Source organism: Oncorhynchus keta, chromosome 24 (assembly GCF_023373465.1).
Source record: "Oncorhynchus keta strain PuntledgeMale-10-30-2019 chromosome 24, Oket_V2, whole genome shotgun sequence".
NCBI classification, from domain to species: Eukaryota; Metazoa; Chordata; class Actinopteri; order Salmoniformes; family Salmonidae; genus Oncorhynchus; species Oncorhynchus keta.
Window position 1 is genome coordinate 5,058,031 of NC_068444.1, and position 60,389 is coordinate 5,118,419.

Sequence of the window (60,389 nt, forward strand, 5' to 3'; positions counted from 1 at the left end):
CCTTTGCTGCTTTATTTATGAAACGTTGCGTTCCAGATTAATCAGCCTGTGATGATACAAGGAGCGGTATCTTGTACACAGTAGTTTCTCTCCAAGCCTCTCACTACAGCACCCCGCTCCCATCAACATCTCCACTGTGTGTCACAGAGCTTCTGCGGTCTTTGTGTGGCTTTCACGATAAGGGAAAGCTGATACCGAGGCATGACAAGTACAGACAGTTTAAACATCCAGACATTAACGACATTCTCTGAGTGTCAAAATGCTATTTTTATTTATTTAACCAGGCAAGTCAGTTAATTAAGAACAAATTATTATTTTCAATGAAGGCCTAGGAACAGTGGGTTAACTGCCTGTTCAGGAGAAGAACGACAGATTTGTACATTGTCAGCTCGGGGATTTGAACTTGCAACCTTCCGGTTATTAGTCCAACGCTCTAACCACTAGGCTACCCTGCCGCCCAATGTTGAGAAATGAGGGGAATCAGAACATTATAGATGACGTAAAATACATACGCCAGACTTTTACCAAAAATGGAGGGTGAGGTAGGGGGCTTAAACTGTTTTGCATAAGAATACTGTGACTAGGGACTGTCACAGACTAAAAAAATATTAGTCAAACAAAGAGTCGTCTGTTCTTTCGACCAATCAACCAACTCGTCTAAATTTTAAAACGTGTATTTTTCCATACATAAGCACACCCTATGTGTTTTAATAAAATCAACTACATGTAGGCTACTGAGCTTGTCTGATGCTTTAAGCTGCGATTAAATAAGGACTTAAGAGGGAGCCAGAGATCAAAATAAGAACCACCTATTGCCGCTGCATGCTGGCCTTGGCAGATTCTGCCATTAAGCTCCCGAAGTTGCAGTAATAGGCTGAACCAGGTGTCGGAAACCTTTTCCATTTGAAGTGCCGATTTATCTTACGATTTATCCATTTTGACAGATCTGACAGAAGCTTCACAGCTCATTACTGGCGATGAGGTAAAACAATCAGAAATGCAATCAGATCCCCAAATGCACACATTTATAAGCCTGCATCTGTGCAGACTGGGTAGTGTAAGCCTACATCTGCAGACTGGGTAGTGTAAGCCTACATCTGTGCAGACTGGGTAGTGTAAGCCTACATCTGCAGACCGGGTAGTGTAAGCCTACATCTGTGCAGACTGGGTAGTGTAAGCCTACATCTGTGCAGACTGGGTAGTGTAAGCCTACATCTGCAGACCGGGTAGTGTAAGCCTACATCTGCAGACCGGGTAGTGTAAGCCTACATCTGCAGACTGGGTAGTGTAAGCCTACATCTGTGCAGACTGGGTAGTGTAAGCCTACATCTGCAGACCGGGTAGTGTAAGCCTACATCTGCAGACTGGGTAGTGTAAGCCTACATCTGCAGACTGGGTAGTGTAAGCCTACATCTGTAGACCGGGTAGTGTAAGCCTACATCTGCAGACTGGGTAGTGTAAGCCTACATCTGCAGACTGGGTAGTGTAAGCCTACATCTGTAGACCGGGTAGTGTAAGCCTACATCTGCAGACTGGGTAGTGTAAGCCTACATCTGCAGACTGGGTAGTGTAAGCCTACATCTGCAGACCGGGTAGTGTAAGCCTACATCTGTGCAGACCGGGTAGTGTAAGCCTACATCTGTGCAGACTGGGTAGTGTAAGCCTACATCTGAATGCAGACTGGGTAGTGTAAGCCTACATCTGCATGCAGACCGGGTAGTGTAAGCCTACATCTGCAGACTGGGTAGTGTAAGCCTATATCTGAATGCAGACTGGGTAGTGTAAGCCTACATCTGCAGACCGGGTAGTGTAAGCCTACATCTGTGCAGACTGGGTAGTGTAAGCCTACATCTGTAGACTGGGTAGTGTAAGCCTACATCTGCAGACTGGGTAGTGTAAGCCTACATCTGCAGACTGGGTAGTGTAAGCCTACATCTGCATGCAGACCGGGTAGTGTAAGCCTACATCTGCAGACTGGGTAGTGTAAGCCTACATCTGTGCAGACCGGGTAGTGTAAGCCTACATCTGTGCAGACTGGGTAGTGTAAGCCTATATCTGCATGCAGACTGGGTAGTGTAAGCCTACATCTGCAGACTGGGTAGTGTAAGCCTATATCTGCATGCAGACCGGGTAGTGTAAGCCTACATCTGCAGACCGGGTAGTGTAAGCCTACATCTGTGCAGACCGGGTAGTGTAAGCCTACATCTGTAGACTGGGTAGTGTAAGCCTACATCTGCAGACTGGGTAGTGTAAGCCTACATCTGTGCAGACTGGGTAGTGTAAGCCTACATCTGTGCAGACTGGGTAGTGTAAACCTACATCTCTGCAGACTGGGTAGTGTAAGCCTACATCTGCAGACTGGGTAGTGTAAGCCTACATCTGCAGACTGGGTAGTGTAAGCCTACATCTGCATGCAGACTGGGTAGTGTAAGCCTACATCTGCAGACTGGGTAGTGTAAGCCTACATCTGCAGACTGGGTAGTGTAAGCCTACATCTGCAGACTGGGTAGTGTAAGCCTACATCTGCATGCAGACCGGGTAGTGTAAGCCTTCATCTGCAGACTGGGTAGTGTAAGCCTACATCTGCATGCATACTGGGTAGTGTAAGCCTACATCTGCATGCAGACTGGGTAGTGTAAGCCTACATCTGCAGACTGGGTAGTGTAAGCCTACATCTGCAGACTGGGTAGTGTAAGCCTACATCTGTGTAGACTGGGTAGTGTAAGCCTACATCTGTGTAGACTGGGTAGTGTAAGCCTACATCTGTGTAGACTGGGTAGTGTAAGCCTACATCTCTGCAGACTGGGTAGTGTAAGCCTACATCTGCATACTGGGTAGTGTAAGCCTACATCTGCATGCAGACCGGGTAGTGTAAGCCTACATCTGCAGACTGGGTAGTGTAAGCCTACATCTGCATGCAGACTGGGTAGTGTAAGCCTACATCTGCAGACCGGGTAGTGTAAGCCTACATCTGCATGCAGACCGGGTAGTGTAAGCCTACATCTGCAGACTGGGTAGTGTAAGCCTACATCTGCATGCAGACCGGGTAGTGTAAGCCTACATCTGCAGACCGGGTAGTGTAAGCCTACTTCTATGTGTAATCAGATACACGTCCTTACTCAATGTTGACAGGAGCGCTCCAAACAAAATGCAATTAACATTGACCAGGAATGGTCTTGTTTTGATTCATTGTATTTCTGAAGAACAGAGGAAAAGATTGCAGTGAGCCTCAAAAGAACAGAAGTTTTCTGTTTTGAACTTTGGAGTAAAGCACCAGTCAAAGGAGTCATCTCAGGAGTGACGGCAGATGTTCAGGTTGAATCCCTGACGAGAATTCCTGGTGTGATTAGTGCCCGGCGTCTGACCCGCTTGGTGAATGGAGAAAAAAGATAAATAGCAAATACCTACATATGTGAAGCTTGGTTATGTAAGAGACGGTACGGTGTAAGAGCTTTCGTCCCCAAACTATTACAGTGTAAGAATTGTAAAGGTTTTGGCCATGTAACAAGAGTGTGCAGACAGATGGAGTATATTGAAGAACGGTGTGTAGAAGGTCGACAGTGTTGCAATTTTGGTGTGGATCATGATCTCGAGTTCCTGGAGTGCCCTGTAACAGTAAAGGAGGTGGCAGAAGTTAGAGCGATGTATCAACTCTCCTATGTGGAGGCGATTAAAATAATTGAGAAAACAAGTGATGCTAGTGAAGATATATGGTAGTGGGCGCACAACAGCCTGTAGGAAATGTTTGCGGCCAGGCAAAAGATACCCTGTTGTGTTAAAAAGGTGGATTTTGTGGCGTTCATTTCCACAGTTATAAACTGTACAACACAAGTCTCAAGGGGATCGAAGAAACTGGACATTAATTGTGGCCGCGGCAGAAACGTTTTTGGGACTGAAGGATTTTACATTTGATGACTTGCAAGGGAAGTGCCGGAAAACCCGCCCTCCCGGGTTCCCCTTGAGCTTGTTTAAGGATCCGATCTGTTTTATTTTTTACATCATTTAAAAAAAAAAGAAGTTTATTTTATTTATTTTTGGTAGTTTGGTAGATGTTTTTGGTATTTTGTTCCATTTTTGGGAATCCTGTTTCCATCCCGAACAATAGGTGGCAGTACGCAACATTAAATTGTGCGCTCGCTAACATACCATAGAAGAAGAAGACTTCCGCGTTTCTGTTCAGCACACAGGCGTGGTAAAAAAATGGCAGAACAAAATTCAGTGCCGAGTGATCTTTACAAGCATGTATATTCATTTCTACTAGAGAACAAGTTTACCAAGGCTGCTCAACACTTCATCAAACAAGCTAAAGTGGTAGGCGCCATATTCTGTATCTGTATTTAACAGTTGTTTTGTTTACCGTTTAAGATAGGTGAGCTAACGAGCTACGCAGGCGGTGCACGCCGTGGCGCTAACACGTGTGATACCAACCCACCAAGTTTGAATGAGAATGCACTTTTTAATATAATGTTAGACGAGTGACGGGTGCATTTTTTTTCTTTAAATGTTTGCTTTTTATCAATAAAATGTCTCTGGCTCGCCCGCAAGCTAAGAAATGCATTGATTCCTGCCCCGAAGAGCCTTGGTTTAAAGATGACTTCTAATAGCCTGGCGTCCCTGATCAACCAAATCTAAACTAGTCGTCTGTAAACAATGGCTCGTTGCAGGACAAAGCATAGAAATGGTTTGTAGTGATGTTAACTCATAACCTGCGTGGGTTTAGGGTCATGACATATTGTGTGTGGATTAAGGGTGGGCGTGCTGATTAACGATACACAAATCCACAAATGTATCTTTCTTGTGGAATTTATATCTATACACTACATTTTGAATTAGTCTTGCCTTATTTTTAGGCTGAATGGTATTAGTGCTGTAAACTTACATTTAACATTTAAGTCATTTAGCAGACGCTCTTATCCAGAGCGACTTACAAATTGGTGCATTCACCTTATGACATCCAGTAGAACAGTCACTTTACAATAGTGCATCTAAATCTTAAGGGGGGGGGGGTTAGAAGGATTACTTATCCTATCCTAGGTATTCCCTAAAGAGGTGGGGTTTCAGGTGTCTCCGGAAGGTGGTGATTGACTCCGCTATCCTGGCGTCGTGAGGGAGTTTGTTCCACCATTGGGGGGCCAGAGCAGCGAACAGCTTTGACTGGGCTGAGCGGGAACTGTACTTCCTCAGTGGTAGGGAGGCGAGCAGGCCAGAAGTGGATGAACGCAGTGCCCTTGTTTGGGTGTAGGGCCTGATCAGAGCCTGGAGGTACTGAGGTGCCGTTCCCCTCACAGCTCCGTAGGCAAGCACCATGGTCTTGTAGCGGATGCGAGCTTCAACTGGAAGCCAGTGGAGAGAGCGGAGGAGCGGGGTGACGTGAGAGAACTTGGGAAGGTTGAACACCAGACGGGCTGCGGCGTTCTGGATGAGTTGTAGGGGTTTAATGGCACAGGCAGGGAGCCCAGCCAACAGCGAGTTGCAGTAATCCAGACGGGAGATGACAAGTGCCTGGATTAGGACCTGCGCCGCTTCCTGTGTGAGGCAGGGTCGTACTCTGCGGATGTTGTAGAGCATGAACCTACAGGAACGGGCCACCGCCTTGATGTTAGTTGAGAACGACAGGGTGTTGTCCAGGATCACGCCAAGGTTCTTAGCGCTCTGGGAGGAGGACACAATGGAGTTGTCAACCGTGATGGCGAGATCATGGAACGGGCAGTCCTTCCCCGGGAGGAAGAGCAGCTCCGTCTTGCCGAGGTTCAGCTTGAGGTGGTGATCCGTCATCCACACTGATATGTCTGCCAGACATGCAGACTTACATGCCTACACGCCAATCACTAAATACTTTGAGGAATTTGCAGCACAATTTAAGAACAATGTCCGAGTTTAATTCTATATCAGAAAAGCTGCGAAATGGAGAGTTGAAGAGAGACAGAAAATTCATGTTTGGGAAAGATTTAGTTAAACGCTAAATGAGGACGATAGCCGTGAATGTTACGTGGTTCGACAGTCACAAGAGAGGGACTTCAAATCGGTTTATGTTCAGATGTTTTAAATGGAAATCTGGACACTGACTGTAGGTTTTTAATCTCTCCTTAATATTAACACCTGTAGAATTATACATTTCTTGCATTAAAATTATTCACCAAATGTAGGCAACATTTCAAATCAAATCCATTTTGACTCAGGAACAGGAGTGGAAAAAGTGATTTATTTAATCTTAAGAGAATGCACAGTTAGGGACAGTCTGTAAACGTGCTTTCTTATCAGCATCATAAAAGCTGATAGTAATTTAAACGTCATAAAATATGCATCCAAGCCTAACTGAAATCTTATCAGAAACATGTCTGGTCGTTTTTACAGCTTTCTATTTTCCTAACAACCGTTCACATCGATGTTGTTTGTGTAACGGCTGTGAAACGGCTATCTTAGTTAGCGGTGCGCGTTTCAATCGGTGACGTCACTTGCTCTGAGACTTTGAAGTAGTAGTTCCCCTTGCTCTGCAAGGACCGCGGCTTTTGTGGAGGGATGGGTAACGATGCTTCGTGGGTGACTATTGTTGATGTGTGCAGAAGGTCCCTGGTTCGCGCCCGGGTATGGGCGAGGGGACGGTATAAAATTATACTGTTACATTTGGACATTTTGCACAGAAAATCTTTACTGTTTTTAGTTATTGCATTTTCTCCCCAGTCCCTGAATGTCTCTGCTCCTTGAAAGAAGCAGAGATGACAGAGAACTTTACCGATGTCAAATAGATTGAAGCATTCGTTTCGTTCTATTAGATTTTTTACATTATTGTGAGGAAAAGAGGTTGATAGAAGAGAAAGAAAGAAAGAAAGAGGTCTTCTTCAACATATGACAGCAGGTATCCAGTTTTTGACAAGTTGACTATCCAATAGCCTTCCAAAATGTCTGAAATTATAAGCAGAAAAATATCTAAATTGGCTCCCTAAAATCCTACACCCCCTGTCATAAAATCCCTTTTCTACATTTTTCTACATCAAATGTTAATGTTAAATGTTAATGGTCACATACACATGGTTAGCAGATGTTAATGGTCACATACACATGGTTAACAGATGTTAATGGTCACATACACATGGTTAACAGATGTTAATGGTCACATACACATGGTTAGCAGATGTTAATGGTCACATACACATGGTTAACAGATGTTAATGGTCACATACACATGGTTAACAGATGTTAATGGTCACATACACATGGTTAGCAGATGTTAATGGTCACATACACATGGTTAGCAGATGTTAATGGTCACATACACATGGTTAGTAGATGTTAATGGTCACATGGTTAGCAGATGTTATTGGTCACATACACATGGTTAGTAGATGTTAATGGTCACATACACATGGTTAGCAGATGTTAATGGTCACATGGTTAGCAGATGTTAATGGTCACATGGTTAACAGATGTTAATGGTCACATACACATGGTTAGCAGATGTTAATGGTCACATGCACATGGTTAGCAGATGTTAATGGTCACATACACATGGTTAACAGATGTTAATGGTCACATACACATGGTTAACAGATGTTATTGGTCACATACACAACATGGTTAGTAGATGTTATTGGTCACATACACAACATGGTTAGCAGATGTTAATGGTCACATAAACATGGTTAGCAGATGTTATTGGTCACATACACATGGTTAACAGATGTTAATGGTCACATACACATGGTTAACAGATGTTATTGGTCACATACACATGGTTAGCAGATGTTAATGGTCACATACACATGGTTAGCAGATGTTAATGGTCACATACACATGGTTAGCAGATGTTATTGGTCACATGGTTAGCAGATGTTATTGGTCACATACACATGGTTAGTAGATGTTATTGGTCACATACACATGGTTAGCAGATGTTAATGGTCACATACACATGGTTAGCAGATGTTATTGGTCACATGGTTAGCAGATGTTATTGGTCACATACACATGGTTAGTAGATGTTATTGGTCACATACACATGGTTAGTAGATGTTATTGGTCACATACACATGGTTAGCAGGTGTTAATGGTCACATACACATGGTTAGCAGGTGTTAATGGTCACATACACATGGTTAATAGATGTTAATGGTCACATACACATGGTTAACATATGTTAATGGTCACATGGTTAACAGATGTTAATGCGAGTGTAGTGAAATGTTTGTGCTTCTAGTTCCGAACAGTGCAGTGATATCTAACAAGTAATCTAACAATTCTCCAACAACCACCTAATACACAGGAAACCTAAAGGGGAGAAAGAGAATATGTACATGTAAATATATGGATGAGCGAAGGCCGAGCGGCATAGGCAGGGTGCAATAGATAGAGCATATGCATATGATATTTAAACATTATAAAAGTGGCGTTGTTAGCGGGTAATAGGATCGGATGGGGTCTTGAGATTTTCACCATCACATATAGCCAGGCGGTTGGGTTATTGGTAACCGGGTGAATAAATGTCCCACACAACTAGTTTGTTTCCATCCAGATGAACTGAACGTGTCAGCCCTGGCATTGCTTGTTTCATGGGTATATTTGGATTGTAGTTGGAACAATGGAAAACTAATTAATGGGAAACTTTCGTTACGCCGGTCAGTATGTCTTCCGTGACACGAGAAACTTGTTCGTAGCTAAAACATCGTTCAGCGTTTGTTCCCGTATCATGCAACACGATGGCTAGAAACCCGCAAAGAGAATATAAACTGTCTGATTTTGTTAACGATTCTTCCTTTTTACAACAGCCTCCCCAGAATGAAAAACAAGATGCCGGTCTGCTTGACATATTCAACTTCTGGGTGAAGTAAGTAGTTATCTGATTTCATTCCTTCAGTGTATTGTCCCCCACTTGGCGGGAATGACAACCTGTATATTACAATCCTCCATTTTCCTAGAGTTCCTAGGGGCTAAACCATGAACCTCACGTACCTTTGTGTAATTTGGTGTAAATGGATCCGAAGGTTTTCTTTGCAATCCCTTGTGGCTAGTCACTGCTCTTGTTTGTGCCCATTTTCAGGTCTCCTGAAGCTAAGAAACGGAAGGCGCTGCCCAACGGTCCTGGAGCAAGTGACAGGCCGTCTGCTAAGAAGGCGAAGACTGCGGAGAGCTCCAGTGAGGCTGCAGCACCTGCCAAGGCCACACCCACAGGTTTGCGCTCGTCCTTTAAGTATATCCCATTTAGCTGACACTTTTATCCAAAGCAACTTAGGGTAGTGCGTGTGTAAAGTACATACGGTCTTTGGTATTATTGTCCCTAGCGACGTTTGCTTGTTAGGAAGCCAGCCCATTGAGAGAACATTGCATTGTGGGTTTTGTAGTCTTGAGCTGCATAAAGATTATCCAACAGCAAAATGAAAAATTTCTTCACAAAAAAACCCATTGTTCTCACATATTAGTGTTATTTTAACACTGTAGATTAAAGGAATGAGTGGTTTTGTTTGTTTCCGGAAAGGTCCCATGTGTAAATGGATCAGAAGGTTACTTTGCAATCCTTTGTGGCTAGTTTTGAATGCCACTCACTGTATGTATGTTATTTTCAAGTGTAAGTTTTCATGCACAGTGAAATGCTTTTTGCAAACTCAAAACCCAACAATGTAACGGTAGACTGGCTCTGGCAGCTAAAAGAGACAAATAGTCCATCTTAACGTGAATTGATTCTCAAGCAAACTACGGCCCAAACATTCAATCTGTCCCGCAGGAGGTTTGTGTAAAAACTAACTTTCTGGGTCTCCATATGTCTTATTTATTCAATCTGTCCCGCAGGAGGTTTGTGTAAAAACTAACTTTCTGGGTCTCCATATGTCTTATTTATTCAATCTGTCCCGCAGGAGGTTTGTGTAAAAACTAACTTTCTGGGTCTCCATATGTCTTATTTATTCAATCTGTCCCGCAGGAGGTTTGTGTAAAAACTAACTTTCTGGGTCTGGGTCTCCCAATTTTTTAAATTTAGTTTTTGTATATATTTCTAATCTCCATCAAAGTTCTGGTAGTGTCAGTTTTTTTTTATTTAATTTTATATATCGTACAGTGTGTGGCTGGTCTGACTGACCAGTGGGAACACGGCCGGCACTGAGTATGGACACAATTAATACGATTTATTGTGAATAGTCAGGTTTACATTTATATATCATATATTCATATATATTCATATATCATATATTTTTTTATTTTTGATTTAAACGTTTACGTGATGTTCAAGAAGACCGATTTCTCTCATCTAGTTTACATGACACATCTGAAATCAGGCTACTTGATGGGACTTTGATAAATGCACCAATCAAAATGTTGGCCTTTAAAAAAATAGTTTTATTGGCCCACAAGTTGATTTAGTCACTTAGCAGAACACCATCTAGCAGGATTTTGGCAATGAGGCTCTTTTATCTACTTCCCCAGAGTCAGATGCACTCGTGGGTACCATTGTCATGTCTCGGTGGTCAGGATAAAGGAAGTTAGTGCTAGCCTGCGTTAGCGCAATGACTGGAAGTCTATGGGTGTCTGCTAGCCTGCGTTAGCGCATTGACTGGAAGTCTATGGGTGTCTGCTAGCCTGCGTTAGCGCATTGACTGGAAGTCTATGGGTGTCTGCTAGCCTGCGTTAGTAATATAAATAATAATATATGCCATTTAGCAGACGCTTTTATCCAAAGCGACTTACAGTCATGTGTGCATACATTCTACGTATGGGTGGTCCCGGGGATCGACCCCACTACCCTGGCGTTACAAGCGCCATGCTCTACCAACTGAACTACAGAAGGACCCGTTAGCCTGCATTAGCTCAATAACTGGAAGTCTATGGGTGTCTGCTAGCCTGCGTTAGCGCATTGACTGGAAGTCTATGGGTGTCTGCTAGCCTGCGTTAGCGCAATGACTGGAAATCTATGGGTGTCTGCTAGCCTGCGTTAGCGCAATGACTGGAAGTCTATGGGTGTCTGCTAGCCTGCGTTAGCGCAATGACTGGAAATCTATGGGTGTCTGCTAGCCTGCGTTAGCGCAATGACTGGAAGTCTATGGGTGTCTGCTAGCCTGCGTTAGCGCAATGACTGGAAGTCTATGGGTGTCTGCTAGCCTGCGTTAGCGCAATGACTGGAAGTCTATGGGTGTCTGCTAGCCTGCGTTAGCGCAATGACTGGAAGTCTATGGGTGTTTGCTAGCCTGCGTTAGCGCAATGACTGGAAGTCTGTCTGCTATCTGAAAGTATGTAAAAGGGCCTCATCCTGAAGTAACCGGTTTACATTGACCTTTAAGCCAATATCCTACATTTTCTTGATTTTTCTATGTTGTCATGAACGCAGCGTGTCAGTGATGGGGTTGCCCTTTGTTGTTCTGTTCCATGATGAGGTTTTGTATCATTACCAGCTACAGCGGCCGAGTCCAGCAGCAGCGACGAGTCCAGCGACGAGGAGGCCGCAGCGAAGGTACGGGAGCGCTGAGGTGTCTTACGACAACGTCACTTTAAAAAAAAAAATGTTTTTATGGTCACGTTAAAATGGCTAACCCCTGAGGCCGATGCTGTTTACGGAGCTGTAGGAGGACGAATGAACAATATATTTGTGTGCCCCCTGATGAAGGCAGCTTGTTGGTGAAACATTAGTTTGAAATCTGCTCCTCTTCTCTGCTAACAGAAGCCTGCAACAGCCAAAGCCCCAGTGAAGACCCCAGTCGCTGCAGCAGCTAAAGCCCCAGTGAAGACCCCTGTCGCTGCAGCAGCTAAAGCCCCAGTGAAGACCCCAGTCGCTGCAGCAGCTAAAGCCCCAGTGAAGACCCCAGTCGCTGCAGCAGCCAGGAAAAAGGACTCCAGCTCGAGCAGTGAGTCATCTGAAGATGAGGCTCCAGCTAAAGCCCCCGTGGCCAGTGAGTACATTTAACCTAGCTAGTGAGTGCATTTAACCTAGCTAGCGAGTGCGTTTAACCTAGCTAGCGAGTGCGTTTAACCTAGCTAGCGAGTGCGTTTAACCGAGCTAGCGAGTGCGTTTAACCGAGCTAGCGAGTGCGTTTAACCGAGCTAGCGAGTGCGTTTAACCGAGCTAGCGAGTGCGTTTAACCGAGCTAGCGAGTGCGTTTAACCTAGAAACCTAGCAAGCCACTGCTCCAAAACCACCATAAAAAAGCCAGACTACGGTTTGCAACTGCATTTGGGGACAAATATTGTACCTTTTGGAGAAATGTCCTCTGGTCTGATGAAACAAAAATAGAACTGTTTGGCCATAATGACCATCGTTATGTTTGGAGGATAAAGGGGGAGGCTTGCAAGCCGAAGAACACCATCCCAACCGTGAAGCACAGGGGGTGCAGCATCATGTTGTGGGGGTGCTTTGCTGCAGGAGGGACTGGTGCACTTCACAAAATAGATGGAATCATGAGGATGGAAAATTATGTGTATATATTGAAGCAACATCTCAAGACATCAGTCAGGAAGTTAAAGCTTGGTCGCAAATGGGTCTTCCACATGGACAATGACCCCAAGCATACTTCCAAAGTTGTGGCAAAATGGTGTCATCCAGATTCCCATTTATTGTCTTAGCTGTAGCACGCTATTTGACTCACAGCAGGTTTTTAAAGGTTTGAAGAATTTGGTCTGCTTTGTTTTCATTTTTGCAATGGCAAAAAAATGATATACCTGTATTGTCACGACCTTACTTGACCTTACTTGGGTACTTTTTAAGAACTTGCATGACCCACCATTAGCATGTCCTTTGCGACCCATATTTTTTAAGAAATGCTGCTTTACGACAGGATCACATCTTTTTTTATAAGCATCTTTTCAATCAGTTCAGCTTCTTACCGTCTTACTGACTGTTCTTCTTGCTCTGTAGAAGGAAAAGCTGCAGCCGCGACCCCTAAGGCAGCCGCGACCCCTAAGGCAGGGACGGCCGCCAAAGCAGCAGCTCAGAAGAAGGCTGAGACCAGCAGCAGTGAGGACAGCTCCAGTGAAGACGAAGCGCCCGCTAAGGTACTGAAACTGATCCACAACACACCAACACCTCACCTGAGGTGTATTCATTAGTTACACACCGTTGCAAAACATTTTGCACCGGAAACGGGAGTCTCTATTGGAGAAATTGATGTAGGTCCCCCGTTACATTGCATCTTCTGTTTGGTTACTAATGCATCCTAGTGAATACACCCCAGGACAGCTCTCTGTTTGGTTACTAATGCATCCTAGTGAATACACTCCAGGACACTCTTCATATTTGGTTTGAGTTAAAATTCCTTTATTATTTTGGCATGTCCACAACGGCAATTAAAACATTTACGCCTTTCGGCTGCTATGCTTTCTTCAGTGTCTGCAAAGTAGCCAGATAAGGGAAAGCTTTGCTTCCACTACTGACCCAGTCTCTCCTAACAGACCCCTCCAGCTAAGACCCCTGGTCCTGGCAAGCCCCCTCCGGCTAAGACTCCTGGTCCTGTCAAGACCCCTCCGGCTAAGACTCCTGGTCCTGTCAAGACCCCTCCGGCTAAGACTCCTGCTAAGGCAGCCGAGTCTAGCAGCGATGACTCTTCTTCAGATGAAGAGGAGACTCCTCCCAGCAAGAAGGCCAAACCAGGTATGTGTTCATGTCTAGCAGTATCAAACTGTGTTAATTATCTATCCGTTATCTCTATATGCCTGATCACAGGTTATTTATTAGGAGAGTGATTATACTGAGGCTTATGACCAATAAGTAGGCCTGGGCGGTATACCGGGGTATTTTGACATACCGACAGTTTGATTTTCCGTTTTTTTCCGCCCCACAAAAAATGTAATTGAGACGTGTTATGTTTGTTTACGAAGAGTACGGCGCAAACAGAACTGACTGTTGAACAGCACCTGAAATTCGCTATAATGTTAGCCAGCTAAATATCTTCATGCAAGAGACTTGTTTGGTTAGCTACGATTCGATAGCACTCATGTGATTTGCAGAGTTTGCAAAAACAAATGCAAACTACAATCATCAATATAATTCTGCCAGATCGACATATGCTACTTTGTAGTTAACATTATAGTTGAGTAGGTTTTTGGGGGACCCTTTTCTCTCTCTGCCAGAGGACGGTTAACATAGCTAACACAAAGGGAAGATTAAGGTACGCGCCCAACGCAGACGAATCAAATCACTGATGCGTTTTGTTCATGTCTTTATGATTGATTTAACTTGGTGCAAATTATTATTTTTTTCTTCTAATAAGTTTAATACATTTAGTCGATTTTCTACAAAGTTACATTTCTTTCTTAATGTCTGTATTCCGTGATTCCTTCTGCGTTATCTTCATCGTAGATTTTATAGGGCCCTATATGTAATTATGAGCTTGGGTTTTTTATTTTTATTTATTTTTTTTACCTTTTATTTAACCAGGCAAGTCAGTTAAGAACAAATTCTTATTGTCTTTCCTTGCATTTAGTTTGTTTGCTTACTTGCACCTGTTAGCATTTAGCTAGGGTCCGCTATGGACCTTTACTTGTGCTTTTTTTTAGCGTTTGTTAGCATAGTTTGTGTGCAATTCCGGTGGTACCGTATATAAGGTATGGAGATCTGTAGAACACCCTGCCTTAATGACCAGTGATGTAGTAGAAGGTCAATTCCAACTCAACTTACCCGCCTGGTTCGGCTGTGAAGCCGTTCTGCCGTGAAGCCGTGTACCCGCCTGGTTCTGCCGTGTACCTGCCTGGTTCTGCCGTGTACCCGCCCGGTTCTGCCGTGTACCCGCCCGGTTCTGCCGTGTACCCGCCCGGTTCTGCCGTGTACCCGCCCGGTTCTGCCGTGTACCCGCCCGGTTCTGCCGTGTACGTGTACCCGCCCGGTTCTGCCGTGTACCCGCCCGGTTCTGCCGTGTACCCGCCCGGTTCTGCCTAGTTACCCCCCTATAACACAGTGTTTTTTACAGTTGAACCACAGCCAGAAAGTATTCAGACCCATCGGCTTTTCCCACATTTTCACGTTACAGCCTTATTCTAAAATGGATTGAGAATTATTTATTTAATCTACACACACACTACCCCATAATGCAAAGCAAAAACAGTTTTTTTTTTACATTTTTGCAAATGTATTAATTAATAAATATAAATATCTTATTTACATAAGTATTCAGACACTTTGCTACGAGACTCGAAATTGAGCTCAGGTCCATCCGGTTTCCATTGATCATCATTGAGATGTTTCTACAACTTGATTGGAGTTCATCTGTGGTATATTCAATTGGTTGGACATGATCTGGAAAGACACACAACTGTCTATATAAGGTCCCACAGTTGACAGTGCAGGTCAGAGCAGAAACCAAGCCATGAGATCGAAGGAATTGTCCATAGAACTCAGACAGGATTGAGCCGAGGCACCGATCTGGGGAGGGTACCAAACCATTTCTACAGCATTGAAGGTCCCCAAGAACACAGGGGCCTCCATCATTCTTAAATGGAAGAAGTTTGGAACCACCAAGACTCTTCCTAGAGCTGGCCGCCTGGACTAACTGAGCAATCTGGGGAGAAGGGCCTTGGTCAGGGAGATGACCAAGAACCTGATGGTCACTCTGACAGAGTTCCTTTGTAGAGATGGGAGAAACTTCCAGAAGGACAACCATCTCTGCAGCTCTCCACCAATCAGGCCTTTATGGTAGTGGCCAGACATGACAGCCCGCTTTGAGTTTGCCAAAAGGCACCGAAAGACCATAAACATGATTCTCTGGTCTGATGATACCAAGGTTGACAAGCGTCACATCTGGAGGAAACCTGGCACCATCCCTACGAGGAAGCATGGTGGTGGCAGCATCACGCTGTGGGGATGTTTTTCAGAGGCAGGGACTGGGAGACTAGTCAGGATCGAGGGGAAAGATGAATGGATCAAAGAATCTTGATGAAAACCTGCTCCAGAGCGCTCAGGACCTCAGACTGTGGTGAAGGTTCACCTTCCAACAGGACAACGACCCTAAGCACACCGCCATGACAATGCAGCAGTAGCTTTTGGACAAGTCTTTGAGTGGCCCAGCCAGAGCCCGGACTTGAACCCGATCGAACATCTCTGAAGAGACCTGAAAACAGCTGTGCAGCAACGCTCCCCATCCAACCTGACGGAGCTTGAGAGGATCTGCAGAGAAGAATGGGGAGAAACTCTCCAAATACAGGTGTGCCAAGCTTGTAGCGTCATACCCAAGAAGACTCAAGGCTGTAATTACTATTTCATTTTGTTTACATTTCCTAAAGTTTCTAAACATGTTATTGCTTTTGTCATTATGTGGTATTGTGATGTCATTATGTGGTATTGTGATGTCATTATGTGGTATTGTGATGTCATTATGTGGTATTGTGATGTCATTATGGGGTATTGTGATGTCATTATGGGGTATTGTGATGTCATTATGGGGTATTGTGATGTCATTATGGGGTATTGTGGTGTCATTATGTGGTATTGTGATGTCATTATGGGGTATTGTGATGTCATTATGGGGTATTGTGATGTCATTATGGGGTATTGTGATGTCATTATGTGGTATTGTGATGTCATTATGGGGTATTGTGATGTCATTATGGGGTATTGTGATGTCATTATGGGGTATTGTGATGTCATTATGGGGTATTGTGGTGTCATTATGTGGTATTGTGATGTCATTATGGGGTATTGTGGTGTCATGTGGTATTGTGATGTCATTATGGGGTATTGTGATGTCATTATGGGGTATTGTGATGTCATTATGGGGTATTGTGATGTCATTATGGGGTATTGTGTGTAGATTGATGAGGGGGGAGACTATTTAATTCATTTAAGAACAAGGCTGTAATGTAACAAGGTGGATTAAGTCATGTGTTCTGCATAATTAAGGTACTGTATCTATATAACACCCAAGTATTTCTTACATTAGAGTTGAACCACATGATTTACCAACAGCACACACTCTATTTGTTTTTAGCACTCTGTTCATGCTGATGCCTTGTGTGTGTGTGTGTGTGTGTGTGTGTGTGTGTGTGTGTGTGTGTGTGTAGGTGAATACAGTGCAGTTCCACCCCCTGGAGCTGCCGTAAAGAAGGCCGTGGCTCCTACAGTGGCCAGCAAGGCCAAAAAGGACCGCTCCTCAGACAGCAGGGAGGCGGAAGTGTCAGGTAACAACCCCTGGGACGTGTCAGAATACCCATACTTGCTTTTTGGAGATATATATATATATATAAACAGTTTTTATAGTTTTGAAAATTATTTTAGACTTTTCATCGAGTAGAGTTCCTGGCGTACTGTTTGAGGAAGAGAATTGTCTTTTCTCCCTTATGACAATGGCTGATAATCAGAATAAGGGAAGCTATACTTCTACACCGAGAAGGGGTCATCTACAGATGGGTAGTAATGCTGATATTTGTTGCTTACTACCTATGTTTTTAGTAAACAGTGCGTTCTATGTAGTACTGTTAGTAGTGTAGGTTTAGTCAGTGGTGGCGGCGGTTTGTAGTGAGTTGCGGCTGTTTTAGTAGCAGGAGTCAAGACAGATTTTGGACAGTTCCCTCGTCTCCTTTTCTAAGTGGTGCTCCTGTCTGAACATTGAGTGCTCTGTGGCTTTACTAATGCAAAGCTAAACGTAACATTACATCAAATCAAATTTATTTATATAGCCCTTCGTACGTCAGCTGATATCTCAAAGTGATGTACAGAAACCCAGCCTAAAACCCCAAACAGCAAGCAATGCAGGTGTAGAAGCACGGTGGCTAGGAAAAACTCCCTAGAAAGGCCAAAACCTAGGAAGAAACCTAGAGAGGAACCAGGCTATGTGGGGTGGCCAGTCCTCTTCTGGCTGTGCCGGGTAGAGATTATAACAGAACATGGCCAAGATGTTCAAATGTTCATAAATGACCAGCATGGTCGAATAATAACAAGGCAGAACAGTTGAAACTGGAGCAGCAGCATGGCCAGGTGGACTGGTGACAGCAAGGAGTCATCATGTCAGGTAGTCCTGGGGCATGGTCCTAGGGCTCAGGTCAGTTGAAACTGAACATTAGACAGTTTTACATGTGATACATGACTGTCTACCTACTTTCCTTTAGTTGAAAGCACCGAATGCTAGTCTCTCTGGATTAGTGTCTTCTAAATGACTAATGTCCGCTTTTATCATCAATAGCTAACGCATCCCGTGTTTACAATGAGAGATCTGACACTACATTATTGTCCTCCGTTAAAGCAGTCCCTGTGAAGTCTACCCCAGTAAAGACTGTGACCCCTAAACCTGCTGCTGCTGCTGCTAAGAAGGCAGAGTCCAGCTCTGAGAGCTCAGGTAAGTTCTGGACGTAGATTCTAAAGGTTCTAGACCTTGTTTTTAAAGGCTGTAGATCGTAATTGTTCTAGAGCTAGGTTCTGAAGGCTGTAGATTGTAATTGGTCTCGAGCTAGCTTCTAAAGGCTGTAGATTGTAATTGGTCTAGGCCTAGCTTCTAAAGGCTGTAGATTGTAATTGGTCTAGGCCTAGCTTCTAAAGGCTGTAGATTGTAATTGGTCTAGGCCTAGCTTCTAAAGGCTGTAGATTGTAATTGGTCTAGACCTAGGTTCTAAAGGTTCTAGAGCAGGGTTTCCCACCTTCAGTCCTCCAGGGCCTGGTTGCATAAAACACCTTGTGTATTCCTTAACTTAGAACTACCCCTCCCGGATCTGGGAGAATTGTCATCAACTGACACTAATTAGCATAACACAACGGACAAAAAAATATTACTAGAAAATATTCATGAAATCACAAGTGAAATATAGTGGAACACAGCTTTGCCTTTTAAGGGTTTACCTTAAGGAATATATATTTTTTAAGGGTGTTGCACAGAGCTGCTCAGAAATATCTTTAGGATCATTTAAGGGTTTTATTGTAGTTTGAAGGAATGTACGGCAGAAAGTCTGTGGTTACCACGCAGTCGGGCTGTCCCCGATAAAAAATTAAATAAATAAATAAATAAATAAAAATGTTAAATGCGAATTCTTCCATATATTGACACATCCTATTTATTCTAATCAAATCAACTATATTCACTGAGCTTGTCTGATGCTTTAAGCACACCGTTTGGTTACTTAACTTCTTGCGTCGAGCAATCCCGTATCCGGGAGCGTAATCATAGCCTCAAGCTCATTACCATAACGCAACGTTAACTATTCATGAAAATCGCAAATGAAATGAAAGAAATATATTCACTCACAAGCTTAGCCTTTTGTTAACAACACTGTCATCTCAGATTTTCAAAATATGCTTTTCAACCATAGCAAAACAAGCATTTGTGTAACAGTATTGATAGCTAGCATAGCATTAAGCTTAGCATCCAGCAGGCAACATTTTCACAAAAACAAGAAAATAATTCAAATAAAATCATTTACCTTTGAAGAACTTCGGATTTTTTCAATGAGGGGAGACTCAGTTAGATAGCAAATGTTCAGTTTTTCCAAAAAGATTACTTGTGTAGGAGAAATTGCTCTGTTTTGTTCATCACGTTTGGATAAGAAAAAAACCTGAAAATTCAGTCATTACAATGGCAAACGTTTTTCCAAATTAGCTCTAATATCGACAGAAACATGGCAAACGTTGTTTAGAATCAGTCCTCAGTGTGTTTTTCACATATCTATTCGATGATAAATCATTTGTGGCAGTTTGGTTTCTCCTCTGAACAAAATGGAAAAATGCACGCACCTGGAGATTACGCAATAGTTTCGACGGAGGACACCAGGCGGACACCTGGTAAATGTAGTCTCTTATGGTCAATCTTCCAATGATATGCCTACAAATACGTCACAATGCTGCAGAAACCTTGGGGAAACGACAGAAAGTGTAGGCTTATTCACAGCCATACATATAAGGAGACATTGGAACACAGCGCCTTCAAAATCTGGGGCATTTCCTGTTTGAAATTTAATCTTGGTTTTGCCTGTAGCATCAGTTCTGTGGCACTCACAGATAATATCTTTGCAGTTTTGGAAACGTCAGAGTTTTCTTTCCAAAGCTGTCAATTATATGCATAGTCGAGCATCTCTTCGTGACAAAATATCTTGTTTAAAACGGGAACGTTTATTTATCCAAAAATTAAAAGAGCGCCCCCTATATCGAAGAAGTTAAGACACACAAATGTCTAGAGGGAGTCCGAGCAGCAATTGATTTGTGCCGGGCCGGACTCAGACTTCCTGTACCGTACAAAAATAAGTTTCCCGGGGAGAGCGGCTGACCATGACTAGTGCCCGTTGTCTCTCCTCACTGCTGCAGCGACCACCACAGAACATCAACGTGTTTATTGCACAGCCTCCATGTTGCTGACTCTGCAACATCATCACAGATATTTCTATAACTGAAAACGTTATGTTTACCAAAGTCAGTCATTTGTTTAGGAGAAACAGTCCCTCGACCCTTGCTCTCTTTACGTGACACGTGTTGGTCGCATACGCTTGACCAAAGACCTTCTCACACGGGACCGGTATTGCTAGAGAATGTTGGTTATGTAATTTACTCCAGAATGTCCGTTATTCCGAAGGACGATTCCGGTAACTTTGTCCCCGAACTGCCCCCTGTAGTTATTAACCCCCCAGTAAATATACAGTTTTAAAGGAAGCCTGGAGTTTTTTACTCTTGGTGTGAAGATGCAGTACTTCCACATGTCCAGGTGATGGGGCCACACTGAACTCCAGCTTGGTTCTCAAGTTTCTGAACCATACTAAACCTTAATTCCTTCAGTGTCTCCATAATATTTGAATTGATGAAGTGTGATCATAATCATTAGGATATTTTAGCGATCCGCAGTAGATCCTAAATGCCCTCCAGCTGTCAGATGGGAGCTCAACAGTAGATCCTAAATGCCATCAGATGAGAGCTCAACAGTAGATCCTAAATGCCACCAGATGAGAGCTCAACAGTAGATCCTAAATGCCCTCCGATGGGAGCTCAACAGTAGATCCTAAATGCCCTCCGATGGGAGCTCAACAGTAGATCCTAAATGCCCTCCGATGAGAGCTCAACAGTAGATCCTAAATGCCCTCCGATGGGAGCTCAACAGTAGATCCTAAATGCCCTCCGATGGGAGCTCAACAGTAGATCCTAAATGCCCTCTGATGGGAGCTCAACAGTAGATCCTAAATGCCCTCTGATGGGAGCTCAACAGTAGATCCTAAATGCCCTCTGATGGGAGCTCAACAGTAGATCCTAAATGCCCTCTGATGGGAGCTCAACAGTAGATCCTAAATGCCCTCTGATGGGAGCTCAACAGTAGATCCTAAATGCCCTCTGATGGGAGCTCAACAGTACATCCTAAATGCCCTCTGATGGGAGCTCAACAGTACATCCTAAATGCCATCAGACGGGAGCTCAAACTCCCAAACTCAATGTCCCAAGAATGAAGTCACCTTTTTAAAATAAGTCAAAAGTGACATGTTTATTTCATTCCTGAGAGACACCTTGCAACCACAGTGCAATAGGAAGGGAACAGCACCTGGGGTTAAATATACCTCCCTCCTTATGTCTGGCACAGCAACAGACGGAGAAACCTGGTGGTTAAATATACCTCCCTCCTTATGTCTGGCACAGCAACAGACGGAGAAACCTGGTGGTTAAATATACCTCCCTCCTGTCTGGCACAGCAACAGACGGAGAAACCTGGTGGTTAAATATACCTCCCTCCTTATGTCTGGCACAGCAACAGACGGAGAAACCTGGTGGTTAAATATACCTCCCTTCTGTCTGGCACAGCAACAGACGGAGAAACCTGGTGGTTAAATATACCTCCCTTCTGTCTGGCACAGCAACAGACGGAGAAAACCTATACTTAACCGAGTAATTGATTTAAACAATAGTCTTCATATTAATTTGACTTTACAAACAAACGAGGGCTTAATTGAAGTCTATTTCTTCAGTCACAGTGGGGCAAAAAAGTATTTAGTCAGCCACCAATTGTGCAAGTTCTCCCACTTAAAAAGATGAGGCCTGTAATTTTAATCATAGGTAGGATTTTTAAATAATTTTTTTGCAAATTATGGTGGAAAATAAATGTGAGTATAACAGAACTGATATTGCAGGCGAAAGCCTGAGAAAAATCCAATCCGGAAGTGACTCATCTTTTGAAAGCTCTGCGTTCCAATGCGTCCCCATTGAGCAGTGAATGGGCTATCAACCAGATTCCTTTTTCTCCGTATTCCCCAAGGTGTCTACAGCATTGTGACGTAGTTTTACACATTTATGTTGAAGAATACCCGTAAGCGGCTACATTGCGTAAGTGGTCACCTGATGGCTCTCTGAGTGATTCTCACGTAAAATACAGAGGTAGCCATTATTCCAATCGGTCCTACTGAAAAACCAGTTCGTTATACCTGGGACGTATTCATTACACTGTTTGGTTTTGCTTCCATTTAAGAAAAGTTTTGTAAAAGGAATGAAAAGGCAGGAACCTGGTTGAATTTGTCCAATATACATTTTCGTTCTAGTTGCAAAACGTTCTGTTCCTGAGTTTGCATAACATTGGGGTTTTACTTTAAAGTTGAAGTTAAGTCTCATTTCTTCTCTTCTTCCTCTCTTCAGACTCTAGCTCTGAAGATGAAGAAGCAAAAAAGGCCCCGGCTAAGGCTGCCCCGGCTAAGGCTGCCCCGGCTAAGGCGGCCCCGGCTAAGGCGGCCCCGGCTAAGGCGGCCCCGGCTAAGGCGGCCCCGGCTAAGGCGGCCCCGGCTAAGGCTGCCCCGGCTAAGGCGGCCCCGGCTAAGGCGGCCCCGTCAGAAGATTCTTCCTCGGACTCGAGCTCAGAGGATGAAGAAGAGGTGACAGTGAAATTGGCACCAGCTAAGGCGACTCCTACGGGGACCCCAGGCAAGGCTGCAGAATCCTCCTCTGACTCAAGCTCAGAAGATGAGAAAGAAGCTAAGAAGCCAGTTGCCAAGGCTGCTCCTGCCAAGGCTGCTCCTGTCAAGGCCACTCCTACTAAGAAAGCCGACTCGTCAAGCTCAGGTAAAATAGACTAAATAGGACTGAGTCCTTTTTTGGAACTGACAACTAGAGGAGACTTGAGTTCCAGACTCTAACTCCTGTGTCATTGTCACGCCAATGAGTTGTGGCAAGATAACACAGAACGATCTGGAACTCAAGCTGGGGAAGAACTTGCTTGGCTTGTTTCAATATCAACAGGATTTATGTTACAAAAAACGTTAAACAGTATGTTGCTAATCATACTCACTCACCTTTTGGACCTCTACGCTCTTGCGCAGGGCTTTTCTGCGCTCTTGCGCAGGGCTTTTCTGCGCTCTTGCGCAGGGCTTTTCTGCGCTCTTGCGCAGGGCTTTTCTAGCGCAGGGCTTTTCTAGCGCAGGGCTTTTCTGTGCTCTTGCGCAGGGCTAGTAGTTGGCTAGATAGACGTCACAAACACGAGAACTATCAGATCTGACATGTTGCTTCTATTCTCACCCTGTTTTACGATGGTAAACTAAGCTGGAAGTTCACTTACCTTGTATGTAAAATATTGAGTTCTTTAACCACAGTTTTGTTGGCTGTTCTTCGTTCGTTTGTCATCTATATTAGTGACGCTTTTATATTGTTAAAGTGTCTGGCATTGTAATATCAGACCTACGGACTAACTGAATCTGACATGTTCCCCTCGGTCCTGTAGACTCTGACAGCAGCTCTGAGGACGAGGCCCCAGCCAAACCTGCAGCAGCTACCAAGAAACCTGCAGCAGCTACCAAGAAACCTGCAGCGGCCCCCAAGGTCCCAGCCAAGGCTGCTGCAGAGAGCAGCTCGGACTCCGACTCTTCATCTGAAGATGAGGCTCCAGCTAGGAAGGCTACCCCGGCCCCTGTTACTAAACCAGCCTCCAAACCAGTCTCCCCAGTTAAACCAGCTGCTGCTGAAAGCAGCTCGGACTCCGACTCTTCTGAAGATGAGGCTCCAGCTAAGAAGGCTACCCCGGCCCCTGTTACTAAACCAGCCTCCAAACCAGTCTCCCCAGTTAAACCAGCTGCTGCTGAAAGCAGCTCGGACTCCGACTCTTCTGAAGATGAGGCTCCAGCTAAGAAGGCTACCCCGGCCCCTGTTACTAAACCAGCCTCCAAACCAGCCTCCAAACCAGCCACCCCCGTGGTGAACAAACTAGCCCCAACCAAGGCCGTAGCCGAGAGCAGCTCCGATTCTGACAGCGACAGCTCAGACGACGAGGTCGCTGCAGGCAAAAAGACCACCAAACCTACAGCCGCAGCCAAGACTCCTGCTTCAGCCAAGACTCCTGCTTCAGCCAAGACTCCTGCTTCAGCCAAGACTCCTGCTTCAGCCAAGACTCCTGCTTCAGCCAAAGCTGCAGAGTCCAGCAGCAGTGACGACAGCTCTAGTGATGAGGAAGAGGGTAAAGGAGTTAACATACTTCCCATTCGAAACAGTTTGTTCGTATATTATGATATTTTGTGACGTTTTGGTCTTCGGCAAGTGTTTTTTTTCCTTTTCTCGACATCTAGGCTGAAGTGGGTAGCCAAAGTAGGTAGCCAAAAACGCTAGTCATTCACGGGTCCAAAAAGTTGTTCCAACGTGGACCTGGGGCTTTCCCCACCCGTACCTGATATGCATGAATACATAAAAAATAAAGAAGATATATACAGACCTGTTCCGAACAGACCCGACGACAGCTAGATCCGTTCCGTATAGACCTGGTCGGACAGACCCGAGGACAGCTAGATCCGTTCCGTATAGACCTGGTCGGACCAGTCCGATCCGAGGACAGCTAGATCCGTTCCGTATAGACCTGGTCGGACCAGTCCGATCCGAGGACAGCTAGATCCGTTCCGTATAGACCTGGTCGGACAGACCCGAGGACAGCTAGATCCGTTCCGTATAGACCTGGTCGGACCAGTCCGATCCGAGGACAGCTAGATCCGTTCCGTATAGACCTGGTCGGACCAGTCCGATCCGAGGACAGCTAGATCCGTTCCGTATAGACCTGGTCGGACCAGTCCGATCCGAGGACAGCTAGATCCGTTCCGTATAGACCTGGTCGGACCAGTCCGATCCGAGGACAGCTAGATCCGTTCCGTATAGACCTGGTCGGACAGACCCGAGGACAGCTAGATCCGTTCCGTATAGACCTGGTCGGACCAGTCCGATCCGAGGACAGCTAGATCCGTTCCGTATAGACCTGGTCGGACCAGTCCGATCCGAGGACAGCTAGATCCGTTCCGTATAGACCTGGTCGGACAGACCCGAGGACAGCTAGATCCGTTCCGTATAGACCTGGTCGGACCAGTCCGATCCGAGGACAGCTAGATCCGTTCCGTATAGACCTGGTCGGACCAGTCCGATCCGAGGACAGCTAGATCCGTTCCGTATAGACCTGGTCGGACCAGTCCGATCCGAGGACAGCTAGATCCGTTCCGTATAGACCTGGTCGGACCAGTCCGATCCGAGGACAGCTAGATCCGTTCCGTATAGACCTGGTCGGACCAGTCCGATCCGAGGACAGCTAGATCCGTTCCGTATAGACCTGGTCGGACCAGTCCGATCCGAGGACAGCTAGATCCGTTCCGTATAGACCTGGTCGGACCAGTCCGATCCGAGAGAGGGACGTAGAAAAGTCGACGCTACTTTATTAACCGGAGATGAGAAACCGTGAGGGAGCCTCTCGCTGACCACTGACGCAATGTTGTCGTTCAAAAGAAAAGCCTGAAACTATGTATAAGCCACAGAAAAAGGAATCTGGTTGATGTCTCATTCACTGCTCAATAGGGACGCAGAGCCTTCGAAATAAGAGTCCCTTCCTGATTGGATTTTTCTCAGGCTTTCACCTGCAATATCAGTTCTGTTATACTCACAGACAATATTTCTACAGTATTGGAAACTTTAGAGTGTTTTCTATCCTAAGCTGTCAATTATATGCATATTCTAGCATCTTGTCCTGACAAAATAGCCCGTTTTACTTTGGGAACGTTATTTTTCCAAAAATGAAAACAGTTCCCCCCTAGTTTCAAGAGGTTAACCGGAGCTGAGAAACTGAGGGAGAGGAGGTAGAGAGGTGACGCTCTAGCAGGGGTCGTACTGTGTAGCCTAACTTTTGCCACACAGAGGCTTTTGAGGCTCTACGACTAGCCTATTGCTGATTTGATGACCATATGATTGGCCAACTCTACAACAAGCAACACGTGCTACTCAAGTCAGTTGAAATTACATATTGACATCACCCGTGATAATCATATCAGATCTGACTTAGACTTGATAGGACTTTGATTTCTGGATCCGGATCTGCTCGGGTCCCAGATTGGGTTTTGGGGACAGGTGGCTCCGTGAAGATCTCGAGTCTACGCCCCTTCGTCGTTGATTAGTCAACAGTAGGGAATTCTTCATTTAACTGTTTGTCATTCATCGAGAGACTACTCCTTTCTCAAAAAAACGTCAAACTTAATGATAGATTTCTTGAGTTCTTATTAATTCTGACTACTTTGAGGAAGTGAAAACTGGCGTATCACTATGGACAGTCGAAGGTCTTATACGCGAGTCGCAGCCCGCTAGACGCTGGCTGAACCGACGCTGATGCTTTCAGAAGGCAGACTCTTTCCCGTGGTGCCTCTTCACTGTGACCTCGTCCTACATGTATTTGACATGTGTACTGTGTAGGCCTATTTTATTGCGTGTCATAGCTATTTTATATTTTGAGGTTGATTTGTTAGTAAGCATTTCATTACATTTGTATATGCATCATCAATTGAACCTTGAACCTTGAACCTTGCAGCAGCAACATCCTCGACTAAGAAGGCAGCTGCCCCAGCCTCGACTAAGAAGGCAGCTACCCCAGCCTCGACTAAGAAGACAGCTACCCCAGCCTCGACTAAGAAGGCAGCTACCCCAGCCTCGACTAAGAAGGCAGCTACCCCAGCCTCGACTAAGAAGGCAGCTACCCCAGCCTCGACTAAGAAGGCAGCTACCCCAGCCTCGACTAAGAAGGCAGCTACCCCAGCCTCGACTAAGAAGGCAGCTACACCTAAAGCCTCCTCCACCCCTGCTGCCAAGGCAACAACACCGGCTAAGGCTGCCGAGACGTCGTCGTCCCAGGACAGTAGCTCTGAGGAAGAGGAGACGAAAACACCGGCAGCAGTCACCATCACCAACGGTGAGCTTTGAACTCTAGAAGGTTCTGTCTGGAATCTGGGAATCTGGTCAATGCTCTGATGGTCTGGAACGGGAATCTGGTCTGATTTCAATTCATGATATTTACCCATTGATTCTTAAAGAATATAACTTATCAATTAGTGATGGGGGGGGTCGATAGTTACATATTGGGATATTATTTTTAATGTATCGTTTTGACATTGCAATATTGTTTTTGCCCTAGTTAGCCGTACCTGCAGCAAATCTCGTGTTTATTTCTCCTTCGTAGCTTGTTCATTTAAAATAATAATAATAATAATAATGGGGAGCCAATTTGTTTCAAAACTTATTTCCATGACGAAACTTTGTTTTATCTCTTCTCTGCAGAAGATGTATTGTGAACATCGAAACACAATAAAATCACAGTATCGAATCCCAGTACACATACAGTTGAAGTCGGAAGTTTACATTCACTTAGGTTGGAGTCATTAAAACCCGTTTTTCAATCACTCCACAAATTACAAACTATAGTTTTGGCAAGTCAGTTAGGACATCTACTTTGTGTCTGACACAAGTAATTTTTCCAACAATTATTTACAGACAGATTATTTTACTGTATCACAATTCCAGTGGGTCAGAAGTTTACATGCACTACGTTGACTTGGAAAATTCCAGGAAATGATGTCATGGCTTTAGAAGCTTCTGATTGGCTAATTGACATAGTTTGAGTCAACTGGAGGTGTACCTCTGGATGTATTTCAAGGCCTACCTTCAAACTCAGTGCCTCTTTGCTTGACATCATGGGAAAATCAAAAGAAATCAGCCCAAAAAAATTGTAGACCTCCACAAGTCTGGTTCATCCTTGAGAGCAATTTCCAAATGCCTGAAGGTACCATGTTCATCTGTACAAACAATAGTACGCAAGTATAAACACCATGGGACCACACAGACGTCATACCGCTCAGGAAGGAGACGCGTTCTGTCTCCTAGAGATGAACGTATTTTGGTGCGAAAAGTGCAAATCAATCCCAGAACAACAGCAAAGGACCTTGTGAAGATGCTGGAGGAAACGGGTACAAAAGTATCTACATCCACATTAAAACGAGTCCTATATCAACATGACCTGAAAGGCCGCTCAGCAAGGAAGAAGCTACTGCTCCAAAACCGCCTTAAAAAAGCCAGACTACGGTTTGCAACTGCAAATGGGGACAAAGAACGTTGAAGAAATGTCCTCTGGTCTGATGAAACAAAAATATAACTATTTGGCCGTAATGACCATTGTTATGTTTGGAGGAAAAAGGGTGAGGCTTGCAAGCCGAAGAACACCATCCCAACCGTGAAGCATGGGGGTGCAGCATCATGTTGTGGGGTGCTTTGCTGCAGGAGGGACTGGTGCACTTCACAAAATAGAAATAGATGGAGTCATGAGGATGGAAAATTATGTGCATATATTGAAGCAACATCTCAAGACACATCAGTCAGGAAGTAAAAGCTTGGTCGCAAATGGGTTCTCCAAATAGATCAAGAATTTTGTTAATCCACGGTGAAAGCAATCCAAACGTTTAAGTTTATTGATCGCACGATAAAACATTAAGTACACTTAGCATCAGGTAGCTCGGTCACAAAAATCAGAAAAGCAATCAAAATAATAGTTTACCTTTGATGGTCTTCGGATGTTTTCACTCACGAGACTCCCAGTTACACAACAAATGTTCCTTTTGTTCCATAAAGATTATTTTTATATCCAAAATACCTCGGTTTGTTTGTAGCGTTATGTTCAGAAATCCACAGGAAAGAGCGGTCACGACAACGCGGACAAATTCCAAATAGTTTCCATAATGTCCACAGAAACATGTCAAATATTCAGGTTGTTTTTAAAATATATAATCGATAATATATCAACCGCAAATGTCTTTCAGAGTAGAAGAGGGAAAAGCAATACCTATCCAAACTCTGTTGCGCGAGCAAAACTCATGTGACCACTTGACGCAATGTTAGCGTTCTGGCTCATTTTTCAAAATAAAAGCCTGAAACTGTCTGAAGACTGACACCTTGAAGAAGCGATAGGAAAAGGAATCTGGTTCATATCCCTTTAAATGGAGCAAAGGGATGGAACATGGAGTTTTCAAAATAGAAGCCACTTCCTGCTTTGATTCTCCTCAGGGTTTCTGCAATATCAGTTCTATTATACTCAGACACAGACAATATTTTGACAGTTTTGTAAACTTTAGCGTTTTCTATCCAATACTAATATATATTAGTAACTGAGACTGAGGAAGCTGGCTGTTTTACAATGGGCACCTTTTCATCTAAGCTACTCAATGCCCCTGCAGCCATAAAAAGTTAAAGGCAATGCTACCAAATACTAATTGAGTGTATGTAAACTTCTGACCCACTGGAAATGTCAGTCAAAACTGTTCGCTGCTCTGGCCCCCAATGGTGGAACAAACTCCCTCACGACGCCAGGACAGCGGAGTCAATCACCACCTTCCGGAGACACCTGAAACCCCACCTCTTCAAGGAATACCTAGGATATAAGTAAGGGTAAGTAATCCTTCTCAGCCCCCCTTCTCCCCCCAACAAGATTTAGATGCAAGTGGCTGTTCCACTGGTTGTCATAAGGTGTATGCACCAATTTGTAAGTCGCTCTGGATAAGAGCGTCTGCTAAATGACTTAAATGTAAATGTAAATGTGATGAAAGAAATAAAAAGCTGAAATAAATCATTCTCTCTACTATTATTTTGACAATTCACATTCTTAAAATAAAATGGTGGTCCGAACTGACCTTAAACAGGGAATGAGGATTACATGTCAGGAATTGTGAAACTGAGTTTAAATGTATTTGGCTAAGGTGTATGTAAACTTCCGACTTCAACTGTTGAATTGTGAGAATCCCAATACATATCGTATCGGCACCTAATCACGGTGGTGAAGATTGTGAAGTCCCAGCCCAACTATCAACGTCTTGTGAGTTTTTAGTATAGTTGTCTAATGTGTTGAGTGTCAGTTTACAAGGTCAAGGGAAATATATTTTACAGTCATTTACCAAGAGGGGTAAAATTGACCTGTGACTGACTCACCAGTGTCTTGTCTGGGCTGTTGAATCCTGCTGGGCTTTTTAGTTCTCCTATTTAAATGGGGGAAATCAGTAAACATTTCAGAATTCCTTCTCATGTCATCTTCACTAAGGTTTGAATTATTTTAGAAACCAAGGTCGATTATTTACAAGGACAGTTTTCTCAATGTCCCCCCGTCTTCTCTCCCTCCCCAGGCAAGAGAAAGAGGGATGGAGAAGACTCGTCTTCTGAGAGCGAAGAGGAGGAGGAAGTAACGACGCCTAAAAACCAGAAAGTATTACCAGCACCACAGACTTACCCCAAAGTCTCTAAGAAGGTGAGACCCCGTCACACTGACGGGGTTCAGAGCTTGGATTGTTTGGCTGGCTGACTGACTGGCTGCTTGACTGGCTGCCTTGACTGGCTGACTTGACTGGCTGCTTGACTGGCTGCTTGACTGGCGACTTGACTGGCTGCTTGACTGGCTGCTTGACTGACTTGACTGGCTGCTTGACTGGCTGCTTGACTGGCTGCTTGACTGACTACTTGACTGGCTGCTTGACTGGCTGCTTGACTGGCTGGCTTGACTGGCTGGCTTGACTGGCTGCTTGACTGGCTTGACTGGCTGCTTGACTGACTTGACTGGCTGCTTGACTGACTTGACTGGCTGCTTGACTGACTGACTTGACTGGCTGCTTGACTGGCTGACTTGACTGGCTGCTTTGACTGACTTGACTGGCTGCTTGACTGACTTGACTGGCTGCTTGACTGGCTTGACTGGCTGCTGACTGACTTGACTGGCTGCTTGACTGGCTGACTTGACTGGCTGCTTGCTTGACTGGCTGCTTGCTTGACTGGCTGCTTGCTTGACTGGCTGCTTGCTTGACTGGCTGCTTGCTTGACTGACTGACTTGACTGGCTGCTTGACTGGCTGACTTGACTGGCTGACTTGACTGGCTGACTTGACTGGCTGACTTGACTGGCTGACTTGACTGGCTGACTTGACTGGCTGACTTGACTGGCTGACTTGACTGGCTGACTTGACTGGCTGACTTGACTGGCTGACTTGACTGGCTGACTTGACTGGCTGACTTGACTGGCTGACTTGACTGGCTGACTTGACTGGCTGCTTGACTGACTGACTGACTGGCTGCTTGACTGACTGACTTGACTGGCTGCTTGACTGGCTGACTTGACTGGCTGCTTGACTGACTGACTTGACTGGCTGACTGGGTTTTTTGGTTCAATGTATTTGTTATGATGGCGTAGTCTCATTATTCAGAAATGGGCCCTGACCTTGATGATGGATCTGTAGCGCCTCATGTTGGATATGTGTATGTATATATAGCCAACATCTATTCGTGCCAGAACTACCATGCCAGCAGAATCTATGTTTGGGCCCATTTCTGAATGAATATATATTCACACTCACACGTGTGTTTGTAAATAAATGCTTTGGGTTGTAGAACAGAGGTGGTACTAACCGGTGTGGGGCGTTGTCAGATGCGGACTGAACTAAACCCCTCATTCTCTCTGTGACCGTCTGTGTCTCACCGTCTGTGTGTCCCTCCTCTAAAGATCAATGTACCTTTCCGTAGAATAGTAGAGGAGGACATTGAAGTGGACAACCGTCTGGCAGACAACTCCTTCGATGCCAAGGTGAGTTTATCTACACTCTTCTGTCCCTCTGTCGTGTCTGCTCCCCTCTGTCGTGTCTGCTCCCCTCTGTCGTGTCTGCTCCCCTCTGTCGTGTCTGCTCCCCTCTGTCGTGTCTGCTCCCCTCTGTCGTGTCTGCTCCCCTCTGTCGTGTCTGCTCCCCTCTGCCGTGTCTGCTCCCCTCTGTCGCGTCTGCTCCCCTCTGTCGCGTCTGCTCCCCTCTGTCGCGTCTGCTCCCCTCTGTCGCGTCTGCTCCCCTCTGTCGCGTCTGCTCCCCTCTGTCGCGTCTGCTCCCCTCTGCCGCGTCTGCTCCCCTCTGCCGCGTCTGCTCCCCTCTGCCGCGTCTGCTCCCCTCTGCCGCGTCTGCTCCCCTCTGCCTCGCCTCTGCTCCCCTCTGTCGCGTCTGCTCCCCTCTGCCCTGTCTGCTCCCCTCTGCCCTGTCTGCTCCCCTCTGCCGTGACTCTGCTCCCCTCTGCCGCGACTCTGCTCCCCTCTGCCGCGACTCTGCTCCCCTCTGCCGCGCCTGCTCCCCTCTGTCGCGCCTGCTCCCCTCTGTCGCGCCTGCTCCCTCTGTCGCGCCCTGCTCCCTCTGTCGCGCCTGCTCCCCTCTGCCGCGCCTGCTCCCCTCTGCAGCGCGACATGAATCCAGCACTCCTCTGATTCAGTTGTAATTTGTAAGGCTATTTTTTTCTTGTACTGTTACAGCTCTGCGTGCTAAGCCCCCTCATCCGAGGCCCGTTACAGCCTCTGCTAAGCCCCTCATCCGAACGCCCTTTACAGCTCTGCGTGCTAAGCCCCTCATCCGAACGCCCGTTACAGCTCTGCGTGCTAAGCCCCTCATCCAGTTGTACAGCTCTGCGTGCTAAGGCTATTTTTTCTTGTACAAGATGTTGTAACACGTTACAGCTCTGCGTGCTAAGCCCCTCATCCGAACGCCCGTTACAGCTCTGCGTGCTAAGCCCCTCATCCGAACGCCCGTTACAGCTCTGCGTGCTAAGCCCCTCATCCGAATGCCCATTACAGCTCTGCCAAGCGGTGAAACCTCGAAAGTTAACCATCTGTTTCTGTTTACGTTCTGTACGGTCAGGTGGATCAGAACCTGTACTGGAGGAATCTCAATATAATACAAGATGAAAAGCGGTTAGTTTAAAAAATAAAATTAAAAAATCGGATATCGCAATTTTTTTTCTTCGTGATATCCAATTGGTAGTTAGTCTTGTCCCATCGCTGCAACTCCCGTATGGACTCTGGAGAGGCGAAGGTCGAGAGCCGTGCGTCCTCCGAAACACGACCCAGCCGCACTGCTTCTTGACACAATGCCCGCTTAACCCGGAAGCCAGTCGCACCAATGTGTCGGAGGAAACGCCATACACCTGGTGACCATGTGCCCGGCCCGCCAACAGCCGCCAGTACGCCGTCCCATGGGTCTCCCGGTCGCGGCCCTGCTGAGACGGAGCCTGGACTATAGAACCCAGAATCGGCTAACACTGTGATGCAGTGTCTTAGACCACTGCTCCAGTCGGGATGCCTAGTGGGTTAGTTTTATTTTACTGTCGCCATCTTGGCTGTTTGAACGATGGGCTAGATGGAGCTGCTCTCCAGTTGGAGAGGATCACTGAATGGCTGAAACATGTACATCTCTGTCGTTTCAGGGCTAGAAAGTATATTTGTGTTGCTTGATCTTTACACGAGTCGGTCAGAAAACCTGACAGTCAAGGGCACACTTATGAATATTTGTCTCCCTGCCCACTCAGCCTTACTGATCGTTAAGAGAATTAGCATTTTCCCCGCCCACTCAGCCTTACTGATCGAGAATTAGCATTTCCCCCGCCCACTCAGCCTTACTGATAGAGAATTATCATTTTCCCTCCCACTCAGCCTTACTGATCGTTAGAGAATTAGCATTTTCCCCGCCCACTCAGCCTTACTGATAGAGAATTAGCATTTTCCTCCCACTCAGCCTTACTGATAGAGAATTAGCATTTTCCCTCCCACTCAGCCTTACTGATCGTTAAGAGAATTAGCATTTTCCCCGCCCACTCAGCCTTACTGATCGAGAATTAGCATTTCCCCCGCCCACTCAGCCTTACTGATAGAGAATTAGCATTTTCCCTCCCACTCAGCCTTACTGATCGTTAGAGAATTAGCATTTTCCCCGCCCACTCAGCCTTACTGATAGAGAATTAGCATTTTCCCCGCCCACTCAGCCTTACTGATCGTTAAGAGAATTAGCATTTTCCCCGCCCACTCAGCCTTACTGATAGAGAATTAGCATTTTCCCCGCCCACTCAGCCTTACTGATAGAGAATTAGCATTTTCCCCGCCCACTCAGCCTTACTGATCGAGAATTAGCATTTTCCCGCCCACTCAGCTGCGGCAGCGTAGCCTAGTGGTTAGAGCGTTGAACTAGTAACCGGAAGGTTGCGAGTTCAAACCCCCGAGCTGACAAGGTACAAATCTGTCGTTCTGCCCCTGAACAAGGCAGTTAACCCACTGTTCCCAGGCCGTCATTGTAAATAATAATCTGTTCTTAACTGACTTGCCTGGTTAAATAAAGGTAAAATAAACACACAAAAAAGAGGTACTGCGATGTCATCCTTAGTAAAAGAGCTACAATATAAATTGTCGGTATTGTGTTGATCCAGGGATGTGATCATGTCATCATGGTGCTGGACGTGTTTTGACTCTTGTCTCTCTCTGTTCACCTCAGCGCGGGTCGGATGGAGACTGGGGCCAGAGGGCCAATGACGTGCTCCGCTTCACCAAGGGGAAGTCCTTCCGTCACGAGAAGACCAAGAAGAAGAGGGGAAGCTACCGCGGAGGAGCCATCTCCCAATCTGTCAACTCCATCAGGTTCGACAGCGACTGAGAAACCTAGTCATCATCGTCATCATCATCACCCCTCTTCATCCTGTCGCCTGACCCCCTTCCCTCCAACCTGATTGAGCCGAAACATTAACTGAACTACCTACAGCTGTGTTGACAAGACGGTCACATTGACAGCTAGGCTTCCTAGTGATTTTAGTTCATAAGTCTTGTGTTAAACCTTTTCAAAAGGCTTTTTTTTTTTATGGGGGTAGAAGACGACACAAGTGGTCCTGAAATGGCATCCTATTTGCTTTATAGTGCTGTTGATCTGATCTAGAGCAGTGCACTAGTAGTAGTGTGCTATTTAGGATGCTGTCTCATGGGTCAAGGCCGCAGGGGGAGTGGTCTGTGTCTGTGCTTCAGTAATCTATACCACGTTTAAAGGGTTAATGTCCTTAGGCTGCATTTACAACGTATAGCCACCGGGTGGCGGTAGTTAGCCACAAATTCTGTTAAATATCCATTTAAAAGTGTAAACTGTTCTCAATTTTTTTGTTTGTTTTTTCTCTCAGTCATTAATCTGTTGCTTGTTGTAGTATTGTTAGCGCGGTATCTTCCCCCTTCTGTCCAGTGTCTCCTCAGTATCAACATTTTGAAATGCTCTGTTGCTTGTTGTTTTAATGCGGATTGGAGGAGGAGGGTTACTTGATTTTTAAAGCAGACCAGGTCTTTTGAATGATAATGTAATTTGTTGCCGTCCCCTTACCAGATCTCACAACACCTGGATAAGTATTCAACCAACGGTCTGGAACGTGTCCGTCCTTTCAACATCCTCTGCAGTCTCTCGGAGACCCATCACGGTTTAGATATGAAGGTTTTTATGTACGTGTTTAACTCGTAAGCCGGGGATCATCCAACTGTTGTTTATGAGCTCTATAGTGTTGGAAGTAACTCCCTCATGTTCGGTATACAAAACGTTTGGAAACAGGAAAACACAGGATCTGAAATGGCACCCTAAAGTAGTGTACTATATAGGGAATAGGGTTCTATAGGGCACTGGTCTAAAGTAGTGCACTACATAGGGAATAGGGTTCTATAGGGCTCTGGTCTAAAGTAGTGTACAATATAGGGAATAGGGTTCTATAGGGCTCTGGTCTAAAGTAGTGTACTATATAGGGAATAGGGTTCTATAGGGCACTGGTCTAAAGTAGTGCACTACATAGGGAATAGGGTTCTATAGGGCTCTGGTCTAAAGTAGTGTACTATATAGGGAATAGGGTTCTATAGGGCACTGGTCTAAAGTAGTGCACTACATAGGGAATAGGGTTCTATAGGGCTCTGGTCTAATGTAGTGTACTATATAGGGAATAGGGTTCCATAGGGCTCTGGCCTAAAGTAGTGTACTATATAGGGAATAGGGTTCCATAGGGCTCTGGTCTAAAGTAGTGTACTATATAGGGAATAGGGTTCTATAGGGCTCTGGCCTAAAGTAGTGCACTATATAGGGAATAGGGTTCTATAGGGCTCTGGCCTAAAGTAGTGCACTATGTAGGGAATAGGGTTCTATAGGGCTCTGGTCTAATGTAGTGCACTATATAGGGAATAGGGTTCTATAGGGCTCTGGTCTAAAGTAGTGCACTATATAGGGAATAGGGTTCTATAGGGCTCTGGTCTAAAGTAGTGCACTATATATAGGGAATAGGGTTCTATAGGGCTCTGGTCTAATGTAGTGTACTATATAGGGAATATGGTTCCATAGGGCCCTGGTCTAAAGTAGTGCACTATATAGGAATAGGGTTCCATAGGGCCCTGGTCTAAAGTAGTGCACTATATAGGGAATAGGGGTTCTATTGGGCTCTGGTCTGGCCCAAAGTAGTGCACTGGAACAGGGAATAGGTTCCATATTTTGGGCCCTGGTCTAATGTAGTGCACTATATAGGGAATATGGTTCTATAGGGCCCTGGTCTAAAGTAGTGCACTATATAGTGAATAGGGTGCCATTTCAGATGTCAGCATGGGGTTAATTCCTGCTGATGTGAGACTGCCCCCTGTCGGTCTGGTAGGTGGTTCATCATTGGCTGCGGAGGTACTTCTCTTGGCCCAGCAGCTTTGACTGACAGCTGGAACAGCTAACCTCGAGGTTATAATTTTGTGAATTTAAATTTCCTGTTTCTACTCGAATGTAACCCCTTTCTTATTGAGTCTTGTTTATTATTATTGGAATAAAATGTGTTTGTGTCCCAATTTCCTTCCTCCCTGCACATTTAAAAGCAGTATAGCAGTCATTTCCTTCCTCCCTGCACATTTAAAAGCAGTATAGCAGTCATTTCCTTCCTCCCTGCACATTTAAAAGCAGTATAGCAGTCATTTCCTTCCTCCCTGCACATTTAAAAGCAGTATAGCAGTCATTTCCTTCCTCCCTGCACATTTAAAAGCAGTATAGCAGTCATTTCCTTCCTCCCTGCACATTTAAAAGCAGTATAGCAGTCATTTCCTTCCTCCCTGCACATTTAAAAGCAGTATAGCAGTCATTTCCTTCCTCCCTGCACATTTAAAAGCAGTATAGCAGTCATTTCCTTCCTCCCTGCACATTTAAAAGCAGTATAGCAGTCATTTCCTTCCTCCCTGCACATTTAAAAGCAGTATAGCAGTCATTTCCTTCCTCCCTGCACATTTAAAAGCAGTATAGCAGTCATTTCCTTCCTCCCTGCACATTTAAAAGCAGTATAGCAGTCATTTCCTTCCTCCCTGCACATTTAAAAGCAGTATAGCAGTCATTTCCTTCCTCCCTGCACATTTAAAAGCAGTATAGCAGTCATTTCCTTCCTCCCTGCACATTTAAAAGCAGTATAGCAGTCATTTCCTTCCTCCCTGCACATTTAAAAGCAGTATAGCAGTCATTTCCTTCCTCCCTGCACATTTAAAAGCAGTATAGCAGTCATTTCCTTCCTCCCTGCACATTTAAAAGCAGTATAGCAGTCATTTCCTTCCTCCCTGCACATTTAAAAGCAGTATAGCAGTCATTTCCTTCCTCCCTGCACATTTAAAAGCAGTATAGCAGTCATTTCCTTCCTCCCTGCACATTTAAAAGCAGTATAGCAGTCATTTCCTTCCTCCCTGCACATTTAAAAGCAGTATAGCAGTCATTTCCTTCCTCCCTGCACATTTAAAAGCAGTATAGCAGTCATTTCCTTTTGACTTGTGAAGTCGATGAGATTGAGCATCTCTTTGGAGCTCAATGAAATTAAATAATATAATAATAATATAATAAATAAAATAAAAGAAGCTTGTTTAAAAATACAACCAACATGTAAATAACCCTGAGAGTTGCCTCTATTCTGTTCTCTGCCTCTATTCTGTTCTCTGCCTCTATTATGTTCTCTGCCTCTGTTCTGTGTCTCTTCTCTGTTCGCTGCCTCTATTCTTTTCTCTGCCTCTATTCTGTTCTCTGCCTCTATGTTCTCTGCCTCTCTGTTCTCTGCCTCTATTCTGTTCTCTGTTCTCTGCCTCTATTCTGTTCTCTGCCTCTATGTTCTCTGCCTCTATTCTGTTCTGTTCTCTTCTCTGTTCTCTGCCTCTATTCTGTTCTCTGCCTCTATTCTGTTCTCTGCCTCTATTCTGTGTCTCTTCTCAGTTCCCTGCTTTTGTTCCCTGCACCTTGGTTGGAGAGCGAGGTAGCGGCAGTGAATCCACCCTTAACGTTTGACCAGGACCATAACTTGGGGACAAAAGTCCACTCTAAAATGGGCAGTTTTGTCAAACGACACTATCACAGATGTTTCAAGTTGAGTGCAGCTGCCTCCAACGTCTTTTGAGAACAACCGCAGCCCTCCGGTAACCAGTGCCAACCCAGGACATTCAGCTTCTTCACCTGTGGGATCATCTGAGACCAGATACCCGGACAGCTGATGAAAGTGGGTTTGCACAACCAAAGAATATCTGCACAAACTCTGAAACCGTCTGAGGGAAGCTTGTCTGCGTGCCCGTCGTCCTCATCAGGGTCTTGACCTGACTGCAGTTCGGTGTCGTAACTGACTTTAGTGGGTAAATGATCACCTAAGATGGCCACTGGCCTCGCTGGAGAAGTGTGCTCTTCACGGATGAATCCCGGTTTCAACAGTACCGGCCTGATGGCAGACCGTGTGTATGGAGTTGTGTGGGCGAGCGGGTTTGCTGATGTCAACGTTGTGAACATAGAGCCCCAAGGTGGTGGTGGAGCTATGGTGTGGGGCAGGCATAAACTACGGACAACGAACACAATTGGATTTTATCAGTGGGAATTGGATTTGCACAGAGATGCCGTGACGAGATCGAGGCCCATTGTTGTTCCATTCATCCGCCTCCATCACCTCATGTTTCAGCAGGATAATGCACAACCCCATGTCGCAAGGATCTGTATACAATTCCTGGAAGCTGAAAATGTCCCAGTTCATCCATAGCCTGCACACTCACCAGACATGTCACTAATTGAGCATGTTTGGGATGCTCTGGAGCGACGTGTACGACAGCGTGTTCCAGTTCCCCGCCAATATCCAGCAACTTCACACAGCCATTGAAGAGGAGTGGGACAACATGCTACTTTTCTGATCCACGTTTTTGTTCATTTTTTTTCTCGGGGGCATGTGGAGAGAAGAGGGTGGCTTCTCCCCACATGCCCCTGAGAGAAATGAGTTCTGATTTGTATAGCATTTCAAAATGCAGCTTTGAAAGCTAAGCCCCTCATCCGAACGCCCATTACAGCTTTGAAAGCTTCGTCCCTGTCGAGGAGAGGAGGGTCTCAGCTTTCTGTTGGTTTGCTTTTTTATTTCTCAATATTCAGCTCAATAGCAACTATTTTACTACGAAGATATTTGATATGAGATATCACCGGCCATTGTGATGCCATAGATTTCACTGGTAGTCGTCTTCAACTGCAATGTTTGTTTTTGGTTGGACATTACAGTTGGATGAATACATGGCTACTAATCGTGGGTCGTATAGCGAGTTAATGTGTTTTGAGTTTCCACTTCCTGTTAAACCCCAAATTAATTGGCCTATGATATTAGTTGGTGCACATAAACATGTAATTAATATTTGTTGGAACAAAACAACACAAAAATCTGGACATTGTAGAGTCTTATTTTGACCGTAAAATGCAACCAACTATATAGTCTTTTATAGTTGTCAACCCAAACATTCATGACAATCACTAGATTAGTTTGAAAAAATATATTGAGTCCTGCTTGGATGTGTAAGAAATTAAATGAAAACAACTTATGTGAATCCAGTCTATTGTAGCTCTTAACAAAACACTTTCAGATGGTCACCGACCAAGTCATGGGTTGGTACCTCCAACTACAAGGCTTAAACAGACAGACAGACATACAGACAGCCCCGACTGACTGTCATGGGCTGGTACCTCCAACTACAAGGCTTAAACAGACTGACCGAGAAGCATAGTTAAGGCCCAGCGATCATAGTTTTTATTGAAAAAGTACAACCTCTTTTGTCGACGTGGCAGTTTATCAGATGTGTGGAAACGGGGGAAACTGAACATAGTGTAAAAAGAGATTTGGTTTGTCTGTGCAGGTCGATAGCCCGCTGAGTCCACCTTCAGCCAATTCAAACTAGTTGTTGAAATCGAGCAATGATAAGATGGGCTAAAATCATAGACCTGTAAAATAGGGATGAAGCCATCACCCCCCCCACCCCTGTTGTTTCCTATGTGAAGTCCCAGTGGCTCGTTTGAAGATCAGGAAGTGCTGTCTATGCGTGTCGTGACGCTGCAGGCTAGCTCAGTGCTGCCCTCTCATGGAGTAGCTCAAGTTGAAGGCCGACCGGGGTCCTGCGAGCTGCCATTAGAAACTACATTATCCTTATAGGGTAGTCTGTGTGTGTCAGGGGAATTCTATACTCCTGTTAATTTACCAATTAAAGTAGGTTAGATTTGTAAGATCCTGATAGAAACGAAAAACAGACAGAGGCCCAGTCTACCACAGTTAACTGTTTATTCACGGGAACGTTCTGACGTGTACAGTGCGGGATACTTCAATTTATAGCGACACACAAATCCGCCCGGCAACAGAGCGACAGAGCCGATGGAAGTCCGTGAGAATAGTGTCTTCCTACCCTCCCCTAAGATGGGGAGAGACCTGGGACGGTGTCCCAGCCAAGGTCTCCCCGGATCTGGCTCAGACACACTGTTCCCAAAACGTTGATTCTGACTAAAACCACACACAGTTTTATAATTTACATTTTACATTTAAGTCATTTAGCAGACGCTCTTATCCAGAGCGACTTACAAATAGGTGCATTCACCTTATGACATCCAGTGGAACAGTCATCGAATGAGTCTAACACTTACCCACATGTATTATAATAATCTAACGATTCAAATGAATTTCATACCATCACATGGTATCAGACCTATGGTTTCATAGAATCACATGGTATCAGACCTATGGTTTCATAGAATCACATGGTATCAGACCTATGGTTTCATACCATCACATGGTATCAGACCTATGGTTTCATACCATCACATGGTATCAGACCTATGGTTTCATACCATCACATGGTATCAGACCTATGGCTTCATACCATCACATGGTATCAGACCTATGGTTTCATACCATCACATGGTATCAGACCTATGGTTTCATACCATCACATGGTATCAGACCTATGGTTTCATACCATCACATGGTATCAGACCTATGGTTTCATACCATCACATGGTATCAGACCTATGGTTTCATACCATCACATGGTATCAGACCTCACATGGTATCAGACCTATGGTATCAGACCTATGGTTTCATACAATCACATGGTATCAGACCTATGGTTTCATACCATCACATGGTATCAGACCTATGGTTTCATACCATCACATGGTATCAGACCTATGGTTTCATAGAATCACATGGTATCAGACCTATGGTTTCATACCATCACATGGTATCAGACCTATGGTTTCATACCATCACATGGTATCAGACCTATGGTTTCATACCATCACATGGTATCAGACCTATGGTTTCATACCATCACATGGTATCAGACCTATGGTTTCATACCATCACATGGTATCAGACCTATGGTTTCATACAATCACATGGTATCAGACCTATGGTTTCATACCATCACATGGTATCAGACCTATGGTTTCATACCATCACATGGTATCAGACCTATGGTTTCATACCATCACATGGTATCAGACCTATGGTTTCATACCATCACATGGTATCAGACCTATGGTTTCATACAATCACATGGTATCAGACCTATGGTATCAGACCTATGGTATCAGACCTATGGTTTCATACCATCACATGGTATCAGACCTATGGTTTCATACCATCACATGGTATCAGACCTATGGTTTCATACCATCACATGGTATCAGACCTATGGTTTCATACCATCATATGGTATCAGACCTATGGTTTCATACCATCATATGGTATCAGACCTATGGTATCAGACCTATGGTTTCATACAATCACATGGTATCAGACCTATGGTTTCATACAATCACATGGTATCAGACCTATGGTTTCATACAATCACATGGTATCAGACCTATGGTTTCATACCATCACATGGTATCAGACCTATGGTTTCATACCATCACATGGTATCAGACCTATGGTTTCATACCATCACATGGTATCAGACCTATGGTTTCATACAATCACATGGTATCAGACCTATGGTTTCATACAATCACATGGTATCAGACCTATGGTATCAGACCTATGGTTTCATACCATCACATGGTATCAGACCTATGGTTTCATACAATCACATGGTATCAGACCTATGGTTTCATACCATCATATGGTATCAGACCTATGGTTTCATACCATCATATGGTATCAGACCTATGGTATCAGACCTATGGTTTCATACAATCACATGGTATCAGACCTATGGTTTCATACAATCACATGGTATCAGACCTATGGTTTCATACAATCACATGGTATCAGACCTATGGTTTCATACAATCACATGGTATCAGATCTATGGTTTCATACCATCATATGGTATCAGACCTATGGTATCAGACCTATGGTTTCATACAATCACATGGTATCAGACCTATGGTTTCATACCATCACATGGTATCAGAACTATGGTTTCATACCATCACATGGTATCAGACCTATGGTTTCATACAATCACATGGTATCAGACCTATGGTTTCATACAATCACATGGTATCAGACCTATGGTTTCATACCATCACATGGTATCAGAACTATGGTTTCATACCATCACATGGTATCAGACCTATGGTATCAGACCTATGGTATCAGACCTATGGTATCAGACCTATGGTTTCATACAATCACATGGTATCAGACCCATGGTATCAGACCTATGGTTTCATACAATCACATGGTATCAGACCTATGGTTTCATACCATCACATGGTATCAGACCTATGGTATCAGACCCATGGTATCAGACCTATGGTTTCATACAATTGGTATCAGACCTATCTTCTAATCAGACCTATGGTATCAGACCTATGGTTTCATACAATCACAGGTATCAGACCCATGGTATCAGACCTATGGTTTTACAATCACATGGTATCAGACCTATGGTTTCATACCATCACATGGTATCAGAATGGTATCATACCATCACATGGTTTCAGACCTATGGATTAACACATGGTATCAGACCTATGGTATCAGATGGTGGTTTCATAACATGGTATCAGACCTATGGTTTCATACAATCACATGGTATCAGACCTATGGTTTCATACAATCACATGGTATCAGACCTATGGTTTCATACAATCACATGGTATCAGACCTATGGTTTCAGGACTAACATTGTAATCATGTATTAAAACACATTTCCTTAGTGTGTTACTGCGTTGTTGTATCTTCAGAAATCTTCCACACCCCTCCACTTTTCCTACGTCCCAACGTGGGATTAAAATGGATTTAATTGTCCATTTTCCTCAACAACTCCTTTGTTGTTGTCTGTGTCACACTGCTTTGTTGTATCTTCTAAACTGGCCGACCTGGTTAAATAAAGGTGAAATATATATATATTTTTTAAATGGTAAGGCAATAAATACGCCATAGTAGCAAAGAAATTACAATTTAGCAGATTAACACTGGAGTGATTGATGAGCAGATGGTGGTGTGTAAATGGTGATACTGGTGTGTAAATAGTGATACTGGTGTGTAAATGGTGATACTGGTGTGTAAATAGTGATACTGGTGTGTAAATGGTGATACTGGTGTGTAAATGGTGATACTGGTGTGTAAATAGTGATACTGGTGTGTAAATGGTGATACTGGTGTGTAAATGGTGATACTGGTGTGTAAATGGTGATACTGGTGTGTAAATAGTGATACTGGTGTGTAAATGGTGATACTGGTGTGCAAAAAAAGAGCAGCGAAAGTTTGTCCTGTGTAGCTGCGTGCCTTTCTCTGTTAGCTGTAATCCATACTTTTTTCAATAAACGTAAATAATCAAATACAACAACTGACTCTTTGGTTGCCATCTTGGAGAAACAGAAACAAGCAAACGACCTAGGCCTATATCATTTGAGATTAATTAGTGCGGAAATGTCATTTTTAGTTTCGAGGTTGCCAATTAAATTGTTTTATTTAAAAACCAGTTAATTCTCAGGGGAGAAATCACTCAAGCTGTCTAAAGCTGGTACACCAGAGGCTTCATGGTGAGAAACTATGTGTGGGAGATGATTGGTTGGTAGATTAAAGCAGATTAGCCTATTGCAACATTAGATTCTCCCCTTCTTTCTATTTGCTAACGGAGGCCAAGTTTGACCTAAAAAAAAATAGCTTTCCAACTAGTTTTAGTCTTGAAAACAATTAACTTCCTGCAATCCGATACCATTTATTTACGTAATGTCGTCAATTTTGTGCTTACTTGTGATGTTAAACAAATTAGTGAATGTTTTGGAGTAGGTTCCATCAATGTAATTGTCTGCACTTCCAATCCCCCACATACAGTGGGGCAAAACAAGTATTTAGTCAGCCACCAATTGTGCAAGTTCTCCCACTTAAAAAGATGACAGAGGTCTGTAATTTTCATCATAGGTACACTTCAACTATGACAGACAAAATGAGAAAAAAACAATCAGAAAATCACATTGTAGGATTTTTAATGAATTTATTTGCAAATTATGGTGATATAAGTATTTGGTCAATAACGAAAGTTTATCTCAATACTTTGTTATATACCCTTTGTTGGCAATGACAGAGGTCAAATGTTTTCTGTAAGTCTTCACAAGGTTTTCACACACTGTATATATACACTGCTCAAAAAATTAAGGGAACACTTAAACAACACAATGTAACTCCAAGTCAATCACACTTCTGTGAAATCAAACTGTCCACTTAGGAAGCAACACTGATTGACAATACATTTCACATGCTGTTGTGCAAATGGAATAGACACCAGGTGGAAATTATAGGCATTTAGCAAGACACCCCCAATAAAGGAGTGGTTCTGCAGGTGGGGACCACAGACCACTTCTCAGTTCCTATGCTTCCTGGCTGATGTTTTGGTCACTTTTGAATGCTGGCGGTGCTTTCACTCTAGTGGTAAGCATGAGACGGAGTCTGCAACCCACACAAGTGGCTCAGGTAGTGCAGCTCATCCAGGATGGCACATCAATGCGAGCTGTGGCAAGAAGGTTTGCTGTGTCTGTCAGCGTCGTGTCCAGAACATGGAGGCGCTACCAGGAGACAGGCCAGTACATCAGGAGACGTGGAGGAGGCCGTAGGAGGGCAACAACCCAGCAGCAGGACCGCTACCTCCGCCTTTGTGCAAGGAGAAGCAGGAGGAGCACTGCCAGAGCCCTGCAAAATTACCTCCAGCAGGGCACAAATGTGCATGTGTCTGCTCAAACGGTCAGAAACAGACTCCATGAGGGTGGTATGAGGGCCCGACGTCCACAGGTGGGGGTTGTGCTTACAGCCCAACACCGTGCAGGACATTTGGCATTTGCCAGAGAACACCAAGATTGGCAAATTCGCCACTGGCGCCCTGTGCTCTTCACAAATGAAAGCAGGTTCACACTGAGCACATGTGACAGACGTGACAGAGTCTGGAGACGCCGTGGAGAACATTCTGCTGCCTGCAACATCCTCCAGCATGACCGGTTTGGCGGTGGGTCAGTCATGGTGTGGGGTGGCATTTCTTTGGGGGGCCGCACAGCCCTCCATGTGCTCGCCAGGGGTAGCCTGACTACCATTAGGTACCGAGATGAGATCCTCAGACCCCTTGTGAGACCATATGCTGGTGCGGTTGGCCCTGGGTTCCTCCTAATGCAAGACAATGCTAGACCTCATGTGGCTGGAGTGTGTCAGCAATTCCTGCAAGAGGAAGGTATTGATGCTATGGACTGGCCCGCCCGTTCCCCAGACCTGAATCCAATTGAGCACATCTGGGACATCATTTCTCGCTCCATCCACCAAAGCCACGTTGCACCACAGACTGTCCAGGAGTTGGCGGATGCTTTAGTCCAGGTCTGGGAGGAGGTCCCTCAGGAGACCATCCGCCACCTCATCAGGAGCATGCCCAGGCGTTGTAGGGAGGTCATACAGGCACGTGGAGGCCACACACTACTTAGCCTCATTTTGACTTGTTTTAAGGACATTACATCAAAGTTGGATCAGCCTGTAGTGTGGTTTTCCACTTTAATTTTGAGTGTGACTCCAAATCCAGACCTCCATGGGTTGATAAATTTGATTTCCATTGATAATTTTTGTGTGATTTTGTTGTCAGCACATTCAACTATGTAAAGAAAAAAGTATTTAATAAGAATATTTCATTCAGATCTAGAATGTGTTATTTTAGTGTTCCCTTTATTTTTTTGAGCAGTGTAGATGATGCATGCATATTATGAACCATTAATCTATGAAACTTTACCCATTTTATATCAATATATTATGATCCATTAATCATTTAAATCTATTTTATAGCTATTAAAGCGTTATTTTGTGTGTGTTCCTTCAGAATTTACACTGATCCATTTTGTGAGTATGGTGTCCAAGACTGGTAGAACACTGATGGTATGCAGGTAAATTAGCATAACCTTGTTGACGATGACTTGTAGGTAAATTAGTATAACCTTGTTGACGATGACTTGTAGGTAAATTAGCATAACCTTGTTGACTGACATGTAGGTAAATTAGCATAACCTCTTGACGGTGACTTGTAGGTAAATTAGCATAACCTTGTTGACGATGACTTGTAGGTAAATTAGCATAACCTTGTTGACGATGACTTGTAGGTAAATTAGCATAACCTTGTTGACGATGACTTGTACGTAAATTAGCATAACCTTGTTGACGATGACTTGTAGGTAAATTAGCATAACCTTGTTGATGATGACTTGTAGGTAAATTAGCATAACCTTGTTGACGATGACTTGTAGGTAAATTAGCATAACCTTGCTGACGATGACTTGTAGGTAAATTAGCATAACCTTGTTGACTGTGACATGCAGGCAAATTAGCATAACATTGTTGACAGTGACATGTAGGCAAATTAGCATAACCTTGTTGACAATAAATGTGAACATTGTCAGGGCTCAAGAAGGACTAACACTTTGTTGGCATTTTGTTTATCATATCAGTGTTATTCCTGATGGTGGATCACTAAAGATGTCTCTAACTTCTGACTCCAACTTCACAGATTCCTGACAATGCTGGAGACTGAGCTCAAAGACGACAAATACTTTGGCCAATTTCTGTCTATGAAGAATCCAGCATCAATCCAGCATAGATGAGAAACTCCATTGTGAGGTTCTATTACTAAGTGTCTCTTGGGGCTGATTTAATCCGTATTCGTGGAAAATCGTTTTTTTTTGTTTTTTTAAGGCATTTTTTTAAAGCTAGACTCCTTAGTTGCTAGATAATTTTTTTTGACTTAGAAATGATTTATATATATATATATATATATATATATAGTTAGAAATTATTTATATATTATATATAGTTAGAAATGATTTATATATTATATATATAGTTAGAAATGATTTATATATATATATAGTTAGAGATGATTTATATATATATATATATATATATAGTTAGAAATGATTTATATATATATATAGTTAGAAATGATTTATATATATATATATATAGTTAGAAATTATTTATATATATATATAGTTAGAAATGATTTATATATATATATATAGTTAGAAATGATTTATATATATATATATAGTTAGAAATGATTTATATATATATATATATAGTTAGAAATGATTTATATATATATATATAGTTAGAAATGATTTATATATATATATATAGTTAGAAATGATTTATATATATATATATAGTTAGAAATGATTTATATATATATATATAGTTAGAAATGATTTATATATTATTTATATAGTTAGAAATGATTTATATATTATTTATATAGTTAGAAATGATTTATATATGATTTATATATTATTTATATATGATTTATATATGATTTATATTTTATTTATATATTATTTATATATGATTTATATATGATTTATATTTTATTTATATATTATTTATATATTATTTATATTTTATTTATATATTATTTATATATTATTTATATATTATTTATATATTATTTATATATTATTTATATATTATTTATATATTATTTATATATTATTTATATATTATTTATATATTATTTATATATTATTTATATATTATTTATATTTTATTTATATATTATTTATATATTATTTATATTTTATTTATATATTATTTATATTTTATTTATATTTTATTTATATATTATTTATATATTATTTATATTTTATTTATATATTATTTATATTTATTGATTCTTGAAAAATAAAACGTATTTCAACCGTTGTTCCCCATCAGCAGAACCCAACATATTGTTTTACTCCAACGTTTGTAAACAAATTAAATGTAAACAAACACTTTATTAAACTATATTGTTGATATCATCAAGTCCTTGAACCTGTTTTTATGGGAATAGAAACACCATAATATTAATTCATTAATTAAGCCAAATTTCTTAAATTCAATACCATATACTATGTTATTGCAAAAAAGTTTTTACATTCTCTGGTAATGCCAATATGGAAGACTATCAAATGCTTCTCAAAGATGCCCTCTGGTGGTCAAACTAGAAATAACTTGCATTAAAAAAATATGGCTGACAATTAGATAACGTGCCACAGAATGCAGCAGCAGCACGCATGGTACCCCCTGTATATAGCCTCCACATTGACTCTGTACCGGTACCCCCTGTATATAGCCTCCACATTGACTCTGTACCGGTACCCCCTGTATATAGCCTCCACATTGACTCTGTACCGGTACCCCCTGTATATAGCCTCCACATTGACTCTGTACCGGTACCCCCTGTATATAGCCTCCACATTGACTCTGTACCGTACCCCCTGTATATAGCCTCCACATTGACTCTGTACTGGTACCCCTGTATATAGCCTCCACATTGACTCTGTACCGGTACCCCCTGTATATAGCCTCCACATTGACTCTGTACCGGTACCCCCTGTATATAGCCTCCACATTGACTCTGTACTGGTACCCCCTGTATATAGCCTCCACATTGACTCTGTACCGGTACCCCCTGTATATAGCCTCCACATTGACTCTGTACCGGTACCCCTGTATATAGCCTCCACATTGACTCTGTACCGGTACCCCCTGTATATAGTCTCCACATTGACTCTGTACCGGTACCCCTGTATATAGTCTCCACATTGACTCTGTACCAGTACCCCCTGTATATAGCCTCCACATTGACTCTGTACCGGTACCCCTGTATATAGCCTCCACATTGACTCTGTACCGTAATACCCTGTATATAGCCTCCACATTGACTCTGTACCGTACCCTGTATATAGCCTGCACATTGACTCTGTACCGGTACCCCTGTATATAGCCTCCACATTGACTCTGTACCGGTACCCCTGTATATAGCCTCCACATTGACTCTGTACCGTAATACCCTGTATATAGCCTCCACGTTGACTCTGACGGTACCCCCTGTATATAGCCTCCACATTGACTCTGTGGTACCCCTGTATATAGCCTCCACATTGACTCTGTACCGGTACCTCCTGTATATAGTCTCCACATTGACTCTGTACCGGTACCCCTGTATATAGCCTCCACATTGACTCTGTACCGGTACCCCCTGTATATAGCCTCCACATTGACTCTGTACCGTAATACCCTGTATATAGCCTCCACATTGACTCTGTACCGTAATACCCTGTATATAGCCTCCACATTGACTCTGTACCGGTACCCCCTGTATATAGCCTGCACATTGACTCTGTACCGGTACCCCCTGTATATAGCCTCCATATTGACTCTGTACCGGTACCCCCTGTATATAGCCTCCACATTGACTCTGTACCGTAATACCCTGTATATAGCCTCCACATTGACTCTGTACTGGTACCCCCTGTATATAGCCTCCACATTGACTCTGTACCGGTACCCCCTGTATATAGCCTCCACATTGACTCTGTACCGGTACCTCCTGTATATAGTCTCCACATTGACTCTGTACCGGTACCCCCTGTATATAGCCTCCACATTGACTCTGTACCGGTACCCCCTGTATATAGCCTCCACATTGACTCTGTACTGGTACCCCCTGTATATAGCCTCCACATTGACTCTGTACCGGTACCCCCTGTATATAGCCTCCACATTGACTCTGTACTGGTACCCCTGTATATAGCCTCCACATTGACTCTGTACCGGTACCCCTGTATATAGCCTCCACATTGACTCTGTACCGGTACCCCCTGTATATAGCCTCCACATTGACTCTGTACTGGTACCCCTGTATATAGCCTCCACATTGACTCTGTACCGGTACCCCTGTATATAGCCTCCACATTGACTCTGTACCAGTACCCCCTGTATATAGCCTCCACATTGACTCTGTACCAGTACCCCTGTATATAGCCTCCACATTGACTCTGTACCGGTACCCCCTGTATATAGCCTCCACATTGACTCTGTACCAGTACCCCCTGTATATAGCCTCCACATTGACTCTGTACCGGTACCCCCTGTATATAGCCTCCACATTGACTCTGTACTGGTACCCCCTGTATATAGCCTCCACATTGACTCTGTACTGGTACCCCCTGTATATAGCCTCCACATTGACTCTGTACTGGTACCCCCTGTATATAGCCTCCACATTGACTCTGTACTGGTACATTTCAGGCTTCAAACATAAAGATACATTGTATTCAGCATTTCACTGTGAGGTCTACTACACCTGTTGTATTCAGCATTTCACTGTGAGGTCTACTACACCTGTTGTATTCAGCATTTCACTGTAAGGTCTACTACACCTGTTGTATTCAGCATTTCACTGTGAGGTCTATTACACCTGTTGTATTCGGCATTTTACTGTAAGGTCTACTACACCTGTTGTATTCAGCATTTCACTGTAAGGTCTACTACACCTGTTGTATTCAGCATTTCACTGTAAGGTCTACTACACCTGTTGTATTCAGCATTTCACTGTAAGGTCTACTACACCTGTTGTATTCAGCATTTCACTGTAAGGTCTACTACACCTGTTGTATTCAGCATTTCACTTTAAGGTCTACTACACCTGCTGTATTCAGCATTTCACTGTAAGGTCTACTACACCTGTTGTATTCAGCATTTCACTGTAAGGTCTACTACACCTGTTGTATTCAGCATTTCACTGTAAGGTCTACTACACCTGCTGTATTCAGCATTTCACTGTAAGGTCTACTACACCTGTTGTATTCGGCGCATGTGACAAATAAAATACAATTTAATCAGGCAAAACACATTATTATGTATTATCCCCCCGTCTGTCTCCCGAGGCAAGTCGAAGTTCTGACGATATTTACATTTGACAGGTTTTTATATTAAGTTCAGATTACTGGATATTAATTTTTGCCCCAGTTTCTGAGCAGGAGTTTTCTGACATGCTTTATACACAAGTCATATTTGGTTCTTAGCTTAGCAATTTGGATTCATTCTCCCTGAACCATTTCTGAGTTTGAGTTTGATGCTGTGGCAGGAAGACTGACGAACAGTGAAGAGTAAACAAACTAATCTCATCCCCAGGCCAACAATCACCCCTGAGGAGCCACTGTGTTTTAGGGTGCTGCAGTGTGTGACTGATTTAGAACAATATTTGAATGGGCTGACAGCAGAGACAGAACAATCCATTTATATTAGAAATAAGTGCTGACTACTACTGCCCTCTGTCTTAACACACACAGCCCTCTGTCTTAACACACACAACAGCCCCTGTCTTAGCACACACAGCCTCTGTCTTAACACACACAGCCCCTGTCTTAACACACACAGCCCTCTGTCTTAACACACACAGCCCTCTGTCTTAACACACACAGCCTCTGTCTTAGCACACACAGCCCTCTGTCTTAGCACACACAGCCCTCTGTCTTAACACACACAGCCCCTGTCTTAACACACACAGCCTCTGTCTAATAGAATTAATATAATTAGTAATAATAATAATAACTCTGAAATAAAACACCACGATAACAGGATGGTAGCAGCAGAGTGGATAACAGGATGGTAGCAGCAGAGTGGATAACAGGATGGTAACAGCAGAGTAGATAACAGGATGGTAACAGCAGAGTGGATAACAGGATGGTAACAGCAGAGTAGATAACAGGATGGTAACAGCAGAGTAGATAACAGGATGGTAACAGCAGAGTGGATAACAGGATGGTAACAGCAGAGTAGATAACAGGATGGTAACAGGATGGTAACAGCAGAGTAGATAACAGGATGGTAACAGCAGAGTGGATAACAGGATGGTAACAGCAGAGAGGATAACAGGATGGTAACAGCAGAGTAGATAACAGGATGGTAACAGGATGGTAACAGCAGAGTAGATAACAGGATGGTAACAGCAGAGTAGATAACAGGATGGTAACAGCAGAGTGGATAACAGGATGGTAACAGCAGAGTAGATAACAGGATGGTAACAGCAGAGTGGATAACAGGATGGTCACAGCAGAGTAGATAACAGGATGGTAACAGCAGAGTGGATAACAGGATGGTAACAGCAGAGTGGATAACAGGATGGTAACAGCAGAGTGGATAACAGGATGGTAACAGCAGAGTGGATAACAGGATGGTCACAGCAGAGTAGATAACAGGATGGTCACAGCAGAGTAGATAACAGGATGGTCACAGCAGAGTGGATAACAGGATGGTCACAGCAGAGAGGATAACAGGATGGTAACAGGATGGTAACAGCAGAGTAGATAACAGGATGGTAACAGCAGAGTGGATAACAGGATGGTAACAGCAGAGTGGATAACAGGATGGTCACAGCAGAGTAGATAACAGGATGGTAACAGGATGGTAACAGCAGAGTAGATAACAGGATGGTAACAGCAGAGTAGATAACAGGATGGTAACAGCAGAGTGGATAACAGGATGGTAACAGCAGAGTAGATAACAGGATGGTAACAGCAGAGTAGATAACAGGATGGTAACAGCAGAGTAGATAACAGGATGGTAACAGCAGAGTAGATAACAGGATGGTAACAGCAGAGTAGATAACAGGATGGTAACAGCAGAGTGGATAACAGGATGGTAACAGCAGAGTAGATAACAGGATGGTAACAGCAGAGTAGATAACAGGATGGTAACAGCAGAGTAGATAACAGGATGGTAACAGCAGAGTGGATAACAGGATGGTAACAGCAGAGTAGATAACAGGATGGTAACAGCAGAGTAGATGACAGGATGGTAACAGGATGGTAACAGGATGGTAACAGCAGAGTAGATAACAGGATGGTAACAGGATGGTAACAGCAGAGTGGATAACAGGATGGTAACAGCAGAGAGGATAACAGGATGGTAACAGCAGAGTAGATAACAGGATGGTAACAGCAGAGTAGATGACAGGATGGTAACAGGATGGTAACAGCAGAGTAGATAACAGGATGGTAACAGCAGAGTAGATAACAGGATGGTAACAGCAGAGTAGATAACAGGATGGTAACAGCAGAGTGGATAACAGGATGGTAACAGCAGAGTGGATAACAGGATGGTAACAGCAGAGTGGATAACTCATGATTATGGGATGATAACCCACGATAACAGCACCTGGACATATATAACAATATCCTAATGAATACTGTTCTTTGGGACAGAATTAGTGTCTTATATGATTATATTCCTTTGTGTTTATCAGTCAACGATCAACCATCTAGATCAGGCCTGGGCAACTCCAGTCCTCGGGGGCATGATCACACTTTTGACCCAGCACATACACTTGACTCCAGTAATCAACCGATCTTCAGTTTAAATCAGCTGTGTTTGCTAGGGATGTGGGGAAGAGCATGACCCCCGAGGACTGGAATTGCCCAGGCCTGATAAACTATACCGGAGGTTATAAAGGTGCTGTTCATTCCCCAAAGACAGCATCAGTTTATTCACAGGCATTCCCCAAGACAGCATCAAATCAAATCAAATCAAATTTTATTTGTCACATACACCATGGTTAGCAGATGTTAATGCGAGTGTAGCGAAATGCTTGTGCTTCTAGTTCCGACAATGCAGTGATAACCAACAAGTAATCTAACTAATAATTCCAAAACTACTGTCTTATACACAGTGTAAGGGGATAAAGAATATGTACATAAGGATATATGAATGAGTGATGGTACAGAGCAGCATACAGTAGATGGTATCGAGTACAGTATATACATATGAGATGAGTATGTAGACAAAGTAAACAAAGTGGCATAGTTAAAGTGGCTAGTGATACATGTATTACATAAGGATGCAGTCGATGATGTAGAGTACAGTATATACGTATGCATATGAGATGAATAATGTAGGGTAAGTAACATTATATAAGGTAGCATTGTTTAAAGTGGCTAGTGATATATTTACATCATTTCCCATCAATTCCCATTATTAAAGTGGCTGGAGTTGGGTCAGTGTCAATGACAGTGTGTTGGCAGCAGCCACTCAATGTTAGTGGTGGCTGTTTAACAGTCTGATGGCCTTGAGATAGAAGCTGTTTTTCAGTCTCTCGGTCCCAGCTTTGATGCACCTGTACTGACCTCGCCTTCTGGATGATAGCGGGGTGAACAGGCAGTGGTTCGGGTGGTTGATGTCCTTGATGATATTTATGGCCTTCCTGTAACTCAAAATTGAGCTCAGGTGCATCCTGTTTCCATTGATCATCCTTGAGATGTTTCTACAACTTGGAGTCCACCTGTGGTAAATTCAGTTGATTGGACATGATTTGGAAAGGCACACATCGGTCTATATAAGGTCCCACAGTTGACAGTGCATGTCAGAGCAAAAACCAAGCCATGAGATCGAAGGAATTGTCCATAGAGCTCAGAGACATGATTGTGTCGAGGCACAGATCTGGGGAAGGTTACAAAAACATTTAGGCAGCATTGAAGGTCCCCAAGAACACGTGGCCCCCATCATTCTTAAATAGAAGAAGTTTGGAACCACCAAGACTCTTCTTTGAGCTGGCCGCCCGGCCAAACTGAGCAATCTGGGGAGAAGGGCCTTGGTCAGGGAGGTGACCAAGAACCTGATGGTCACTCTGACAGAGCTCCTCTTGGAGATTGGAGAACCTTCGAGAAGGACAACCATCTCTGCAGCACTCCACCAATCAGGCATTTATGGTAGAGTGGCCAGACGGAAGCCTCTCCTCAGTAAAAGGCACATGCCAGTCCGCTTGGAGTTTGCCAAAAGGCACCTAAAGACTCACAGACCATGAGAAACACGATTCTCTGGTCGGATGAAACCAAGATTGAACTCTTTGGCCTGAATGCCAAGCGTCACGTCTAGAGGAAATCTGGCACCATCCCTACGATGAAGCATGGTGGTGGCAGCATCACTACGATGAAGCAAGGTGGTGGCAGCATCACTACGGTGAAGCAAGGTGGTGGCAGCATCACTACGGTGAAGCAAGGTGGTGGCAGCATCACTACGGTGAAGCATGGTGGTGGCAGCATCACTACGGTGAAGCATGGTGGTGGCAGCATCACTACGATGAAGCATGGTGGTGGCAGCATCACTACGATGAAGCATGGTGGTGGCAGCATCACTATGATGAAGCATGGTGGTGGCAGCATCACTACGATGAAGCATGGTGGTGGCAGCATCACTACGATGAAGCATGGTGGTGGCAGCATCACTATGATGAAGCATGGTGGTGGCAGCATCACTACGATGAAGCATGGTGGTGGCAGCATGACTATGATGAAGCATGGTGGTGGCAGCATCACTACGGTGAAGCATGGTGGTGGCAGCATCACTATGATGAAGCATGGTGGTGGCAGCATCACTACGGTGAAGCATGGTGGTGGCAGCATCACTACGATGAAGCATGGTGGTGGCAGCATCACTACGATGAAGCATGGTGGTGGCAGCATCAGGCTGTGGGGATAATGTTCAGCGGCAGGGACTGGGAGACTAGTCAGGATCGAGGCAAAGATGAACGGAGCAAAGTACAGAGAGATCCTTGTTGAAAACCTGCTCCAAAGCTTCTCGGACCTCAGACTGGGGTGAAGATTGACCCTTCCACAGGACAATGACCCTAAGCACACAGCCAAGACAACGCAGGAGTGGCTTCGGACAAGTCTCTGAATGTCCTTGAGTGGCCCAGCCAGAGCCAGGACTTGAACCCGATCTAACATCTCTGGAGAGACCTGAAAATAGCTGTGCAGCAACACTCCCCATCCAACCTTACAGAGCTTGAGAGGATCTGCAGAGAAGAATGGGAGAAACTCCCCAAATACAGGTGTGCCAAGCTTGTAGTGTCATCCCCAGGAAGACTCGAGGCTGTAATAAATACCAAAGTACTGGGTAAAGGGTCTGAATACTTATGTAAATTAAAATAAAAAATAAAACCTGTTTTTGTTATGTCATTATGGGGTATTGTGAGTAGATTCATGAGGGAAATAAACAATTTAACCCATTTTTAGAACAAGGCTGCAACGTTACAGAATGTGGAATAAGTCAAGGGGTCTGAACACTTCCAAATGTACCGTATAGGGAATAGGGTGCGATATAGGGAATAGGGTGCGATATAGTGGTTCTGTAGCTCAGTTGGTAGAGCATGGCGCTTGTAAACGCCAGGGTAGTGGGTTCGATTCCGGGACCACCCATACGTAGAATGTATGCACACATGACTGTAAGTCGCTTTGGATAAAAGCGTCTGCGAAATGGCATATATTATATAGGGAATAGGGTGCGGTATAGGGAATAGGGTACGATATAGGGAATAGGGTGCGATATAGGGAATAGGGTGCGATATAGGGAATAGGGTGCGATATAGGGTACTGTATAGGGAATAGGGTACTGTATAGGGAATAGGGTACGGTATAGGGAATGGGGTGTCATTTGGGATACAGACCTCAGTATAATGCCCAACTAAGCACATAGTAGATTAAGTGACTGATTATGTTCCCATCATATCCTAATGAGTTGAATCTGTTCTGATGAGATATACTGAGTTATAGTTGCCTATTGTTGGCATTTAAAAGAAGAGAAGAAAGAGGATGGAAGTCTCTGGCTGGTCTTTGTGTAGAGTAGACCTCACAGACACTCACAGACACACATAGACACAGGGTCTCTAATTCTGTTTGGGAGTTGCGAACTCCCGTGCGGTGTCTTGGGCACACTTCACCATGGCTCGTACCAACCGGGTGAAACCCATGTCTTTAGGTTTCTCTAGGCCTCGCATCAGGTGCTGCTTCATTATGGCTATAAACCCCTTATTACTCAGTTCTTCATTACCTGGAGGGAGGGAGGATTCAATCATGGGGAAAGAGAGAGAAGAAGAGAGGGATTGATAGATAGGAGTACATACAGACAGATGGAAGGAGATTAAGAGGACAGAAAGACAGATGGAAGGAGAATAAGAGGACAGACAGACAGATGGAAGGAGAATAAGAGGACAGACAGACAGATGAAAGGAGAATAAGAGGGCAGACAGACAGATGAAAGGAGAATAAGAGGACAGACAGACAGACAGATGAAAGGAGAATAAGAGGGCAGACAGACAGATGGAAGGAGAATAAGAGGACAGACAGACAGATGGAAGGAGAATAAGAGGACAGACAGACAGATGAAAGGAGAATAAGAGGACAGACAGATGGAAGGAGAATAAGAGGACAGACAGACAGATGGAAGGAGAATAAGAGGACAGACAGATGAAAGGAGAATAAGAGGACAGACAGACAGATGGAAGGAGAATAAGAGGACAGACAGACAGATGAAAGGAGAATAAGAGGACAGACAGATGGAAGGAGAATAAGAGGACAGACAGACAGATGGAAGGAGAATAAGAGGACAGACAGTCAGATGAAAGGAGAATAAGAGGACAGACAGACAGATGGAAGGAGAATAAGAGGACAGACAGATGAAAGGAGAATAAGAGGACAGACAGATGGTAGGAGAATAAGAGGACAGACAGATGAAAGGAGAATAAGAGGACAGACAGACAGATGGAAGGAGAATAAGAGGACAGACAGATGAAAGGAGAATAAGAGGACAGACAGACAGATGGAAGGAGAATAAGAGGACAGACAGATGAAAGGAGAATAAGAGGACAGACAGATGGAAGGAGAATAAGAGGACAGACAGACAGATGGAAGGAGAATAAGAGGACAGACAGTCAGATGAAAGGAGAACAAGAGGACAGACAGACAGATGGAAGGAGAACAAGAGGACAGACAGACAGATGAAAAGAGAATAAGAGGACAGACAGACAGATGGTAGAAGAATAAGAGGACAGACAGACAGATGGTAGGAGAATAAGAGGAAAGACAGACAGATGGAAGGAGAATAAGAGGACAGACAGTCAGATGAAAGGAGAACAAGAGGACAGACAGACAGATGGAAGGAGAATAAGAGGACAGACAGATGGTAGGAGAATAAGAGGACAGACAGTCAGATGAAAGGAGAACAAGAGGACAGACAGACAGATGAAAAGAGAATAAGAGGACAGACAGACAGATGGTAGAAGAATAAGAGGACAGACAGACAGATGGTAGGAGAATAAGAGGAAAGACAGACAGATGGAAGGAGAATAAGAGGACAGACAGACAGATAGATGGAAGGAGAATAAGAGGACAGACAGACAGATGGTAGGAGAATAAGAGGACAGACAGATGAAAGGAGAATAAGAGGACAGACAGATGAAAGGAGAATAAGAGGGCAGACAGACAGATGAAAGGAGAATAAGAGGACAGACAGATGAAAGGAGAACAAGAGGACAGACAGACAGATGGTAGGAGAATAAGAGGACAGACAGATGAAAGGAGAATAAGAGGACAGACAGATGAAAGGAGAATAAGAGGGCAGACAGACAGATGGAAGGAGAATAAGAGGACAGACAGATGGAAGGAGAATAAGAGGACAGACAGACAGATGGAAGGAGAATAAGAGGACAGACAGATGAAAGGAGAATAAGAGGACAGACAGACAGATGAAAGGAGAATAAGAGGACAGACAGACAGATGGAAGGAGAATAAGAGGACAGACAGACAGATGAAAGGAGAATAAGAGGACAGACAGACAGATGGAAGGAGAATAAGAGGACAGACAGATGGATGAAAGGAGAATAAGAGGACAGACAGATGGATGAAAGGAGAATAAGAGGACAGACAGACAGATGGTAGGAGAATAAGAGGACAGACAGACAGATGGTAGGAGAATAAGAGGACAGACAGATGGAAGGAGAATAAGAGGACAGACAGATGGAAGGAGAATAAGAGGACAGACAGACAGATGGTAGGAGAATAAGAGGACAGACAGACAGATGAAAGGCGAATAAGAGGACAGACAGATGGAAGGAGAATAAGAGGGCAGACAGAGATGGAAGGAGAATAAGAGGACAGACAGACAGATGGAAGGTGAATAAGAGGACAGACAGACAGATGAAAGGAGAATAAGAGGACAGACAGACAGATGAAAGGAGAATAAGAGGACAGACAGATGAAAGGAGAATAAGAGGACAGACAGACAGATGGAAGGAGAATAAGAGGACAGACAGACAGATGGAAGGAGAATAAGAGGGCAGACAGAGATGGAAGGAGAATAAGAGGACAGACAGACAGATGGAAGGAGAATAAGAGGACAGACAGACAGATGGAAGGAGAATAAGAGGACAGACAGATGAAAGTAGAATACATTACAATAAGGAAGGGGAAAAGGAGAGGGAGAAAAAGAGCGATATTGTTTTCATTAGTTAACAATAGAGAGATATAACCATTAGTCAGGGGACAATAAAGAACACTCAAACGCCTATCACAGTCGAACAGAGCAAACACAACGTCACACACATGATCAGACAGATCCACTTTAGCCACCGTACGAGCTACCTGCTTCATCGTGGCTGAAACAAAGAGAGAGAGAGATATTGAAGAGTACAGAGAATTAAAGAACGAGAACAGAAAGAAATAGTTGAGGGAAGAAGGAGACAGAGAGAAAGGGTTACATTTATAATTTGAGGCAGAGACTCTTATCCACAGTGACTTTGTTTGTACATTCATCTTAAAAAGGTTTAGCATTACTGCACAAGAGTAATCAATCAGCATGCTTCATAGTGTCTGAGAGAGAGAGAGAGAGATGGATAGAGAGAGAGAGAGAGAGAGAGAGAGAGAGAGAGAGAGAGAGAGAGAGAGAGAGAGAGAGAGAGAGAGAGAGAGAGAGAGAGAGAGAGAGAGAGAGAGAGAGAGAGAGAGAGAGAGAGAGAGAGAGAGAGAGAGAGAGAGAGAGAGAGAGAGGGAGAGAGAGAGAGGGATAGAGAGAGGGAGAGAGAGAGGGAT

General features: G+C 43.9%; 1 protein-coding gene and 2 long non-coding RNA genes across 9 annotated transcripts; 1 reads left to right on the top strand and 2 right to left on the bottom strand.

The window, feature by feature from the left end:
• Positions 1-4,161: 4,161 nt before the first annotated feature.
• Positions 4,162-36,301, top strand: LOC118375424 (nucleolar protein dao-5-like). Of its 6 annotated transcripts, XM_052477540.1 has the most exons (16): positions 4,162-4,311; positions 8,763-8,821; positions 9,035-9,165; positions 11,373-11,431; positions 11,639-11,867; positions 12,830-12,966; positions 13,363-13,561; positions 16,963-17,079; positions 18,141-18,233; positions 22,484-22,557; positions 22,633-22,903; positions 23,559-24,287; positions 26,658-27,035; positions 30,286-30,407; positions 31,649-31,729; positions 34,437-36,300. In XM_052477540.1, exons 1-16 carry the CDS (start codon positions 4,201-4,203, stop codon positions 34,593-34,595), a joined length of 2,949 nt encoding a protein of 982 aa, XP_052333500.1. In that variant the 5' UTR covers positions 4,162-4,200; the 3' UTR covers positions 34,596-36,300. The 6 variants fall into 6 exon arrangements, 5 of the variants coding, with proteins under 5 accessions (XP_052333500.1, XP_052333499.1, XP_052333497.1 ...); XR_008077851.1 differs by having other exon boundaries at positions 22,484-22,903; positions 31,674-31,729; positions 34,437-34,523; XM_052477539.1 differs by having other exon boundaries at positions 13,429-13,561; positions 22,484-22,903; positions 34,437-36,301.
• LOC127911320 (uncharacterized) lies at positions 24,457-25,522 on the bottom strand. The gene is made up of 4 exons (XR_008077852.1): positions 25,166-25,522; positions 25,021-25,120; positions 24,776-24,975; positions 24,457-24,730 (listed from the first exon to the last, which is right to left on the bottom strand). It is a non-coding gene; the product is annotated as an uncharacterized LOC127911320 (long non-coding RNA).
• Positions 36,302-40,281: 3,980 nt separating the features above from the next.
• LOC127911484 (uncharacterized) lies at positions 40,282-42,511 on the bottom strand. Of its 2 annotated transcripts, none has more exons than XR_008078705.1 (3): positions 42,371-42,511; positions 41,657-41,926; positions 40,282-40,939 (listed from the first exon to the last, which is right to left on the bottom strand). It is a non-coding gene; the product is annotated as an uncharacterized LOC127911484 (long non-coding RNA). The 2 variants fall into 2 exon arrangements; XR_008078704.1 differs by lacking the exon at positions 42,371-42,511 and adding an exon at positions 41,959-42,073.
• Positions 42,512-60,389: the final 17,878 nt, after the last annotated feature.

Bases quoted from the DNA above. Each gene is read 5' to 3' on its own strand.
- LOC118375424 (XM_052477537.1), top strand. From the start codon at position 4,201: ATGGCAGAACAAAATTCAGTGCCGAGTGATCTTTACAAGCATGTATAT. The intron at 17,080-18,140 runs GTAACAACCCCT...CCTCCGTTAAAG, and splicing joins CAGGGAGGCGGAAGTGTCAG to CAGTCCCTGTGAAGTCTACC. The intron at 22,904-23,558 runs GTAAAATAGACT...TCGGTCCTGTAG, and splicing joins AGCCGACTCGTCAAGCTCAG to ACTCTGACAGCAGCTCTGAG.